Here is a 72,089-nt window from a genome sequence, read left to right on the forward strand (position 1 = left end):
GGGACTATAACATATATGTCAATGCTACTCTGAACATTATTGGACATTGAAAATTTATTATGTATGTCGTCTATGTAAATGAAATTATATATTAATTATTGATTATTGATGATTAATTATTAATTATATTAATTAAGTTGTTGTGGCAGTTATTATTATTCCGTTGGTACAGTTACTTTGACCGTTATTATTATTGAGAAATGAGAGGTTGATGCTACATGCTACTATGCTTGTCAATGGGTGCTATTCTGAATCATGTTCTTGACATGACGTACGAACTAGTTATCTTTATTATGTATATGTATCTGCAGAATCTTCAGAGTTTTATTTATTTGGCACCACTACATTATTTTATTTTTATTATTTATAATAATATTCAACCTTCAATGTTGATAACTGTATTTATATATATAGCGGTGGTTTTTTCATGATTTTGCAGCGGTTTTAAATCTTAAAAAACATTTGTGGTATTTAATTTGGTGGAACCCTAATCTTTAAAGTGTTGGAAAATTGTTTTTGCAGTAATTATACTAACAGTTATTTAATTAATAAGTTTAAAAAAATAATTGCAGTGCTTTGAAACTGTCGCAATTTTTTTGCAATTTTAAAAATAATTTATTGTGGAGGTTTGTAATTATCATCATTTTTACAATTATATTTAAAAGATTATTGTTTTACAAAGTTGTTCAATTTATTCTACATCCAGACAAATGGGGGAAAAAAGGAGACTATGGAACTTGTAAAAATTACTACTTTACAAAGTTGTTCAAATATTTCTTTAAAGAACAAGTTTTTCTTTCCTATAATAAAATTTAAAATTTAATTTGTAAAAAAAAAAAGATTTTTTCATTAACTAACCATTTATCATTAACACTATAAAATTGATCATTATCTCATTAGAATTATAAATAAAAATGCCTCAAAAATAACAAATTAAAGAGAAACATCAAGATGACTAAAATATCATATAAAAAAATAATAACAAATAAAGACCCTAAAAATAAAATGCACATTTTGAGAAATAGTTTTACAGTACAAATAGTTCTACTCAATTTTAAACGAATTAGGAATGTTTCTAATTAAAAAAAAAAACTTATAATTTGAGGGGGGGGGGGGAGTTAATAAACAATGTGTCTATTAATGATCTATTTTGTATTTAAAAAGGTATATAATAATAGTAATAAATGTGAAATTAATTAAGAACTCAAGCATATGCTAAATAAGTCTTAAAAAGGTAAAAATAAAAAATAAAAAAAGAAAGAAAATGTTCCATGATTTGAGAATGCATGTGATATAGTACAAATAAATAAATAAATAAATAAAACAAATAAACAGAAGATATGAAGTACTTGGCATGTTGCATTGTGTGTTCATTGAATCACAGACTAAAATTTGGAGTGGCATCAGTGTCAAGTACAGAAAATGACCCTTAACAAATACAATTATAATTAGAACAAACCAGACTTTGCTTCCATTTCATCATAAACTTTATTACTTGACTATGAAAATGAGAAATTCCAATTCCTCATGCAACAATTGCTAGAAATAATTATCGCATACACACCATTATTTACATAAATTTAATGATAGATATAGAACTTTAATTTATGCATGTTACTACGTAAGGTGTCTCATTATAATATTAAGATAAAATATATTTTTTCTTAATATTTGTAATTTTTAAAAAAAATAATTCTAACATTTTATTTTATTTTATTTTGTTCTTAATATTTTTTATTTATTTAATTTTATTTTTAATATTTTGGATTTGTATCAAAACTATTTTTAAAAATTTTTAAATTTGTCCCTAACATTTTACATGAAGTTAACGTCCAGAAGTAATTTTGACACAAATTAAAAATATTAGAAACAAAATTAAATGCAACTAAACGTTAAGGATTAAAAGTATATTTTATCCCAAATATTATTATGTGTAGATAACTTTTTTTCTTTTCTCTTTTATTAGAAATATAAACATGTACTTTTTTATTAATTTAAATTTTTAATAGAAGCAATTTTATATATGATATCAAAATTTTTGTGATTGAAAAATTTAGAGTTCAATATTTGCTGAATCACAAATAAGATAAAAAAAAATTAATGCAGGGTAAATAATAAAAAAGGTCTATGTAAAAATTTGCGTAAATCCAATAAAAACTCTTACGTAAAAAAACGTGTTAAATATATAACTATTCATGTACTTTATTTTATTAGTTTAAATTTTTAGAAAAAATTATTTTATAAAATATTTTAAGTATTTTTACTTGTTGAATCCTGTTAAGATTAAGATGTTCAATCTTTTCGTCTCCAAATTTAAACTTTATTCTTCCTTTATTTTTATCAGTTAACTAATCAAAAATTGTATAACTAGGGTAGGCTCTTGTGTCCCTGTCAAGATTGATAATAATATATACATCTGGGAGACAGATTCTGGTGTGAAATTGAAGAGGGATTTCTTTTTGACAAGTTGGAATTTGGTTTGACATTGTATATATCTTTCTATGTATCCATATATATCCTTGCATGCATCTTTTTTGAGACAAAGATTATCTGCCGCAATATCCACGCACTAACCGCCATTTCTATTCTATCTTACTCATCTTCGTTGTTTGCTTGCTCTCCACCAATTAATCTAACTATATATATAGTATAAGACAAATGAAAAACTATAAAAGATTTAATTTTTAATTAAGTAATTAATATTAATCAATTTTTTATTATAAATTATCTGTTAACTTTTATTTTTGAAGAATTTAAGATTAGTGTATAAAATTTAAAATTTAGGTAGAGATAACAACAAATATGATAAGATTTAAGTTCTATTCTAATCTTATTTGCAGATTTAAATTTCTTAATAATTTAAACTTTATTTGTAACTTAAATCTCTCAATTCAATCATATCCAACTCAATTTACAAAATAATTTAAACACAATATTTAGTCCTCTTATATTATTTTATTATATCAAATATTATTTATTTATGATTAATAAATTCAATTACTAATTTGGTGGCACTAAACATTTAGACAAAAGATAGGTATTTAAATTCAAATATTTTTACTCTCTCTCTATGTATATGTGTCTGCGTGTGTCTCGAAATCTAATTTTATTCACTGTAGATTAAATTACCAACCTACTCTGAATTGATTGGATCGGATTGGATATCTGCAAATGTAAGTTATGTTGTCAATCCTAACCCTAAATTTAGATTTTAAAATAAAAAAAGTTGGTTGATATTGGCTAAAAAAATTAGGCTTTCTAATCGAACTCATAAAAAAATCTATTGAAAAATTTAATTTAATTTAATACTACATTTCATTTAATAAAAAATTAAATATCATGATGTAGTAGTCAATATTCTAAACTTTATATGTTTATATAATATTTTTCTTATTAGGATATATTTATTTAGCAGGTAATAACAATGGTATTAAAAAACTAAGCTCCATGAGTTATGAATGTAATTTATGAAAAAAAATTGCTGTTTTTACATGAAAAAATCTTTTCAAGCTTTTTTAAGGTGGAAAAAGTATATATTTAGAACTGCTTTTTTTGTATTTTCTCGTAAAAGACCCAGCTGATTTTTTTTTTTTGTCGAATCCAATTGAGGTATTAAAATGTAAGTTAGTAAAATCAACCCCTCTTAATTAATAATTTAATAATTTTAAAATCATATTGAGAAAAAAATAATATTTCCCCCATCCCAAAAGACATTAAAACAGCAATAGTCACTTGAAGGGCATGCTTAAACAAATCTGAAGCCAAAGCCAAAATATACTCTCTCTCTCTCTCTCTCTCTCTCTCTCTCTCTCTCTCTCTCTCTCAAATAATCAAAATATGATACATGCATGTTCACATAAAAAGTGAAGTAGTATTTATGATAAATAAAAGTCAAGGAAGATCGATAGACATAAGGCTTACAACTAATTAAGAAAAAAAAAACAAATGAACCCAATCAATGAATATAGCGATATACATAAATCAAAGTTAGGGAGAGATAACATAAAAAATAAATAAATAAATAAATATATAGGGTTCCATCCCTAAGGCAACAACTATAAGAAAAAATTGGCCCTTAAGGTCTTGCCTCTATAGAAGTAGACAATCCATGTGGATTTTGTGTTCCAATTGTTTTCTTTGTGTCGATTTTGTTGTTGAATTGTGTCTTCACCAATCATATATATTATGCATCAATCTTGTTATATGGGTCCTTTCTAGTTCATGCTCTTCAGAGATACATTAATTTGATAAAAACTAAGTTTTGAGGTCAAGTACAAAATGCTGCTACTTTTTCTTTCAACAAGCTAACAAAACATAGAGAGAAAAAAAAAAAAAAAAAAAAAAACACATTCAACTCTTTAATTCAATCAGTCATGTCCAACTAATAAGCTTGTTCTAGCTAGCTAGAGTACCTATATTCATTCTTGCTATTTTTGCAAAAGAGATTTTATTTCTTGTGAGTGATTAATAATTAATATCCACAGTGTTGTGGTTGTATTTAGTTGTATACACAAATATATATATATATATATATATATATATATATATATATATATATATATATATATATATAATCATAATCGCAATTTAAAATCTTGGATATTCGTCGAAAAAGTTTAGGGAACTAACATTAATTCAACTAATAAATTTAAAAATCAGCTAATAAATGAACATTAAAAAGAAAAATTTAAAATTAGAAACAATAAAAATATCTAAAAATAATCAATAGAAAGAATATTTGAGAGTAAAGCAAAATAAAATTAAGTTAGAATTTAGAATTTATGATTTGGAATTAAGAATTTATGGATTTAGAATTTAAATTTTAGAATTTAAAATTTAAAGTTTAGAATTTATGATTTAAGATTTAGATCCAGTGGTTAATTGGTAGTGGTGGGTGACCTGTGAGTGTTGGAAAGAAAGTAAAATAAATTTTAAAAAATAAAATTTAAATTTAAAATTTAAAATTTAAAATTTAAGTTTAAAATCTAAAATTTAAGACTTAGAATTTATGATTTAGAGTTTAAAGTGGTCAATTAATAATAATAGATGATCATAATGATGCCAGATGAAACTGAGTACTAGAAAGAAAGAGAAATAAGTGAGAAAAAATTAAAGAGTATTCAAAATAAAATAATAAATAATTGGATTTGTTTATCTATGGGTTGAAGTTAGTTATTTTTTATTAGCTCTCTAATACATACACTTATTTAAATAACATTGCATCAACTTTCAAATCATAAACACAAAATTTAAATGAGGACCATATTTTAAAACCCTAGCAGTAGAGTCTAGCTAGAGCCCACCAATAACCTAAAGTAATTATTCACATACAATAAATTGAGGGATATAATAGCAACATGGTTGATTAATTTATGTATATCACATTATTTCCAAAGTTAAATCATGATACATCAATCCTGTTTTATGGGCCTATGCATTGTTTCATCATATTTATTTAGTTTCTTACTTATATTAGCACCTATATTAATAATGAACCAACCAAAATCAACTTGGATCCATCTAGTAATTCACTCGTTAATTTACTTAAGTAAATATTAGAGATTCGAACTCATCTTATGTATGAAGTAACTCATTGATTAGAAATAAACTCTTAAATAATAAAATTCTAATTTACGCCAAAATAGTCCTTGATCTGTCGAACCGAAAGATATGACAAAAAAATAAATGAAAACCAACCAAAGAAAGCAATATTAAAATAAGTTGAAATACACTTTTCCCATCCAAATCCAAGTTGAGAAGACAAGGTGTTGCCAATTGTATTAGTAACACGCAGAAAATTGTTATTACTAGTTAGTGCCCAAATTGAAGAAGTGAATGCTGTACATATATTTGTTGCTCACCAACACATCCATCTGCAATATAGGGGTCCCTTTGTTTTATTTATTTAATTTAACTCATAGCTAGGGTCCTCTATCATGAACTGACAGACAAGAAATGTAGCTCTGGCATTGTCTTTTGGCACATAAAACTTCTGTCCTAAATTAAGAGACTGCCAATAAATCAATAGGTTAAGTGAGAAATTATCATTATCAAATTAATTAACTTATATATTTTATGTTAACATTTTATCATAATAAATTTAGGGTTTCTCTTAGTGTATTTGAATGCTCACTGAATAATTCAACAACCAATACACTTTCTTTTCACCAACCAACCATAAGCTCAAGCACTTATCCATCATTGTTCATTTAATGTTGAAATTAAGTATAATTAATTATATTTAAATAGATAATATATCTTTCAACAGTAATATTAAAAAAACAAAAAAAATTAAAATTTATTTTATTTAGTATTCATTAGTGGTTACAATAATTAATAAATATTAAATAAAATAAATTTTAATTATTTTTAGCTAATTTTTATTATTATCGAATATTTGTTATCTTTCAAATAAAACAATTCTTAAAATAACTTATGAGTATTATTTCTATGAAACCTGGCCTTATTAATTTCCAAGTTCCTTATTGATGTAACATGTTACCTTAACTATATTGCAGAAGTAAAATAAAGAATTCAACTAGGACCCAACACGGTATCCACTAATTTCAACCAACAAACAGATAAACTCATTTATTTATAATTATCATTTTACATTTTTTTTTATTCTTTCTCACTTTTTTTCTTTCCTCCCAACAAAATTTCAACCACTCACCCACTACCACTGCCAATGGCTACTATCCTGCAATTGTTTCAGACTACCTTTACTTTTAAATTCTAAATTATAATCAATTTTAAATTTATTTTTACTTTTAAATAATATTCTTTTTACTATTTGATTTTTGGATATTTTATTATTTTTAATTTTGGATTTTTTTTCATATTTTTCTTCAATTATTAGTTATTTTTAAATTAACTGGTTAAATTAATATTGGCTCTTTAGACTTTTTTCTAAAATAAAGTAAAAAAATAGAAGTGGTTCCAAACTTTCAAGTTTCAATTGATTATTTTTCTATCTATTGAAATCCGGCTGAAATTTCTAAAAAAGTTATACTCTCTCAAAATAATTTTATTTATTTTTTAACAAAATTAAAATTATTAATTAAGATAGAAATCAAGGTAGTTACTACATCATCATCATTATTATTATTATTAAGAAATCTTTCGCATCATTCATCAAAAAATATATCCACCAAAAAGAGGTATTTACATCTTTATAAGATATGTTTTGTTTAATTTTCTCTCTAATGTATTAATGTGAGACTTCATATTCCACCCCTAATGAAGCCTAATGTGATGAAAAGAGTTGAAGAAATTTCTAATGTGATAACAACAATAATTAAAAAAAAAATGCAGAAAAAGGTTTCTTGGATTGCAAGAAACTATAATAGAGAGAAGAATTGTGAATGAAAACTATATTGAATTTATTCTATTGTTCAATATATGTACATGGACTATATACTAAGTGACTCCATTGGTATTATCCTCAATTGCGAGCACTGATTCATTGGAGCTATCCAGGTTTTATTTTTGAGAGTAGGAATGATGATAAAACTCCTACATTCACCCATCAAAATGTGTTCATAAGCAAAAGATATTCATATCTTTATAAGATAAATTTTGTTCGTCTCTCCAATAAATAGGTGATTTACATTTTCTTATAAAAAATATTCATTTTGAGAATATGCTGACCAATAAAAAGCAATTTAAATTATATCCACATAAAATCCTGTGTAAATATCACACGGATTTATTTGGATTTTTTTAAATTTTTCTTTCAAACACTATATAAATAAAAGTGAAAGACATAGCATACTCTAAAAATATGTTATATAACCTTAATATTTATTATATATACCTCTTGAATATCTACTGACTTGATCATTGACATTCTTTAAAATAAAAAAAATTTGCCTTAATCTTTGGTCTTATTATGTTTTGATCCTATAAATTTATGTTCTACAAATATGAAATGTTTCAAATCCAAAACAATATCCTTTTTAACCTTAAAAGAAATTAAATTAGTGTGATTCATCCTAAAATTTAATTGTTAGTTTTTTAGTTGAATAAACCACTTAATTATTATAGTACTTTACAAACTTCAATTTGGGATCTAATTAACATATATATACCTACATTATTGTTAATTTGATGGCCACTCTTGGATCTTTACTGGATGAAAAAAACAAAAATATTTGCCCTGAATAAATTATTAATTTCCCAAGCTAGGTCTCACATGTGTGGCAATGAGGTTCTTATGCTTCATCAATTTAAGAAAAATTGCATGCGACATATCGTCAATGCATGCATGCATGGCACTATATCTAGCTAAACTAATCAAGAAACTTAATTTTGGTACATACCTACTAATTAATGATTAAATAATATATATATCAACTAAAAAATTCAGTGCTGTCACACTCGTTGATGAAAAACATCATCTAAATTTCTTTTGATTAAATTAAAGCAAACAAAATAATGACAAAGAACTGAAAGAAGTGATAAGCTTAATCAACTTGTCTGTCTTTATAGCTAGATGACAAACTGTATATATAGGGATTTTCATTAAATAATCATGATGATTAAGAAAGTTCTTAATTATTATAATAATTATTATTAACTTCAGAGTAAGGACTTAATACCAAGTCCCATCAATGATGACCAAATTTTGGTGAGATTATGTGATTATTATGTTGGTCTAATCCAAATTTTAAAGTTATAATACGTACCATAAGTACCATTATGCTTTACATGATCATTTAATTTGCTTTTCATATAGTTTCAAAGATCATAATCATTGTACATGATACATATATAAATCGGTGAAAATTCAGGTACAATCGATTTCACGTGAAGCTGATAGCTAAGAGTCGTTAGATAAAAATTTAGTCAAGTCAGTCAAATCATATAACGGTTCGCTCTCAGTTATCAACTTCAGTTGATTACACATAAGTTTTCCCCTCTTATGTATATAAAAAAAATTAAATAAATACAAAACAAAAATCAATCACTTAATTTAACTATATGTTTATATATATTTATTCATGTATTTTTTAACTAAATAATTAGTTGCCAAAATAATCAAACATGTTATAATAATAGAATATATAATCAAATTTATTTATAGTAATATAATAATTGACAAATACGTATTTTTATATTCGTGATTAATTTTTTTTGTATAATTAATTAATTAAATTGTTGAAGCTAAGCTAAGGTTTTGTCGGGTACGAATTGTATATATGCAGTGATGTCTCTATTTATTTGGTCAAGTTGTATGCAGCTGTGACATTGACATAACAACTTTTTCCCAACAAACCAAAAACAGTGATTAAAACATAACAGTGGTGCTTAGGTACATGATTAATATATATATTAATTAAAAAAAAAGAAAAGAAAAATGTGTACATAGACAGAATTAACCACTCAGGCATTATTTTTTTTTTTAATTTTTAGTCAACGGAAAAGGTAAAATATTATCTTCTTTAAGTAATTTCATAAAAAGAAAAATATCTACACATTAATATTTCAAATTTTAAATTTGATATGACTTGCCAAAAACACGGCAAAGTCGATAGGAAACATCTTAAAGACATATACGTTATGCTGTATCTTCAACTTGATCTTATAAAGATTAATTAATTAATTAAGTTACAAAAAATAAAGAAATTTTGACTGATAAAAAAAATTATTAAAAAGATATTTATTTACGTATTTTTTTATTAGTTTAAATTATTTAGAAAAATAAATTTTATAACATAATATTAAAATTTTTATGATTTAAATTTTAAAAATTTAATCTTTATATAAAAAATATATTAAAAATATAATTATTTATGTGCTATTATATATATGAGAGAGAATTTCTATTAGACAGAAAAGCATGGTGCCTATGGCTTTGATTATATATTTCTTTCAACTAATCAACTTCTTTTTTTTGTGTCTAGAAAGATCCACAATACATATATATATATAAAATCAAGATTAAGTATGAATTTTGTTTTATTATTAATCTTTAGTTAACTTTCAACGTCAAGCTTCATTTTTCTATTAATATAGCAATGCGTTTTTCAACTGACTATTAGAAGTATATAGAAACCATAAAGATAATAATAAATAAAATATATTGTAAGAATTGTTGTGGTTCTACTACAAGAGAAAACATTAAAAAAAAAAAGATTACTGCAAAAAATCACCAACAGTAGACCACTACTTTTTGTACTAGATATCTTTAATTTATTACCAAAAATTTTCTAAGTTGATGTTTTAGCATAAAATGAATATATGTTGAGATATTTAATTTCTATCTCTTTTTTAGACATTTTATTACATAAAAATGGTACATTAAATTTGATTATCTAAAAAAAATTACTCTATATGTAAACTTATCAACCATCTATATAACTTTGCTTCTTCTTAATTAAAATTATAGGTGTTTATACATTTTTTACAACAAATAAAGACAAACTCCAATAATAATAATAATAATAATAATAATAATAATCAAACACTAATTTTAAAGTCGTCTAACTGATATCTAGACAGAAGATAGAAAGAATTTAAATATTTCAATAGTTTGAGTCGTTAATCTTAATTATAAGGGATAAGTATTATTTTGGTCCCTTTGAGGGTTGGAATCGAACCCGTTCCTAGTGTATATTTTGATTTAAAATCATCCTTAACGTATTTTTTTGTATTAAAATCGTCTTTTTTAAAAAAAAAATTAATTTTATTCCAAAAATACCCCTCATTTTAATAATAAAAAAATTTATAAAAAAAAAAGAAAAGAACACGTTGGGGAGGGGGGGAGAGGAAACGCGTTTTTGGGGGGGGGGGCTGAAAGGAAATGCGAAGGGGGAGGGGAGGGAAAGGGGGAAGGGGAAGGGGGGAGAGGGGACGGCGTCGGCGAAGTTTAGAGCTGCCGTCGCCGTCGCCGGAAGAAAGAAGAAAGGAGACCCTGCGACGGCACCCCTCTTCCGACGCAGCTTGACGGCGACCCTGTGGCAGCTGACAGTGACGGATCTGGCAGCATAGGCGGCGATGGGCGGAGCAGTTCCCTCCTTCGCAGTCCTCTCTCACCTCAGTCCTGGTTCGCAGAAGAGATGGCTTCTCGGACAGCAGCAGCGGTGGTTTTGCATCTGCTTCTTCAGCTTCTTCTTCTGCTGCATCTGCTTCTGCAGTTTCTTCTTCTGCATTTGCTTCTGCTTGAATGCATCTTCTTCTTCTGCATCTGTTTCTGCTTGAGTTTCTGTTTCTGATTCTATGACTGTCTCTGCTTCTACATTTGTGATTGCCTCTGTTTTTTATTTTGATTTGTTGTTTTTTGATTTGGTTGTTGAATTTGGATTGATTTTGGGTTGATTTGTTGAATTTTTTATTTCTGAATTTATTGGGGGAAGGGGAAAGGTTGGAGGGGGACGGTGGTGGGGGAAGGGAATACGGGGAAGGCGAGGGGACGGGTGGGGACGCTGGGTGGGGGGAAGGGGGAGGCATTGAGGGGGAGGGGAGGGGACGCGGGGTGGGGGAGACTGGGGGTGGGGTGGGTTGGTGGTGGTGGGAGGGGAGGGGGAGGCGGAGATCGGGGAAGGGGAGACTGGGGGTGGGGGTGGGTTGGTGGTGGGGGGAGGGGTGGGGGAGGCGGGAAGGGGAGACTGGGGTTGGGGGTGGGTTGGTGGTGGTGGGAGGGGAGAGGGAGGCGAGAAGGGGAGGGGAAGGGGAGGGGGAGGGAGGACCGGGGAAGGGGAGGAGGAGGGGGAGGGGGAGGGGAGACCGAGGTGGGTGGGGGTAGGGGGGAGAGAGGAAGGGTATTTTTGTCCAAAAAAAATAAAAAGAACGATTTTAATACGAAAAAAACGTTAAGTACGATTCTAAATCGAAAATTAGATCAAGGACGGGTTCGATCCGACCCTCAACGTGAGGGACCAAAACAATACTTATCCCTAATTATAAATATATATAATATACAACAACAATAATAATAAAGTCTTGTCCCACTAGGTGGGGTCGACTACATGAATCAAATAACATTATTGAGTTCTGTCATGTATCATGTCTACAGAGAGACCATTTATATGTAAATCTCGTTTGACCACCTCATGAATAGTCTTCTTAGGTCTTCATCTGCCTTTCACCCCTTATTCATCTTCCATCTCATCCATCCTTCTGAGTTGGTGTTCTGTTGGTCTTCTTCTCACATGTCCAAGCTACCTGAGACGCAATTCTACCATTTTTTTCACAACGGGTGCTACTCCAACTCTCTCCTTTATATCTTCATTCCTTATTTTATCCAATCGCGTATGACCACTCATCTATCTCAACATCTTCATCCCTGCCACACTAAACTTATGTTTGTGTTCCCTTTTGACAACCCAACACTCCGTACTATAAAGCATAGCCGGTCTTATAGCAGTGTGATAGAATTTACCTTTAAGTTTTAAAGACACTTTTTTGTCGCATATAAAACCAGATGCACTCTGCCATTTTGACCAACCTGCTTTGATCATATGATTTACATCATGTTCAATCTCTCCATTATCCTATATGATGCACCCAATATATTTAAAATTTTTAACTTTTCGTAGGATGTTTTCTCCGACCTTCACCTCTATATTAGTGTTTTTCCTTCTCAAACCAAACTTACATTCCATATATTCTGTCTTGCTACGACTTATCCGCAGACCATACACTTCTAGAGCTTCTCTCCATAAGTCCAACTTCTTATTTAGGTCTTCCCTTGATTCTCCCGTAAGGACGATATCATCGGCAAAAAGCATGCCCCATGGCACAGGCTCTTGGATGTGCTCTCTGAGTACTTCCAAAACTAATGTGAAAAGGTATGGACTTAAAGATGATCTCTGGTGTAATTCTATATCAATAGAAAATTTCTCTGTCACACCACCTTAAGACTTCACACTAGTTGTGCCCCCATCATACATGTCTTTAATTGCACAAATATATGCGATCATTACTCTCCTATTTTCTAAGACCTTCCACAAGACCTCCCTTAGCATCCTATCATACGCTTTTTCCAAATCAATAAACACCATATGTAGATTCCTTTTATTACTACGATACCTCTCCATCATCCTTCTTAACATGTATATCGCTTCGATGGTGGATCTGTCTAGCATAAATTCAAATTGGTTCTCTGTTACTTGTGTTTCTTTTCTCAACCTCCGTTCTATCATTCTTTTCCATAACTTCATGGTATGGCTCATGAGTTTGATCCCTCTATAGTTTTCTCATCTTTGTATATCACCCTTATTCTTGTAGATAGGTACCAAGGTGCTCTTTCTCCACTCATCAGACATCTTCTTTTACCTTAAAATCTCATTAAAAAGCTTGGTTAATCAGTTGATGTCTTTTCCTCAAAGACCCTTCCAAACCTCATTCGAGATATTATCAGGTCCTACTGTCCTGCCATTTTTCATCTGCTTTAGAGCCTCTTTTACCTCGAAATCTCAAATCCTTCGATAGTAGTCAAAGTTTTGATCTTCTTCCCTTTGTGCATAACCGACCAAGACTCGAAAAGGTCTTATGTCCTTCATTAAATAACTCGTAGAAGCAGTTCTTCCACCTTTCATTAATCTTCTCCTCTTGAGTCAGCACCTCTCCATCCTTATCCTTTATGCACTTAGGATGATTCAAATCTCTCGTTCTTCTTTCACTGCTCTTTGCGATTCTATATATACCTTTTTCTCCTTCTTTCGTGCCCAAAGATTGGTAGAGACCCTCATATGCTCTTTTTCTTACTTCACTTATAGCCACTTTTGTCTCTTTTTTAGTCGCCTTATATTTTCTGCATTGCGGCATAAAGACCACTTTTTAAAGCACTCCTTTTTTTTTATCTTTATCTTTTCTTGTACACTCGCATTCCACCACCAGGACTCTTTGTCTCTTGGTCCTATTCCTTTAGATTTACCAAAACTTTCGTTTGCTATTCTTCTAATAACTTCTGCCATCTCCCTCCACATCTATTTCGCGCTTCCATTCCCATCCCACTTTGCCTCTTCTCCTACCTATCTTAAGAAGTTTCATTGTTCCTCACCTTTCATTCGCCACCACCTCATCCTTAGGTTATTTGTATTATGTCTTTTTCTCAACTTTTGCTCAACGTGAAAATCTATGACGAGCATTCTATGTTGTGTTGTCAAACTCTCTCTCGGGATAATTTTACAATTAATGCAAAATTTTTGGTCGACTTTTCTCAACAAGAAGAAGTCGATTTGAGAACTTGTTATGCCACTCTTATAGGTTATAAGATGTTTGTCTCTCTTTTTAAAACATGTATTTGCGATGAGAAGATCAAAGGTTGACGAAAAGTCCAAAATAGTTTTACCATCGGCATTGATCACCCCGAAACCATGGCCTCCGTGAATACTTCAATACCTAGTCACTTTTCTTCCAACATGGCCATTTAAATCTCCTCATAAGAAAATCTTATCTCCCGAAGGTATGTCTTGGACTAAACTCGCTAAATCCTCCCAAAACCTTATCTTGTGTTGTTTGTCCGAACCCACTTGCGGTGCATCGACGCTAATAACATGAAAAGCATCCCTCTCCACCACAAGTTTGATAGAGATGATCTGATCTCCCACTCTCTTGACATCCACTACGTCCTTCTTCCACCCCACAATAATACCAACCCCATTCCTATTCTTCACATTTTCTGTATACCAAAGTTTGAAAGCGGACATATCCAACTCCCTAGCTTTCGCGCCAACCCATTTTATTTCTTGTAGGCACATAATGTTAATCTTCCTCCTTGTCATGGTGTCCACCACCTCCATGGATTTTTCTGTCAGAGTGCCTATGTTCCATATCCCAAATCTCAACCTTCTGTCTCTCCGACCTTTGTCTTTTACTTTATGAACTAGCTTTTTTACCCTCGTCCATTCACGAAAACGCAAGAACCCTTGCTCATTTAACACTACATCTGGACACCGATGCAGCGGCTCTTGCTCATTTGACACCATACTTGAGCCATACAGCGTGTTGCTTTCGGGCAACGATTTAGCTTTAGCACAATAATGTCTTTGATTCATGTAATGAAAATTTGACTATGTTTTTATGTTGGTTGTCGAAAACCTAACACAACCCTCCTCCTTTATCCGGGTTTGGGACCAGTTATGTACCGCAAGTGTAACATATGCGGAGTTATATATATAATATATATTAATTAAAATTAATAATTAAAATTATTGGAACATAAATATTTAAAAAAATTTTACAAGATAAATAAAAAATACATAAAATTATATTAGAATTTAAACTTTAAAATTGAGCATTTTTCCTCCGTTGAGTGGTAAAATTATATATAAAAAAATGTACTGTGTTTGTTTCCATGGTGTGTTTGTGTTGTTGGGGAAAGGATAAGGACATGAGATATATTGACATGGGCATAAGCGTCCCATACTGAGAAGAGAGTCCTAATCTGGAGGGTAGGGACCATAATCCCCTTTAGTTTAGGGACGGTGGAGGCCAGCCATATGTGGTAGTGGTAGGAGCCATTGGGTCCCACTTGGCTTGGGAAGAACCAAACCATCCCCTCATGCCCATGGACCCCCTTAGGGCTTAGCCCATTGAATTCCCTTGTCCCTTTTCTTTATAGAGATTTAGATAATAAATTAAACCAATTTAGATTGAATTAAATAGTGAATTTATTTGTCCACTTAAATAAATGTCAGAAATTTGAATACTGTTTTATTCATGCAGTTAGATTCATGGTAAATTAGTCCTTAGTTCGTGGGATAAAAAAATATTGTGGATAAAAAAATTTAAATTAAATTAAATTAAATTTAAATTACACTAAAGAATTGATGATATGATGATAATGATGAAAAAGTTGGGAATGTGACATTGATTTAATTTAGAGGGTATACCATACCTCCTTCCTAAGACTAAGACCATGAGTTGTCCTATAAAAAAAAAAAAAATACTTAGCACGTATTTAATTTGTATTTTTATTTTGATTTTTAGTACCTTTTATTTTTAAAATTTTATACAAAAGAAATAAAAAATAAAAAATATAATTTTATTATTTTATTATTATTATTTTTTTCTTTCACAACAACTAAATAGTAAAAAATACAAAAAATAAAAATAAAAAAAATAAAAATACAAATCAAATACACTTTTAATTTGTACTTTTATTTTAGTATATGTATAAGTATATAACCAACCACTACCACTTTCATGTATTATCTTTTCTCTACCTAGGGCCTTGCCTAACATTCTGTATTCTTTAAATTATATTTTATTGATTTAAAATTATATATTTATGATATTATAAAATTTTCACTTAAAAAAAATAAAATATATAATAAGAATAAAATTTAAAAATAAAGAAAGAATATATATATATATATATATATATATATATATATTTTCCTCCATCTTGATGATTATTAACTTTCCTTTTATTGATAATTTATATTATCGTTAAAAAAGGTTTATTATCTTTTATACTGTCTGTAATGTTATAACATAGTGTTTGGAAGATTCCTACTTAAGAGAATTTATATTATATATAGATTATTGGTAATTTAGATTATCATTAAATCATCTTCCAAGTAATGGCATGTAATCCAACGACACTAATTTAATCATTAAATAATTTAAAGTAGATTATATAACAAGTAATTCAATTCAACAATACTAATAACTAGATTGATTCTAAACTTTTCTTTTTTCAATTTATAAGTACTTTTTGGTAGACAAACTCTTAAATACTTAAGGAAACAAAAGGCATATATTCTCAATTTCTTGAAATTAAAAAAAGATCTTGCTTGGGGGCTTATTTTGTTAAGCACTGTTCATTTTGGGCTATTCATATGGGTCTGACGAAATGTCTCTAATTTTGTTCTGGAAACAGGTTTCTTTAAAGTTTTTGGATTGTTTTTTTTGGAAGGTTTTTGATCCTAGAAAATAGTTACATGATGAATGTTTCGGGCCGTAGGTGAAAATAGTTTCATGATCAATGTTTAGTGCATTTTTTTGTTTTTGGTAAAAAGTGAAAATTTTTATTTTCTCGATTTATGAATCCTTAACAAACAAAAATTTTAATTAGACTTTTCTTTTCGTCAAATGTCTGGTCAGTGACCATGCATACAAAAGAGAATTCAGGCCACAAAAAATTATATACGTGGTGTTTAAAACTCGACCCAAGAAAAAACAATCGTGTTTTATTCTCTTATAAATTATTATTTTTCTAACACACAGTATGTTATTCTATATTTATAACTTGTAAATACATGACACAAATACTTGAGTCAAGACATATAGTAATATAAATATAATATAACAATATAATTGAGTAAAGTATTATTTTTGTTTCCAATATTTGAGATAAGTCTTAACGTTTCAATCGTTCTGTTTAAGTTCCTAACGTTTTAAAATTGACTTAATGTTATCATACAATTAGAGATCTGTCAACAGAATTGATGGCGGGACAAAATTGAGACAATTTTAAAATATTAGGGGCTTAAATAGGACGAAAACGTTAGGGACAAAAATGATACATAGAAATAAATTTTAATTTTATTTTTCAATAATATCAATTTTTTACAGTACATAGTTATTTAATTATTTTTTAATTACGTCTAGATAAATTACATTTAATCACATTACTTTTATTTTAAATAATTTTTTTTAATTTTACTCTTAAAGATTTTTACTTATCATAAAATGCTTGCAAGAAGAAATAGTACATAAACTTGTGAAAAAGAAAAAAATGATACATATACAATAAAGTATAAATTATACTTTTGTTTCTAATATATTGAAATTCTTTAATATTTAATTTAGTTAAATTTTATTTTTAATTTTACTCTTTAATAATATTAAATTTTTACAGTAAATAATTATTTTATTATTTTTTAATTTTATTCTTAATCACATTATTTTATTTCTAAATAAATTTATTTTTTATTAAGAACAAAATTAAAAAAAATTAAATAATAATTTATCATAAAAAAATTAAAATTATTGAAGAAAAAATTAAAATTTATTAAAAATTAAAATTATTGAAATTATTGAAAAAAGTTTTTTTACTTTTTAATAAATTTTAATTTTTTTCAATAATTTTAATTTTTATAATAAATAATTATTTAATTTATTTTTTAATTTATTTTTATTTAAAAATAAATTTATTTAAAAAAATAATATAATTAAAAATAAATTAAAGAAATAATTAAAAACTAAATTTTAACATTTATTTAAATAGACGATAATTATTTTACCAACTCAAAATTTTTTTTTGGTGACTTCAGTATTTTTTTGTGACTATTTTACCAACTCAAATTAATATTTCCAATACTATTTTAATAGTTTTTTTTTTTATTGGTATTTCTTACTTGGATAGGCGAAGAAAATTGTGATAGTTGACCAGAATGCATGCTAGTCAACCCAAGGAAAAGACGTTTGGGCCTTGAAGTTGAAGCTTCTCGTAATAATTTCCGCACACAAAACACACACCTGATTTCCATCACTCACTCCCACGCTGCTCTTCACACTCTTCTCGCCCAAAAAAAAAAAGAAACAAAAAATCACTTCCACTTCTTCTTCTTCTTTTACTTCTTCTCTGTTCTCCTCTGTTCTCTTAACCCGTCAACCTCACTTCAAAGTTCGCCCCCACACACACACAATTATAAATAATTATTAAATAAAAATAAATACGAAAATATACTTTTAATTTTTAATTTTTTTTTTGCACTTTCTCTGTGCTCTGCGGCGTCGTTTTTTCGGGAGGACACTACACTTGAATTATGGCGGAGAATATCCCGGCGCCGGAGGCTCAGGTCAACGGCGGAGGAACGCTTCCTCCGGCGAACCCCTCCGAGCAACTAATCGCATCGAAGCGCCAGAGAAGGCCAAGTGTCCGATTGGGCGATATCGGAGGAGACCAACACTACGATACGCACCCTCGACGGAGCACCAAGCCATGGCGGATCCCCTTCGACGGCCACCACCAACACCACCACCTCCGCAAGGACAATCCAGGTAAACCCTCCAAAACTCGTCCTTTAACCAATTTGAGCTCCGGTGGCGGCGCCGCAGAGTTCGGCGAAACCCTAGAGGGCGAAGAGCGCGAAGGGAACATCGATAGCGTTGTGATTGGTAGCTGGAAGGTGAAGGATTCCAAGAAACGAGGAGCGAAGAGGGTTAGATCGAACTGGGTTTCGAGAATCGACGACGGCACCAGCGTCGGCGGTGGCGGTGGCGGTGGCTCTGGCGGTGGAGATGGAGAAGGAGAAGATAAGTATAGTGGCGGCGAGGATGTCGACGACGGGTATCGGGATTTCGATGTGGAGAATACAGAGAGCCCTTTGAAGGATCAAAGCCCTTTGAATTCAATGGAGAATCTGGATTTTCAGGGTAATAGGAGGAACATTAGGGTTAGGGTTTCAGAGGGTGCAAGGGAGCACCTTGATGGGGTTGAACTTTCTGGGCCTTCGGACAATAACGGTATTGTTAGGGAAAATAATAATAGGAATGGGAGAGGAAGGTATATTGGTGACGGTAATGGTGTAGATGGTGTTAGAGTTTGGCTCAATGGGTTAGGGTTAGGTAGGTATGCACCTGTGTTTGAAATTCATGAGGTGGATGATGAGGTTCTTCCATTGTTGACTCTTGAGGATCTCAAAGATATGGGGATCAATGCTGTTGGGTCAAGAAGGAAAATGTACTCTGCAATTCAGAAGCTTGGAAAAGGGTTCTCCTGAGTTTTCTTTTTTTATTATCTTTTCTTTTTAGATTTAATTTCTTTTTGGTTTATATCATGTACCATGAGAGAATTCTCAGCCATTGCAAAAGAAAATTAAGATGCATGTCTGAACTATGAGTTATAGAGTATGTTCTTCCTTCTTACATAACTTATGATTAGGCCCCCTTCACATGTTATTTGTTCAAAGCATGCTTTTCACATGTTCAAAGTATATATGGCTCTGCTAATTTTGTTGAATAGTGGTTCTGTTTTTTACCTAAATCAAGTGATTCTGGGTAATGATTCTAAGGAAGAAAGTACTAGTAATCTTACAGGGGATGTGGGGAAAGATTTTGCACACACGTGACAACAAAAAGGAATTCCGGTTTGATTTCTCCATTCTATCCAAATCTTCTATACTTCTATGTTGGTACTCATTTTGTATTTGTAGATGTGACAATATTTTGAGTCTGGAAGAGCTATACCTGGGGAATCAGTCAAAGACAATTTTGTTTCCTTAGCATAATGATTCAAGGTAATATTCTTTGGTTAATTTAGCTGTATCAACTTTATTATCGACTTTGCAGATTCGAGCGTAGTTTGCCATGCTTTTATACCATTATGAATTCCGTCCCCTTTAACTAAGTTAATATTGTTTGTCTGAATTCTTAGCGACTGTTTTTTGATGTTGGATCCTAAGCTATTTTTGTCATTAAGTGTATGGATTTGATATGATACAAGAATAAGTACATTGCAATTGTCTTATCTTTTCCTAAAGGAGTGCATATTCCACTGTTTAGTTAGTGTTATGATGTTGACGTTGTTGCTAGACAGAGATCTTGTCTTAAGCATAAAGTATTCTTATGGTTCTTGTTTTCATAGTTGATAGTGTATTGTTTTGCTAGGGAGAATGAGTTATGTAACCAAATGCTAGTGAGTTACTATAGTTAATGCCTCTTGAAGTTTGAGCCCCCCCTCCCTTTCCCCCTTTTCTCTCTTCTCTGGTTTTTCTGCTTTGTCCATTTTTGGGTTAACAATGTTGTGAAGCCATCTTTAGGTGGTGGTTAAATTTGGTAAAAGATTATTAAAGTTGAAGTATGCTCATTAAAAGGGTGGATGTTTGCTAAAGGAATAACATGTTTTCCTAATCATTATGCAAGGAAGAAATGAGGGTTGTACATCCATGACAAAGCATACCCTTGTTTCTTTTTGTGTCACCAAACATCCCCTTACGATACTTTCTCTCCTACAATGCACGTTGGATTTCTGCTAGTGGGGCCGAGGGAATTTTCTGTGATTAGTTCCATTTTAAGTCCTTATAAGTTTTTAATTAAGTCCCTAATTTCACCAACCATTATAAATGAAATATTCCATTAATATTTCCTTGCCCCAATTATATGTATCTAACATATGTTGATGCAATAGTCCATGTATTTTTATCTACATATCACTCTCATTATTTATTTTTCTTGTCTCTAATTTTATTCTTGATTTTTCTTAAAGTTGGAAACGGGGGATTGTTTGCTTGGTTTATTGGATTGGTTATGAGAGAGATTAAAAAATATTCATAAAATTTCTATCTAATATATATACGTATATTTTGTTGGATGAAAGTAGGGAGTTGGTTGAAAACTTTTAAACTATAATCATTCAATTGAGAAGATTGATTGTTCGGTGATTGCATTAAGGGAATGCAAGCACATTGTAGCTAGGTAGATGAAGAATTACATTATGTTGCTCCAATGTTCCTGGAATTTACTCAAGTCAGAAATAAAGAGCGAAAACTAGACTATCTTTGATATTGTCAAGTATGGTGATTTGTGTCTTCAATCATATTATTCATTTTCCGTGTGTTGATCTTTTTTTTTTTTGGTAATTAGGAGAAAGTATTGTTTTTATTTCTAACATTTAGTCTAAATCCTAATTTTATCTTTAACTATTGAAACATTTTATTTTTACTTCAAATATTTTATTTCATCCTATTTTAGTCTTTTGATCAAACTTAATTTTTTTCCAAAAATATTATTTTTTCTTATATTGTTATCTTTTTTTTCTCTCTTATTATATTCTGTCATCTTTACTCTTAAATTACTATAATCATTACTATGACCACTACAATTGCAATTTTTGCTGCTATCTAGAAGAAAATCATAATAGAAGAAATGGTGTTTTGGGGGAAAAAAAATTTAATTCTGATCAAAGAGTTAAAATAAGACAAAATAAGTTGTTTGGGACAAAAATAATATGTTTCAAACTATAGGGATGAATTTAAGACTTAATCTAAACGTTAAGAACTAAAATACTATTTTACTCTTTTTATATTATGGGACAATAATCCACAATCACTATTCTGGTCAATGTATCAACTAATATTGGTAATTCTAATAATGAAATCATTTATGAACATCAATTCAACAGAGTTTTAAGCATAATCAGATCACAGTTAGTAGAGAATAGAGATGAGGTTTTCAGGCTTAAACATCTTTATCAATTGCAAAAGTTTTGTCTATATGGGTAAAAGAAAGACAGTATTTTCAGTTCCGATAAACACAATAATTGATTAAACGTAAACAAGGGAAAAAGTGTCTTAGCAAAACAGATGTAATTCAATTTTCCTTATAAAGAGGTGCGATTTATCCAACAATAGAGATCATTAACCTTTTATATATATATATAAAACAATAGAGGTGCAATTTTCCTTATATATATATATAAAAATGAAACTCAATTCTCATCCCACTTAACAAGTTTTTATTGAAGAATGTTTTATAAAACTAACTGCTTTATTGAAAGTTCATGCCCTATGCATGGCAGTTCCTTAGAGGACATATTTAATGTTAGTTTTGTTGTAAGATTATCTAATATTAAATATGTATTTTTTAAAAAATATATTAGAAATTGAATTTTGATACAATTTTTTGCAGGCATATTTAATATAATTTTTTGCAAGCATGATTAAAAAAATGAGATATTATTATCCTTAAAATTTAGTGATTTTTTGTTAAGTATATATTTTTTGTAATTTTTTTGTTAACAACTAATAATACTTTTAAAAAATCACAAAAAAATATATACTTAGAAAAAAATCACCAAATTTTAAGAATAATAATATCTCATTTTTTTAATTATGCTTGCAAAAAATCACATCAAAATTCAATCTCTACGAATTTTTTGAAAATATATATTTATTGGTAAATATTTTTGCTGCATTTTTTGTCAATAATAAAATTTGAATGTATTTTTGTTGGTGGCTTTTGAATCATTCGAGAGAATTTTTGATAGTTAACCCTATTCATTATTTGTACCACCTACTTTTTGGTATCTATTAATAAAACACCTATTAAATTTAAATATTTAGCTAGCTAATAATAAGTGCCCTAGCGTTAAATGTAGACGGATTTTGTTAGAGGAATAAAAATCTTAAATTTAAAAGTAGAGAAATTAAATGAATAAAGATAACTGGAAAAAAAAATTAAAATATCATCAAATAATAGTAAATTAGGAGTAGACTGTACACCCGGAAAAAACTATGACTACACCCATTTATATTTTAAAAAAGGAAAAATATTATTGCTATCTAGATTTTTAGGTGTTAAATGATGTATTATTGCTCCCCCATAAGATGCTATGGTGGTTGATCCATGCATATTTAATATTCTTTTCCAATAAAAACAAAAGATTTTTACTATAATCATTATGAATTTAATTAAATGTTATGTAATGGTGATAGTGTAAAAGAACTTTAATTTACATGTACATATATACTATTGTATATTGAATTAAACGTTGTGTATAGTTTTTAATATGAAAAACATATACATAATTAAATACTTGTACATACATAACTTAATAATAATAATAATAATAATAATAATAATAATAATAATAATAATAATAATAATAATAATATAACATTACATATATAGATTTAGAGTGGTATATATATAAGAAGAAGAGTGAAGAAGGACTTACATGTAAGATAAGAGACAGTCAACAAGCCAAGGATACCTGCCAGCCATTAAACCTAAAATGGGTTCACTCATTTTTCTATATATATTCTGATATAGAAGATAAAAGAAAAATGCTAATTTAGTAATAAAAAAAAAACTAGAAATAACATAAATGGGCTCAAATTAAAGGTGGATATGGCTAGGCAAGTCATCCTTGGCTAATAAACATGACTCTTCATCTACATACAAGACCCCTTCTCTTCCTTTCAATTGATGAACTCTTTCTTATGAACAAACCCCCTATTTATAGCCACCATCATATACTTGAATACAATGTGCCACATAAAATGAAAAGAGTACAATATTGGTATATGTTGTGACATATTCCTTGTTAACAATATTAATTAATTAATTAATTAATTATTAGTTAATAATTAAATTAATCTTTAAAAGATTTTATTAATTAAATCGGTTCTTCAAAAATTAACTTTTTTTTAATTAGACATGTATATTGTCAATTAGACATATCAGGTATTATGTATGTTGTCGAGTAACATTTTACAACATCAATCGTTGACGGTAATTGTTAATGTAGTAACTGAAAAACAAATATTTTAATTGAAAAATTTTTTCAATGACAAATTTAAAAGAATGATTTGTTTTTTAAAGACTAATTTAACTATTAACCATATTATTATTATATGTCAACTATATATATTGCCATCATCCATATATAAATTCTCTTTGCTTGATTTTGTGAGTGTCAACACTAAATAGCCAGAGAAAGAGATTACTACTTTTTAAGAATATGTTCTGAAATATAGGATGGACCATTATTGTATTCATATATAAATCTCATTTTATATATTCAATTTATTGATTATTAAATATATATATATATATATATATATATATATATATATATATATATATATATATGCTAGGTGTTGCCATTCTAAGCAATCATAGCCATTTGAAAATGGCAAAGTCAACTGCTTCAGTTCCTTCAAGAGTTTTTCATGTTGATGAACCAACTTGCACTGAATCTGTTCGCTTTGACATTCAACCTTTAGTTTCTTCAATTTATTTTTTTCATATATGAAATCAATGTCTTCTCTACTTGATTGTTAAGTTTTGTCTTGTAATTCATTTTCACTTTATGAAAAATTTTTTATTTTTTTTTTACCAAAAATACAGAGACTTGAACCCACAACCTCATAAATGAGTATGGGAAGATTATGCAATTTGAACTATAACTTGTTAGCAATTATTTTTCATCTTGATAAAAAGACACGGGCTAATTTAATTTTTATAACTATTATAAAAAGAAATTTGTACACATTTAATTATGAATTTCTACGTAATTCTTTAACGAATATATAAGATGAAAGAATTAAATTTTATTTAATTAATATTAGTTAATTTTTAATTGTAAAATCTCTCACTTTTTTAAAAATTTATAATTTATAATTTAGGATTGAGGGTTTAAGATTTAAATTTTATAATTTAAAATTAAAAAAATAATTTAAAAAAATAACTGATATTAACTAAAAAATTGTTAAAAAAAATTGACTTCCTAATTGATTTTTTCTTTAATATCCAAAAAAATTAATAAAGTACTGATGGCCCGGAAGATTTAATAAAATTTAATGTGCAAAAAAAAGTATTCGATGGTGTACTTGTTCACAACCAATGTAACTCTTTATTCTTTGACTATTAATTATACAATTTTTAATAAAATAGATATAAAAAAAGTCAATTAAAAATTTAAAATAGACGAGTTGCCTCAAAATTGTGGTCACTCACAAATTTTTCAACTGTTGGGATTGCAAAGAACCAAGCTCTGAATATGAGTTACATGCATTATTCCAAGCTTCACTCTTAAGAGAGTATACACGAGGTATCAAACTAGTGTAAATTTCGAAATTGATATATTTTTTTTGAATAATCACTTCAATATTTATTATTATGTTAGTTCTTAAACCCACAAACTATAAAACATTTTTTTGTTTTGTAAATTTGTTGATTAGAATAGAAATTAAAATATTTTTTGTGAATTCAGAAAGGTTAACTAACTAATAAACAAAGATTACGGATTGAAATGATTACTTAATCAATAAAAATTCTACTAGTCAACTAATGTAATTGCTTAATTCAAGTGCATAAGGTTGTACAAAAATCATTATTATGTTATCAGTCAATTTTTTTTCCCCATAGTGTGAGTATAATTTTACTTGCCAAAGTTAATTAAATGCTTGATGTAAGTTTAAACCCACTACACAAGTAATTTACGAAGCATGGATACTTTTTTGAATTGATGTGTCGCACACATTTCAGATACGATACTCATTGATATTTATTCAACATGTGTGTTTTTTGTGTCCAATTATGTCTTAATAAAAAAAATTTCGGATACACTTGGATACATCTAAATACTATTACATATCAGCGTGTCCAGCCTTATTTTTAATATATATTCTTAAAATAAATTTAGAAATACTATATATTATTAACTATTAAAATAAAAAATATTTTAAATATTTTATATAATTAAAAAAATATTAAAAATTAATTTATATTTTAATATTAATAAAATAGTAAAATATCATTATAATTTATCAAAAAATTTTAAATTTACGTGTTCACATATTTCGTGTCGTGTCGCGTCAAATATCCATATCAGTGTCTGTGCTTCATAACAAATAATTAGTCCAAGCATCAGTCCCTAACATAGTCTCTGTTTAATCACAGGTAAAGGTTTGTAAATAAAATATTATTTTTTAAGAATTTAATTTTAATAATTATTAGTATAAAGTAGTTTTATACATGTATCTAATTACGTAATAACACATTAATAAAATAACTATCTTTTACATTGACCACTTAAGTGGTCATCCAAAAAATGAATATAATTGTACGACTGTGTAAAATGTTTTACACTATCAGTGCATCAAAATTAAATATTTTTTTAATTGCTAAAAATATAATGGGATTATCGTTTGTGAGGCTAACATAGTGTCTTCATTTTGTAGTCTTCTTTATTATCAGGGTGTGCAAACTCCAAAGTGCTATAAATGTTTTAAATGGAAAGATTTTTATTTCAAAATTGCTAGGTTTTTATCTTTACTATTGTGTCTTATCTCTAGTTTATGTGCGTTATATTTATTATAAATTATTGCCTGAAATAAGTGTTTGTAATTTTGTATAGTGTCTTTTTTTTTCTTTTTTTTTTCAAGAATTTAACTACTGATAATGATTAACATTTTGAAACTGCCTCCGAATTTAGTATTATTGTCTATTTAGTTTTTTCTTATACTGATATTAAAATTTAATCAATATGATGTAAAAAAAAATATAGTTAAAAAGGTAAAAATTACTATAATTTATCAACTATTTTTTTAAAAAATCTCATGTAGAAAATTGTGACTCACTGCATTAAAAAATCACATTAAAATTGTGGCATTTTCAAGTCATTATTTTTTAAATTAGTGAATAAAATAGTGACGATTATAAACCGCTATAAATTTCAATTGTGGTGTAGTGATTAGGGTTTAGAATGAGTAACAAGAGATACTAGTAAAATTCTGCCAAGAACTTAAATATGATCCTAATAGATTTTTTCATAACTAAACATAATACGTGTACTACAAAAAATAATAGTTAATGACATACATTTGGGACAACAAATTAAACAACAAATATTTTTTCGTTACTAAATCATTATTATTAGCTTTTGGAGGTTTTATATTATTAAAATAATATTTTGTGGTCTACAATAATAATAGTTCGCTAATTAATTTCTAGTTTAATCTCATATGTTGATGACAATAAATCCTTAATGGACACATTAGAAAAAGTTATATATATATATTTAAATAATTAATTTATTCATCTATTTAAATAAATATTAGAATTTAAATCTTGTTTTATATATATTTATTGATTAATAATAAATTAAAAAAAAATTAGATTTACAACGAATTAATTATTATTTTATTAGTCTATTGAAGTAAAAAAACCATAAAAGAACTATAATAATTGTAAAGCAACACCTTCTTTTACTTATATATATAGATCAAGTACATCTATAACAAAAGAACTTTAAAAATTTAGGGTTTAAATAGGATTTAGGATTTAAGATTTCGGGTATCCATATCATCTTCATCCAACTTTTTGAATTTCCCATGAGTTTGAAGCAAATTATTTTTGCTACTTTTGCTTTTCTTCCAATTCCACATTTCATGAATCAACATTTTCTGAGAACTCACATGATGATTTGATTTCATTTCCATACAAGGCATCTTTGATTAGTCACCGTACTTGATCATCGAAGCTGAGACCAAAACAATAAAAAAAAAGGTGACGATGATATCAACCTGCACCACAAGAAAAAGTTGGAACAAAAATTGTTGGATGATGATATGAAGAAAAAGTTGGATTATTAAAACCGCCCTAAATCTTAAAAAAAAAACCGTCGTAAATTCTCGGTTTTTTTTAGTGATAAGAAGATCTAATTATGGTATAAAATTATTGCTGATTTTAATTATTCGTATATATATATATATATATATATATATATATATATATATATATATATATATATATATATATATATATTGTCTCTTGCAATTATGTTATGGATTTGTTTCTACGCTATTCTTGTACAAATGTTTAGTATAATACAAAAAAAAAAAACAACAAGAATATATATACTAATAATAATATTAATAATAATAACTTGCAAAAATTATTTGAGAAAAAATCTTGGTCGCTAGCCATTTTATTTTATATTGATCCAGTAGTCTGATATTTTAAGTACAACAACCAACAACATAATATTTTAGTCAATATTTTTAAGTATTATTAACTAATCCTAACTAAAAACAATAAATTCTACTAACCTTTTAATATTATCCAAATTACTTTTTCCTAAAAGCCAATAATTTATTATGATTTAACCCTCTAATTAATTATTAATTGAAAAAAAGGTTACAACAGAAAAGAATAAATTAAAAAAAAAAAGAGAAGATGGTGCAAATTATATTCAACAAAAAGTTTCCATAAAAAATCATTTACCCAATGAAATTAAGATCATTTATACTAGCTAGATGCATCTCTAAACCTAATAATAAGAAGAGTGAAGAAGGTGTTGCATGTAAGATAAGAGACAGTCAAGCAGCCAAAGATACCTGCCAGCCATTGAACCAAAACAAGGGACTCCAAATCTTTTTTCATTATTCCTTCAGAGTCCCAAGAATAATGGTTATAGCTAGGCAAGTCATCCTTGGCTATTAGACATGACTCTTCATCTACATATAACACCCCTTCTCTTCCCTTTCTCAATTCTCTTTTGCTTTACATTTCAATCATCCAACCCTCTATTTATACCCCATCATCATATCTACACATGCATACAAATTATAATCTTGTCACTTTAAATAAAAAGAGCATCATATTTTGGTATATGTTGTCACATATTCTCTTTATTATATATTAATTAATATCAGAGAAATATTAAAGGATCAACACTTTTCATTAATATTAGTCAATATTTTAAGTCAATAGTTTATTTTTATACTATTAGAATTTAGGATTTAGAATACTATTCAAAATTAGTTAGATGTTAATTAAAAATAATAAATTTTAAGTTAAAGTATATTTTTTATTTTTAAAATTTATTAAAAAATTTTATAAATTTTAAATTTTATTTTATTTTAATTTTATTGAAAAAATATTTTATTTGTATTAAATATACCATTAACAGTTATTTTTAAAAAGTTTATAACCAATTAAATAAAAACTTTACAAGGATAACTTTTAATATAAGTTAGTTAAATACAAAGCTCTATCAGTAACTCTTAATTGTCAAGCATTATTACTGGATTACTTTTAAGCTTTTTGAAAATTTATTTTTTTAGAATATATTTAATGCAAACTGAAAATTTTTGAAATAAAATTAAAATAATATAAAATTTATGAATATTTTTTTAAAATTTTTAGCAAAATTTAAAAATATATATATTTTATCAAAAATTTTATTGGTCACATACCATTTCTCTTAATATTATTATAGGATGACAATTATTGGCCACATGCATGTGCATATTAATTCTCTTTTTCCAACTGCAAAATGCAAGCTAGCTTGACTTGGATTGTTTTAAGAATATGTTCTCATGATAACCAGGATGGACCATTAATTGGATGATAATCTCATATATATATATATATGGTTGCTTTTCCATGCAATTTAATTTAGGGTTTTATTTTGAAAATAAATGAATGGAAAGTCAACTGGATGGGGAAATGCAAGCAAGAGAAGTGAATCATGTTGAGATGATGAACCAACTTGCAATGAATGAACATGTTCGTTTTGACATTCTCTAATCTCTACCCTTCTCCTTGCATGCAATAAATCATGTATAAAATTAATATATAATATCTAAAAAAACCAAAGTTTTGAAATAAGTAAAAAATTTTTTTGGCACCATTGAGAAATTTAGATAATATAAATGAAGTTTTAAATTTAAATTTAAAAAAAAAAAAACAAAAACAAGTTGATGAGTCGTGGAATATATCTTGTGATAATATGTTATGAAACATATAATAATGCCTTGAGTTAGAACTTTGATGTTCACATCAATGAGACTCTCTTTATTCCATACATTATTGATTATATTAATTTTTAATAAAATAAATTAACTAAAAAAGACCAAAAAAAAGAAGTCAATCAATATAGTGGAGTTGACTAAAAATATAATTGTGGTCACTCACAAGCATTTTTCAACTGTTGGGATTGCAAAAGCATCACCTTCAAGAGCTTGCATTATTCCAATTAAGCTTCACTCTTAAGAAACTATACAAACATGGATCAAATCAAACTACTCTTCACCTACATTTTCACTTTGGATATTGTGATTTCTAGACATCTCACTCGTAAATAAAGAATTAATTATTTTCTATGATTTATTTAGATAAATTTAATTATATTATTATAATTAACACTAATTATTTATTTAATCTGAGTTTTAAAAACTTAATTATTCTATTATAATAAAACTTTTTTTGTAAATTACAATAGTTTTTTAAAAAATCTTAATTTATAATTTTTAACTTTTTTTTTTAAACCATTCAATTTATTATTCAGTTCTAATTAAAAAGAAAATTAAAAAAAATCTAAAAATAATATGTCTGTGTCAAAGAACTTGAACGATCCACATCTCTTGCTTTATTTTTTTATGACACAACATATATATGTCAAAGGTAAATAGTACCAATACCATGGCCGTAATAATATGCTAGAACTACTTCAATATGATTTTTTGTGCCAAATTAAACAAAAGAATAATACAAAAAATTCAAATTTTCTTAACGATTAATGATGAGCATGCATACACAACAACAACACGCCACTCCTATACCTGAGGGGTGAAATTGAAGAACCAGTAAAATCAATGTGTGATTTAATTTATGTTTATTATTTTCATCTTTTGATTTTTCTTTTCTAGAACTGGTTAATAAACTGAGTGATTTAACAAAAGGTCAAAAATTGAAAATTGGGACTTATTTAAAAAATTTTATAATTTATAAAAATAATTTTACTATAATTATGTAATTTGATTTTTAAAACTCAAGTTAAAGAGATATGTTTAGTGTTAATCAGAATGACACAATTGAATTTCTCTAATAACCATTTAATATGTCATAAAAAATAACTAATCCTTTATTTATATATATATTGACAGACAGATATAATAAGAAACAATATTTGTTTTATTTACTGAGCTAATGTGTTTAAATCTTAACTATTAATTAGCTTATCCGATCCATTCAAAATTAGTGAAGTCACATAAGTCTTAAACTTATTATGAAAAATTATTTATTTTTTCTCACATAATTAGTTAGATACTTTGTGCAAAATATTTTTCGTGATGTTATCTGTCATGTCTAATTTTTACACTACATGATATAAATATAAAAAATAGAATCTACACTTTTTTTTTCTTTCATTTTTTAGACAAATTAAACACTAATTTTTTACGCACCATAAAATTCTCCATATTTTCATATTAACCATGCATGTGAAAAACTTTCTTTGTCAGAAAACCTCTATTATTCCTTTTAATCAGACTTCAGTCAATGCAACTGGATTAGACTAGTTTAATTGAATTCCTGATAATACTATACCCGACTAATTATACAGGATAATCTGTTTTTAATTTTTTATATAAATATATATTTGTAAAGTTTGTACAAAATTCAAGTTATTTTTTAGCAAACAAACTTAAAGAAACATAATTTTATGAGAAAATTTGAAAAAAATACTGAATTAATAAATTTAACTCATTTTCACCATCCTAAACAATTGTATTACAAGTGCCTAGGAAGAGATGTATGCATATTCTTGTAGGGACAAGTGTCCCCACTAGTAATTTTAACATTTATAAAAAAGTATATATATATATATATATATATATATATATATATATATATATATATATATATATATATATATATATATATATATATATATATATGTGCGTGTGTGTGTGTCTTCTCTTAAAATTGTAGTTGTATGTCCGCATATTAAAATAAAAATGATCTTATTAAATATTTTATAAAAAATATGTTATTAAAAGAATTTAGTTATGTTATATCCTAAAGACATATTTTAAAAGTAGAATAATAAAATATTTTAAATTTTTTATGAATTTAATACATTAAAAAAAATAAAATTTATCTTTTTAATTATTTTAATAAAATATTTTTTATAATATTTTTAAAATATGTTTTTAGGATACATATTAGTAAAATTTTATATATTAAATAAATTTAATAAAAAAACATCATGATACTATTCAGTTAATGATTTATTTTGTTGAATTTTATATTTTTTAAATTTTTTATTCAACTTTAATATTTATATTACTAGTAAATTATAAATGTTTTTTGACAATTAATTCTCAAACATAAATTGAATAAAAATTAATTAAAAATTAATTAAAATAATAAAATATATTGTATTTTTATTTATGTATCTAACTTCTTTGTTGTTATTATTATTATTATTATTTAAAATCAAACTTGGTCTTTCTTTTATTAAATAAAAGAATAATTATTAGATAATTTATAAAATATATAACAAAAATATAAGAGATTTGGCACATTTTTTTTTGTCTAAAATATCATTCATCACATATAATTCATAAAAAATGTGTTTCGCTATTTTAAAAACTCAAAGAAAATAAAGAATGAAAAAAATATCTTTAATAAAAAAAAAAGAAAAGAAGAAGAAGTAGAAAGACAGAAAGCGGTTTGAGAGTTGAGAAGAGAGTAGAGTTGAAACGACAATGTATTTGGGCGAGAAAGATGTCGTTGTCGTTGCGTAGGGTAACAAACATAAAACGCCAATAACACCTTTCTCTTTCTCTCACCATTCTCCGATTCACACTTCCATTACCTCTCTACCTGTGACTGTGAGTCTCTCTCTCTCTTCTCTCTCTCCCTATCGCTAAATGCATTTCTCCATTTTTCTTCTTCTCTTTTTCCGTAATTTATAAACCCTTCTCACCTTTCTAGGTCTAATTTTTCTGTTTAATATTTTCCCCCTTTTTTTACATTTTAATTTTTACTTGCTACTTTGGTCTCGTTATTGTTACTTGTTTTGCTACTTACAATGTCACATTCGTTCTGAATCCAAACGAATCAACTTCAAAATTTCACTCTTTCATGGTTTCTTTTACCTTGCACTTGAATTCAGTTCCCACTTCCCACATTGCAAAATTGAACAATTGGGAACAACAATTTTTGGAGTAAAAAAAAAGGGAAGAATTTAATGTGGTAGTGGTTGTTATACTGGTGTTAATTTAAGTGTGCCATTTCACTGTTTCAGCTGGAAGAGGGTTTAATACACTACTACTTTGATGCTATCATGTTGAGATAGCATATTAGATTTCCGTGTTTGTATGATTAAAGAAGAGCAAAAAAGTTGGAACTTTTAGGATCCAGATTTCATTGAGTTTTACTTTCATAGTTTTGTTATGTGAACACAGTGATGAAAGATTATTACTTTGTTGCAGAGCTAAAGCATAGATAGATAGCTTCCTCAAATCTTCATCAGCATTTGTTTTTAGTTGCTTTGGAGTCTTAGGTACACTTTGATTAGAGAGTTAAAGTTCTCTGTTTATGGAGGAAGTGGAGATTAATGCATGAATGAAATATGAAAGAGAATCTATAAAATCTGAACTGTAGAAAAGTATAGCATGTAGTCAATGCTTTGAAGTGTTCTCTAATTTGTGTATAGAAGTTTTGTTTAGAACTTTGCATTTCTGTTCTTGCCATGACAGGGCTACATCATACTGTATGGATGTGATTGACAAAGTTTTTGGTTGTTGAACACTAATAATTTACACTTTTACTTTTCGTTATTTCCATTAGTTAGCTGCTCTCGCTTGTTTAATATGCAATTTACATATCAAAGGATATCTCCCCTCTTGCAGCTTCTATTGAAAAGGGGAAGTTACTTTCTCACTTAGGGTAGTTATAGCAGCATTGATGAAATGTCATATAAGGTTGTCTTCCTTGCCTTTAGATTGACTTTAGTTACACTGTTACTAATTCCTTCTTATTTCCTATTCAAATTTTCTTGCTCCTCTTTATCTGGTTTCATCCTTGCTGTATTGTGTTTTTTTTTATATACTTTACTTTCATTTGGTCTGGTGCTCCTTTGCTCCAATTCTTACAAAGATTTAGTTGTTGTTAGTTGCAGCTTTTGCACTCACTGGTTCTTGGATTATGAATCCACTGTTGTTCTGGTGTTGGTTATGGCTCTAATACTGAATAGCATGCAATTCCCAGATTGTTTGTCAGTTTTATTATCCTTTCCAATAGATGGGTCAAAGCATTTCACACAATGCAGCAATTGTTTTGCACTGTAAGAAACATGTTTTAAATTCGGGGGAACCTCTGCGATTGCAATACTATCATGTTCTTCCATTGGTGTCCCATGTAAAATCATGTATCTAAGATGCCTTATTGTTGGTCATGAAACAATCTGATGCTTGGGTTTTATATCAAATGCACCCAATCATCCTTTGAAGTTACTTGTGTCAAATCACTGGTGGTGCCCTTGTTTCTGCTTCCGTCGGGATTATAGTATGATAAATAATAGGGTTGGCCTTGTTCAATATTGGTCATATCACTTTTAATGAATTGTATTTGAGTGATGTTTGGAGTTATTTCATTCTGTTTCAAGACAAGGAATTTGTTCTAGTTGTACAGGTTTGCCAATAGGTTCCACTTGTTTGTACTATCAAAAGATCCTCTCATTGGATATGTTGAGCTTCTTTCTTTCTTTCTTGCGTATGTATGTGTGCAGGTGTTGCTGTTGGCATTCTCATTTATTTACAAAATGTGTTTTTCAGTTGGGAATTGTTGATCTAAATCTGGAAACTGCACTGCTTGATATCAACTTCTGCACATGTGGCTCAATCCTCTGCATGCATGATGGATGATGGCCAAAAACACGGAAACAGTAGGCATACAATAGACTACTACAGAGGAGCAAATTCCCCGGTAAACAATGCATATATGTAGAATGCGTTGTTGTTTCTATCTTTCTTCGCTTGATTTAATTGATTAGATTTTTTATTTGAAATGGGCAGTGGAGTATGGCTTCGCAGCATCAAGTAACGGAACCAAATGCACTAGTTATGAATAAGAAAATTAGGTCCATTATGGCCGAAAGGCGTGCAATTCTAGAATTGGAAGCTGCTATATCTGAAAAGAATGAAGCCTTGGCTGCTAGAGATGAGGCCCTTCGTCAGAGGGATGAAGCAATTGCTCAGAGGGATAATGCCATAAGGGAACGCGATAATGCCCTTGCTGCACTTCAAAATCGGGAAGATGCTATCAACTTCTCATTGGGCAATGGAGTTCAACGCGGTTCAAAACGAATGCACCATCCTGCTAACTATCTAGATAACATGACAGATGCCACATACAACACAAAGGATGTGCGGATCACTGATGCCTTCCCGGTGACAATCATACCTTCTGATGCTATCAAATCACATCAGGCTAAGAAAACTAAGGAGAACAAGACAATCTCTCCTAAGGCATCAAAGACTCCTAGTAAAGGAAAGAAAATGGGTGAGGATTTAAATCAAAGGGCATCTTCGGAAGGGACGAAGTTCAAATCAGAATGGGATAGGCAAGATGTTGGCTTGAATTTGGTTACCTTCGATGAAACTTACATGCCCGTCCCGGTTTGCACATGCACGGGAGTACCACGGCAGTGCTACAAATGGGGTAATGGTGGATGGCAGTCATCTTGTTGTACCACCACTTTGTCAGTATATCCGCTACCGCAGCTTCCTAACAAGCGCCATGCACGCATCGGAGGGAGAAAGATGAGCGGCAGTGTCTTCACACGATTACTAAGTAGGTTTGCAGCACAAGGACATGATTTATCTGTACCATTGGATCTTAAGGACTACTGGGCCAGACATGGAACAAATCGCTACATTACTATCAAGTAGCTAGCGAACATTCATTAGGAATGTGTCCCAATTTGGCCTCTCATTAAAAATATCCCTTGATAAGAAGCATTATATGCTTGAATTTTGTGAAAGAAGGGATATTTTGTCTCCTAAAATTTTGTTCCATAGCCTTCTATCCTTTCAGATGGGATAGCTGTAAAGTACTGTCTATGTAGATGTGGATTTTTAGGTGATCAAGACCAAGGGGGGGGTTACTTTTCTAACCTGTTTATGAGACCCCTTTTCTATGAAATGGTGCTGGGAAAGTCTACCTTAAGACACTTTTGGCCTTTTAAATATTTATTGGCACTTTTATGTCATTGCTTATATTTTGCAATTATCATAATCTCTTGAGATTGGAAAAGATTTTACAATAATTTTAATGTATTATTTCTTACTACTAACAGGACCACCGTTCAATGGAAAACTACCAAATTTGTAGAGCAATAAACATTAACACTTTTCTAGTCATACATTCTCATAATGGAATGAACTTAGAATCATGGAATCGATTCAATTCTCAGTTAGTAAGATAATAGGAGTAAGATGTTGAACTAAGAAATAGATTTTAGAAACTAAAAAAGGATATCCAAGCAATTTCAATAATCAAAATTCATCGATATTGCTAAATAAAATTAAATAAATCATTTGAAACTATATTCTTAATTCTCTTTCCAAAATTTCCCATGTATTCACTTTCTAAGCCACGTGGTCCTGTAACTGATAAACCATTTATTGGAACTTCAAGAATCATTGACTACTAATACTATTGTTTGTTTTATTATATGTAGCCTCAAATTCACGTCTTAGAGATAGAATAAAATATAACAATCATAAGTCAAATGAGTTAGTTTTGCATTAAGACCCCAAAAAAAAAAATATTAGATGTCCCTAGTTACACTTTACAAGGAATAATGCGTCTGCATCGGACTAAATTAGTCAAACCGATATTTATTTTGAAATTGAGAGAATGAAGTATGGGTAGTAACTAGAAATAATTTACATTTTCCCAAGTTAAATGAGGGCAATTGGCCCCAATAATCAAAGAACAAATGAATTGAAAATGTACAATATTTACAACTATATACACAATAAACATAGAGAGATAAACTGCCACTTCAGCTACTGATGTCAAAGTACTTGGGATTAGAAGGGAAATGATACTCCACATGCAACTGCAACATTTTTTGAACCATCATAACATTTTCATGATTACCAAAGAATGATTTACACATGCCATGAAAACATGGATATACAAATTTTGCATGAAAAAGCTATGTTATTAATATATAAGAGTTAGAACTTAGAAATGCCAGGACATTTGGTGATCACAATTCAAATAAGTATGAATTTCAGTAATTCTATTGACTTATATGAACTGCTATCACCAAATATTGATGGTGTGTCTAATTCACCATATAACAAAAGTATTGCATTAATGTTATTAAGCTTTTTGAGTTAACTTGTAAATCAAGTAAACTCAAATCGAGTTTCCGAGTTGAGTTTTACACTTCAAGTTTACTGAAAAACTCTGTAAACTCCCAATTTTGATAACCACAATTAATCCCATGCATGAATGCAGTAATTAATCTTAATACCTTGCCCTCATCAGAATCCGAATGGCGCTGAGGAAACACTACTCGCATATCGTCGTACAAGTAGAAACGCCTTTCGGTGTATTCGCTATCAACAATGTTTCTCACTTCTGCAGAGAGCGAGTCAGATTTGCACTTATGAATTGACCTAGAACGTTTCTTCAGGAAGGGGCATAAGAAGCGGAGGTGGAGAGCATAAAGCAAAATGCCGGTGTTAACTGAGTTCTCATTCGCCTTCGAAGAACAACGTAGAAATTTGTCTCCATTTCCAAGGCATGTGCTTGAACTGAACTTAACTCCATTGCAAGCATCTGTTTCACTTTCGTTCCCAGTGATAGACATCGACGTTAAAGTAATCTTTTGCCGCAAGAACGTCTAGGTATGAATACAAGCAAAGAACATTAATACTGGAAATAATTCAGATCTTAAAACATACATATTTGAAGGGAAATCAAGAACAAGATGCATATAGTTTATCATTTTCATCTCTGTTTTCATTATAGTTAGGTTCCATGTTCTTGAAAACTTATATAACACTATATGAATTGGATTCCTTTCATTAATTTTTTAATGTAGCCTTCAATGTTTTAATCAAACATCAAATCAAGCAAGAGAGATGAATTATATGACATGCAATTGGATGGCTTCATAGGAACAAAAATTCGAATACGAAAAAATATTCATCCAATCTTTACCTTGGTACCAGCTGGCATGTCGCTCAAATCATAATTGCACAAGAATGTGTGAATAGGCGTCTTCTCCGGATTGCTGAGGAGCTGCAATTAGGTAGAACTATTTAGAATACAGCCAACACAGAACATAATGAGAAGCTGCCAACAAGAAAGCTGCCCGTAAAATCCATGTTAAAAACAAAGCCGCAAACTATTGAAGATGTGTAACATTTATCCAAAATTAGAGGCAACGCTAGCGCATCGGACATATTATGTTAGCTTGTTGTCTTGGTAACAGAACAAAAAACATTAGATGAATAATGGACTGTGCAAGGCATAGCTATTTTCTTTCTTATAAATTATGATTAGGAAAATGATGATCTCATCTTAACAATTTTAAAGCTCTTTGTTAGAAACTTACGATTTGAATACGTCCTTTAATAGGTATACGTATACGGCTGCTCTTTTCGGATCGTGATTCATCCATGCTAAGGGTTCTCTGGAATTTGGTAACTCTAGATTTGCATGATAACAAATTTCCTGAAAGATTGATTGATGAATAATAAAGTAAGTACTTATCCCCATCCACACTAGTTACTGCAAATGGGAGTTTTTGTGATTGAGGCGAGAAATTTCCGCCAGTAACATTAAGCACAGCAAGAAAGCCTTCAATTTTCTGCAAATAGAAGAGTAAAATAAGAGTAAGGTCACTCAAACATTTCCAAATTCATTAGGAAAATTAAGGTGGAAAGAGAGCCAATATGCGAATCGGGCCAACCTGAGTAACTTTCCCAGATAGTAGCCGACCGGATAATAGTGATTCCTCGAATGAACCGACCAGCGACCTTCTAAGTGGCAACCGATTCACTGTTCCACTGAAATTGGTAGAAGGCCGAGTCCAACACTCTTGCATATCGATGACATTTTCAGGTATAAACAAGCCAGACTTTTCAACATCCTTAATAGACCCATTGTTATCATCTAACATAGTGTCAACATCTTTGAATTCTCCGAATTTTTCATTTTCAGAAGAATTTTTACCAAGAGGGGACAAAGGAAAAGGAGGCAAAAACTTCCTTGGTGGTATAGACAATGGTGCTGTTTGAGGCCTTGTTTTAGTTTTCTGTTCAGAGTCATGAAGTGCTGCAGATGATCTAATATGCTTATTCGACCATGGCTCGTGATGTTCGCAGTGTGAATGCTCATAACTAGATAAAACTCGGTTTACACTAGAACCAACACAGGATGAATTCTTTAATTCCTGATAACAAGAGGCAGACCATATCATTGACTGAACATCGGTGTAGTTTCCGACATGAAACTTCTTATGCTCTTGGAACATAAGAGCACTACAACTATTGTGGTCAATATTCGAACTACCTTGACAAATACCTCCAACAATGTCCAGGGATTCACCTTTGCAATGATCTGCAAGAAGCAAGCCATTCAAAGGGGACAATAATTGCTTTCTGACTGTCGACTCGGATGGTTCAGCCGCGCCATTGTTAACATTAAACACCGCAGATGAATATGCATTTCCACCAAAATCATTAACATGAGGAGTTAATGTCATTATTTGGAAACCTACAGTCCTAGAAGCCGGTGTCTGCATTATTTGACCAGCATTGACAATAGGGTTAATCTTCAATTTAGGAATGTTCGATTTCCCATCTTTACACATACTCGAAATATGAGATTCTTTTGACAACTCTACAACACTTTTTCTGTCCGGATTAGGCATATCAATCTGCAATCGGTTATTCATGTCTTCGCCAGCCAACATGTTCAACTCATAGTTGCTTATGCTGGCGATCCTAGGCGCAGTTTGCACGAATGTGCCTAGCGATGCTGCCACCTCCTCGGCAATGCAGCCTGAAGACACTTGCGGCAACCCCATATCTCTATACAATTCTTTCGAATTATCAAACAGGAATTTCTTTCTCTGTGTCAATATCTTTCAACATCATCACCGCCTTTCAAGTGCACTAATAAAATCAGCATTCGTTAATTCAAGTTTCAAATGTACTCCAAAAACCTCGTAGCACAGCTCTAAGTAACTCAATTCCACTCAAATGAAATGAAAGCATGTGTTATTGATTGGATTTCACAGCAACTTCATATACAGCATTATCACACTCTGCAGAAATAACAAATAATCTATCAATAAATGATAACTTCCTGCTCAAAATCGATATATTAGCACAACAATACTTCAATTATAAAAAAAAATTGCAAAATTCAATAGTTACTACTTAGTTCTGAGCTTATCATGTTCATATTTCTCACTCATTTTCCACAAGTACTGAATTGCTCAAGTTGAATAACATAAATTGATCTCTAGGTAGAACCAGAATGAACAGGAATTCAGAACACCCTTTTCACAACCTAAATAAAAATAAAACATGAAAACATGGTGTTGTTATTGATTCTCTCTTAAAACCCCACAACAAAACCATTATCTAAACCCCCCCCCCTTTTTTTTCCAATTCCAATGGTTTCTCCAATCTAATAATCCATACTCAAAAGGATCCTGGTATACAATGAAAAAACACGCACCAGACATGTGATGATTCAAAGAACATCGGACAGAAACAAATCCCAAATGATCATGAAATGTTGAATAAAAAAAATCTCGTCTTGCTTGCAAATTCAGCATCAGAACCAATCAAAGTTTCAAACTTTGCAAACCCCACAAGACAAAGAACTAGTATCAGTGCTTAAAATTGTATCATCATCATCATAGAGGAATTCTCTTCATTTTCTTCTTTCTTTCTTTCTTCTTGTTCTACTTTGTGGCCCCTTGGAAATGGAATTGGAATTGAAAGTGTGAGGTAAAAACGGGGTTATGGTTATGGCTATGGTGGTGGTGAAATGGATGTGCATTGATGGATAAATCATGATTTCCAAAATTCAATAATTAGGGTCAAAAAAGAAAAGAAGGGGTTGGGGGTGTTCCTAATTCCTATAAGGGAACAAGATTGTGGGGCATGGCTTAGCCAAAATTTTCTGGCTCTCTGTCTTTGGAAGTTGCAACCAAAAACCGAAAGCCACTACTTGCATTACGGATACCACAAAAAACTGAAATACACAAACCCTCTTTTCTATTTTTTTTTCTTTTTCTTTTTAAGCTAACGTGTGATTTTTAATGTTTTAATTCATGTTAAAGGATTTAATTTTGATATATTGATGGCGTAAAATATTTTACACTGTTGTGTAATTATAATTATTTTTTTGAATGATCATTTATGCAATTAATGTAAAAGGTAGTCACACAAAAAATGTATAAAAAGTAAAAATTCGGATACAGTTGACTTCATGTAAAGTTAATAGTTGAAAGCCGTTAGATGAAAATTTAGTCAAATAAGTTAAATCATTTAATGGAATAAATTAATTATAGTTGATAAATAAAATATCAAGGAAAAGTATAGGGTACCAACATATCATCTGCCAACTTCTGTCAATTCTTATTTATATTTGTGTTTCATGGAAGTGTATTCATAGATGTGTCTAATAATTAATATATTTTAAATACATATATAAAGAGACACATCCAGAAAATATATCTATAAAGACACTTCTATTAAACACAGTTATAAAAAATATATTTTTATTAGACACATCCACGAACACACTTTCATAAAACACAATTATAAATAAGAGTTGGCAGAAGTTGGCAGATATGCTGTTGGTAACGTAGCGGAGCCGAAATATCAAAATATTATTATAATTTATTTAAAAATTATACTTTATTTATATTGTTGGAATAAATTAATTTCAATAACCCAGATCATCCATATTGAATCACAAAAAATATATCATAATGCGGAAACGTACCTTTATTCATAAGAGTCAGAAATTGATGGAAGAATTTGGATCTGGTGGTTTTTTCGATTTTCCTCAACCAAAGCCTTCTGTCTTCCTAAGCGGCTAAACTGTGATTCTTTTGATGGGGAAAGAGCAACAAAGACGGCTTGGGTGTATTAGGGACCGAAACCTGAAGGCCTATTTATATTTAAGCATAACACCCATTAAACCTAAAGCCCATTTAACATTTATAACAATAAATAAGATCACCATTATATAAGTCATTTAATTTAAAATAACATAATTTATAATTATAATTAATATATATATTCCCCACAAATAAATCAAAAAATTTAAAATAATTTCCTAACATATATATGTATAATAAAAATTTGAAATTAATGTATTTATCTATCCTATATTGTGTCGTATTTTATGTTCGTGTAAAACTGTAAATATTCGTGGTTAGTAGCTTCCATGAGAGGTCTCTGTCATTCCAAACCCATAATGCATATCCACAAATCTTGTATTTAATTTATCGGACCACCCCAATTACCATTTGAACCAACTTTCTTCATGGGAAGGTAATTGGTAGGTGTTGATTTTCTCAACTGAGTTCTCACAGTTAATTGAATATTTTGTGGGATTTATTCTAAGACTTACATTATTAATCAATGATAAAAATATATATAAGTTAGTTGAGGCAAAAGTTATTCGATATCCATCTCTATTGTCATCCCTAGCCATGTCCCTCAAAAATTGAGAAATCATTTCATGCTTTTGGAGTGTCATCTAAACTTGTACTGCTTCTGCTCATACAGTGTCATACTATTAGCTTAGGTTTGATGATGTTGACCTATCATTAAGTTACACATTTATATTTCTTTTGTAATAATGATTTTAGTTATTGGTGGATTATTTATTCTATTAACTTATGAGTGTAACTTAATAAAATGTTAATATTATAGAATGCAATAATATCTAACAAAATAGATGTATACGAATAGGGAATTTTCTTCTAGGTTACATAACCAAACTTTTTGCCAGAATATTGTATTTCAGACCCTTTTTTGACATTTATAAACAAATAAACTATTGTACCTTGGCAGGGCTTCTTAGGTACTATTTCTGTAATGTAATCTTGGGCTTCCAGCCCTGTCTAGTGTACCAAAAAAAAAAGGAAAAGAAAACGAAAAATATTTACTTTCAACCATTGAAGGCATTTGCTACTTTCTTCTAATAGTTACTAACGAGCCTATGAATATACACCCTTATGTTTGTTTAATGTGTAGAACTTTTAAACATGACAGCACCATTTTTTTTTTCCCTTTAGGGCTGAATTGAAGACTAATACCAAAGATCATAATGATTGAAGAATAGTTGCTCCCAGAAACTATACAGAAGTGGATTCAATCATCTGAAGATATACAAAAAGTAAAGAACCCCGTTGCAGATTATACAACAAAGACTTTATGCCAAATGAAATACAAAAAAATAGGATCAACAACAAAAGAAAAACAATTAATAACAATAACTTGAAAAACCACTGCATCATGAAAAAAATATATATATTAAATTAATCAAGGCCTCAAACGTTGCTTGCTTTAACTCATTCCAGGATGCCACCAAAATCAAAATGAAACTGGTTTGTTTATTTGCTCCTAAATAATAAATCCATTGAAAGACCAACTGTTGATGGTTTGAATGGACGCATGAATTTCCATGATGAGGCAGTGTTTGAGTCTTCTTTTCTGGTTTTCCTACCTCTATGAGTTCCATCATGATGAGATTGTTTAGAATCAAATGTCTCTGAGCCAAAGGAAGTAGTGTCAGTGGCACCAAATGAAACAGGCCCTTTTTGTGAAGATGCATCTTGTGGATATCCAACAGCTCCATCTTGATGAGGGGGTGGAAATTTCTCACTCTTGCTCTTTGCATTTGTGTGGTTCACTACTCTCCACCTCTGAAAAATTCAGTGTGAAATGAGAATACAGTAATACACACACATGTATTGTCTCTAATGATGCAGAAGAGGACATGGATGAAAAAAACTAAAATAAAATGAAAAAGAACTCAATTTACTATATTAGTATCATCAGACCAAACAAAAGTTCACACGAAGTTCTATGACTTGATAGAACAAAAAAGAAAGGAATCACGAAATAAAATATGTTTTGAATGTCAGGGTAGACAAGATTAGAGAATCCAAAGTAAAAAATTGACGGAGAATCTAACTGCCAAGTCCCAGACAGCATTATTATACATTTTGTCAGATCATAAAAATGGTGGGGTTTAATAAATAAATCTACGGCAGTTTGAGTATGCCTAGTAAATAATGGATGGAGCCCGAGAATATACGGTAAAACTGTATATTCATATGCTTATCACAAAGATTGACTGATTGAGTCATGCATATGTAAGTATGAACTAATTCAAGGTGAAACTGCAAATGGCTCAATGAATCAGTTATAGTTTATATGATGGTATCTAGTATCTATTACTTGGATAACTATAGCAATTCTGGAGATAATACATGCAGTAAAACCTGACTTCTGGAAGGAACGCATTTATTTGTAAAAGAAAAAGAAAATGAATGACATACATCTAAGTTTGTTTGGATCTCTGCATTAGCTTCAGGGGCCGGAATAGCTCGACCACGCTCACGTGCTCTGACTCTTTTGGCACCATCATTAGCCTTTCCATGTAGAGCTTTTTGCCTGAATGAAATCGAAGCCAAAAATGAGAAACTAGGAAAAATCAATCCAACATTTTCAATGTAGGAAAGAGAATAGGAGACCTTCTTGCTTCTTCATCTCTTAGTTTTACATCCAGTTCTTTGCTGGGAGGATACTTTGGTAAACTCGAAGGTTCACAAGCATAGGGCTCAGTTGTAAAGAACTGCAGATAGAAAACAGATGTGAAGATCCATTGCATCTTAAATGCAAGATAAATTTTCGTTGTTCACTCACTTCGCTATTTAGAGCAGCTGAGGCAGTGCCACGACCATCAGGATCTATTGCAAGAAGAGTTTCAATCAGAGGTATTGAAGATGGGGGGAAATCCTTGAAAGTTTCTGTGATGCAACGTTTATATGGCTGCTGTGGCTTAAAAATTGTAGCATTTGGCAATTTATATTTCTTCCAATATTCCTCAGATGGAGAGCCACATAACTTAAATATTTTGTGCAGTTGTTCAACCTAGCCCCAAGTAATCCAAAAGTTAGTCACATAAAACAACATCCTGAAAATATTGCAGCAGTTTAACCACAAAACAGAAACATAGAACCATCAATTTTTCCAGTTGTCTTTAACATGGTTTATTGGTTTCTGTATATTTTTCATTTTTTTGTTTTCTAATAAACTTTACCTGTTACATTATTTTGTGCCATCAAAGCTAATCAAGACTGATACTTGAAATATTTGCAAAGGGCTATGAACATTTTGTGCCATCACAACTATCAATGAACACACTAGAAACTAAGTTTAAACTATTGCTGCTTACAAACAAGACAAAGAACAATACCTCTGTCCGGCCAGGCATGATTGGCTTCCCAGCAAGCAGCTCTGCCAAGATACAACCAGCACTCCAAAGGTCAACACCAACACCATAAAATGTGGCTCCAAGAAGCAGCTCAGGGGGACGATACCAGAGAGTTACAACTCGGCTCGTCAAGACCTGCTTCTGCTTAGGGTCAAAGAAAGTTGCCAATCCAAAATCTGCAATTTTAAGGATTCCTTCGTTGTCAATAAGCAGATTGGAACCCTTAATATCACGGTGCAATACACCTCGGCTGTGGCAATGCTCAAGGCCTGAGAGCAATTGCTTCATAAAGCATTTGACCTGTCACAAAAAATATACTGAGAGACAAATCAGCCTTTCAGTCTGAGTTTTCTTTTAACTAATTTAATATGAATTACTATTCATTCCCTGTCATTTTATTGATAATTAAAATAAAATCACAGCTTCACAGAACTGCACACTGAGTGCAAAAAATAAATGTAATAAACCTTCTATGATTTTAAGATTTGCATTGCAACCGTAATACTCTGTTTTCCATTTACAAAAGGTAAACTAATAATAGCAATGATGATGTCTTCACAACTACTAAATATTATTTTCTATGCTTCTCGGCATTGATGCATTATTAGGTCTACTCTAAATCCAGCAAGGCAGCAATGAGTAATACTTTATGAGAGATGTGATAAAGGAAATTACTAAGAAGTAGTAAGCATCACGGTAGAAGTAATTTGAAAACATCCGAAAGCCTAGAAGGCTAATTATGCCACAAAATGTGCATGGGACCCAACACAGCCGCCTAGACAGCTCTAGGAACAAGATCAAACAAATACTACACTCCTTTTAGAAAGTCAATGTAAAGCTAATGATACAACTTTACAGTTCTAACCACAATGCAATAAAACCATGGCATACAAAATTGAAAATTTAAAAAAATAATAATCTAAAAGCCGCAACACAAGAAGATTAACAGTTGAGTATCCAATCTATCGTAGCAGCCATTAGGCCCTCATGCCTAATTTCCATTAAAACAAAAGCATAAGCAAAGCAAATTTAACAAAAGGGACATTAGCACATTACACAAGGCTATGAAACTCTGAAGTTAACTCATTAGTTTAGGTCTCCAAATCCAACCTAAGAATCTACGAGTTCAGGTACACTCTTGAGTTTGATAACCTTTATTAAAAGCTACTGAGACCTTATTTCTACGCCATGTGGACTCCAAGAATGCAAAAGTGCTAAGAGTTATGGTACCTGAGGTTCAGTGAACTTGACACCTTGACCAGCTGCAAGACCTGCAAGATCATGTTCCATATACTCAAAAACCAAGTAAAGGCTGCAAGACATTCTTGAAGTGACCAATCCCTCAAGCTTCACAACATTTGGATGATCAAGCTTCCTCAGAACAAGAATCTCTCTAGCCATGAACTTCACACTCTCAGGTTCCAAATTATCAAACCTAACTTTCTTCAAAGCCACAATCTTTCCACTCAAAAGGTCCCTTGCTTTATACACATTGCTATAAGTCCCTTGCCCAATCTGAACAAAAACATTTATTATTACTACTACTCAAAGAAGAGGGAGAAAAATAAAAGATCCATTTTTTTTTGGCAATAGAATGAAGATTGAAGAAGAATAAAAAAGAATGATGTTTTGGTTTTTGAAGAAACCTTAGCGAGTTTCTCAAAGGTGTTGGCGCGGCGAGGAGTCCAATCGCCGATTGCTTCGCCGGCGACGGCCATAAGCCACGACGGCCATCCCTGCTGAGTAACCGCGAACGGATCGAGCCTCGGCTTCCGGCGTTCCGGTGCCGGAAGGCTTACCGGAACATCGCCGCCGGAGTTCCGGCGGTTCCTCTGCTTTTCCCGAACCCTAACGGCATTATTAATATCACTATTATCGCTTGCATCGCGAGCAGAGCTTCTCTGTTTGTTCCGGTGACGGTGCTGAGCTTCGTTACCGGACGGCTTCCCGAACACGCAACCCATTCGTTAGTCGTGGCGGCGTGCGGCGACGACGACGGAAGTGGCGGAGAGCGAGAAACACATGGAATCGGAGAAAGGAGCTGCAGTTTGGAGTTCCAGTAGGTTCCGATTCGGAAATCGCCGTCGTGTACGGCGGCGCGAGCGGGTGGTTTTTAGAAAGAAGGAGAAAAAAAGGGTGGTTAAAAGGTGAGAGTAGGAGTTAAGAGTTATGAGTGCGTTAATGAAGAGAGAATGGAAGTAGCTGAGGCTATGATTCCCTGCGACGCAAGCATTATGAATTATGCACCTTATCGTAATAATAATAATAATAATAATAATAATAATAATAATAATAATGTCTGACTTCTGAGACTTAAGTTAAATGTAGTTCAGATGATAACCGGAGAAAAACTTATCGTGCACTGAGTTATTTTATTGTATTTGGGTAATCAGTCTAATTAACCTCTTCTTAAAAAAAATTAAATAATAAATATTTATATTAAAAAAATTATAAATAAATTATTTTATATTTAATTTTTTTAATTTTAAAAATATTTATTTAAAAAAATAAAAAGTTTATTATTATAAAAAAGTCTTTTTTTCAATTTATCTATAAATATTTAAATAATTTTTAAAAAAAAATATAATTTAATTCTAAAAATTATACTAAATATTAATGTTATAACTTTTCATAAGTTAAAAATTAAACAAAATTACTTATATATCTATTTAAAGTTTCAAACTAGTCCTATGTCTAATTACCAAGTCTTAATACAAGGAATTCAATTCAAATTTGAGACATTTTGATTAAAATATTTATTATTTTGACCTTTCTAGTTCTATCTTGGTAAAAACTTTTCTAGGATATACCTAAAAATATGAAAACTCACATTTATATTTATATAATATTGTTAATTAAAAATTGTTAGACAATAATTTAATTAAATATATCAAATTATATAATAATTTTTAATTCATAATTTTATATGAAAAGAACTGTACGTAAATTTTTATCTTAAAAAATATAATAATATTATATTAAAATTATAATTTTTTCAAAAGAACAAGCTATTTAATTATTTTGAGTCAAATTAATTATAATAAAAATTATAAATTTAATAGTGATTAATTTTTTATTTTATTTATTTATCATTTTAAAGAAATTTTTTTATTGTGCAAACTAACGGCAAGACTAATTATTCCACTAAAATGTGAAAAGAAAATCTCATCAATTTAGATCAATGAGATACATAAAAAAATAAGGGGAGAACTTTTTATGCTTTAATTTTAAAAAAGAAAATCTTCCACCACTATTTAGACTATTTAAATCAAGAGACAAAAGTAGTAGTTACATAAAGCATTTTTTTGGTGCATAATTACATGAAGCTTTTGAAAAGTGAAGACTTTGACATTTGAAATTTTGGACAGTTCAAAAGATATTTAAGCCTTTCACACTATCAATATTTATTTTTCAAATATTGCAATTTTAATTTAATTTTAACAAATTGACTAATGAAATTTGTTTTTTTTAAGATATATATTTTATTAGTTTTAAATCCTTAATAAATATTTTTAGAGTATTATTAGAAAATCTATTACTCTTATATCCTATGAAATTTCAATTTTTTATTTTATATTTAAAAATATGTTCTACAGCTTAAATATTTTTTTAATATTGAATTTAAAGAGGTATTATCTCCGAAAATGACTCATTAGGTGTGTTGTATTAAGCCGTAAAACTGTGGTAACTATAATTTTTTAAATCCGTTGAAATAACAAAACGGCGATGTTATTTTCTATTTTAATAATTTAAAAACAATTAAAAAACATGGCAACTTCAAAATTTTAAAAATATATTTTTAACTTTTAAATTAATTAAAATAATTTAGACAAAACATTGGTGTAATTTTATGTCTTTTAAAAAGTAAAGAAAAAAAAATTCATGGCAAAGTAAAACTCCCTTTGAAATCAAATAACCTAATAATATAACACATATTTTTTTACCAATATTAAAAAAATTAGTCCTTAATAAATGTCTAAACTTAAAATATCAAAGTTTTGCTGGAAAATAACGAAATTGTCACTGTGATTTCTGAAATCTGAAGTGTAAGCTGGTTGTCAGTGAAATGGTGGCGGAACGAGAGAGGCAGAAAGGCCATGACAATGATGACGTCATAAATTTTGGGAACAAAAAGGTCGAGCTTCCATTAAAAAGTTAGAAGAAGGAAAAAGACAAAGATATTGTTATTTTAATACTATTCTTTTTAGTATTTTTTAATTATCTAATTGTCAATTATTGGGACCAGATATGTTTGAATTGATCAACTCCACAATTCTTTGGGGAATTTAGATGAAATGATTTAATGTTTGGGTCAATGGAATCACAACCAATGGCAGTAATCATCAATAGTTACTGTTGCTGAAAATTTTACTATAATTGTAGAAATTAAAATAAATATAAGTAATTACTTTCTAAAGAGCTAATACTAATCAATTTTAAGATTTAAAATTTATCATTTATAATTTAGGTGCAGAGTTAAAAATTTATAAATTAAAATATAAAATTTAAAATAAAAAATATTTTTTTAAAAATTAATTAATATTGACTGAAAAATTTAATTATGTAATATTACTCTTATTAAAAATTATATGATTCAGACAAAAATATGTACTTAACAAATTATAAAATAATTGCTACAGGATTATAAAATTAATTAAAATGGGAATAATTTTTTCTAAAACACTGATATGCTACATTAAAAGTTAAAACTTTAGAATAACAAAAATATTATGAACAGTTGAGTTTAATCAGTAAAATAATTATTATCTATTTATATACATTTATACATATTATTTTTATATTTTCTATTATAAAGTAATTAACAATCAAAATTATTAAGCTTTTTACAGTAGAATAATTATAAAAAGATAATGTAAGATTTAAAAAAAAGATCGTTATCATTATATTTAGATTTAGGTAATTATTAGTGGAAAATTTTAAAATTTTTTATTTAATAAATATATTAAAAAGTTAAATTTTTTTTATTTTTAATTAAAAATTTTAATTTTAACATATACTCTGAAGACATAACATAGATAAATCCTGATTTCATATGTAAATAGTTGACAATTATTAATGGGCAGAAATAGTAGTATACAAGTATTGACATTGGATTCAAATTTATTTCTGAAATTGAAGATTTTGATCAAATTTCTGACAGAGGAAGTTACTTCTACCCACCATTCCAAACGTAATAAATAGTGTGTTTGCATTCATTGCTACAGAGAGGTAGACAGCACATGGAAGCTTCAATTACTTTACCATACTTGGTGTAAACTTCATTAATGCCATGAAATACACACACATTACTACTCTACTATTTTATGCTATGCAATTAAATTCATACATTTATATAATACTTGAAATAGTAAACTTCAAAATTAGTTAGGTTCGCTAATGTGACAATATAATATTTATTATTTGTGTAAAATTATTTTGTTCATAGGTATTTTAGAAATATAATTATTCATGTTGTTTCTTTTTATATTATAATTTTGAGTTTCTGAGAAAAATGATATCATGATATATATAGTATCAAGTTTTATGTATACCAAGTCTAGAATTTGATTTTTGGTAAATTTCAAAAATAAAAAATAGCATAAGATAAATAATAAAAAAAATTATGTAAAAGTTAAACAAATCTAAAAAAGAGACTTTTATTTTTAAACAATATTAAAAATATAACAATTTATATTGTCTATTTTTTTATGAACTTAAACTTAAAAAAATAATAGCATAACAAGCTCAAGGAAATAAACTTTTTACTGATTATATTTATGTTTTAATTTTTATTCTACCTTCTTATTTTCTACCTTAGGACAAATCTCTAGAATAATAATTAAAAAAAAACTATAAAAGTGGTTATAAATTGTATATACAGAAAAATTACAATGACTAAAACTAAAAGAGAAACTTAAAGTACACATTTTTTATAAGATATATTTTAAATTTTTATCGTTTGACTTGGCGCATTTGTAAAGTATATTTTGCAATAATTAGTTAACATATTTCATTTTTTACATGTTGTATTCTTAACATTTATCCATCTATTTTATTTTATTAGCTAATTATTAATAAGCAAAAATTGGGGCTTTCTTACTAACATGACACCTTCTTTAAAATTATTATTAAAATACCACACTTTTAAAATTAATTATTCAAATGCTACCTTTTATTAAGGTGATAATTGATTTGTTATTTTATTTTTAATTATAATTAATTATAATAATATAAAAAATAGTATCTAGGTAATGAATTTTAAAAGAATGACATTTTTTTATTAAGTTTCGAATAAAAATTGATATATTGATAAAAAATAAAAAAATTGATTAAAAAAAAAGACTATGAATATACTGAGTAAATAGTTAAATTAGTCCCTCAAAAATTACGTAATCTTCAATTTGGTCTCCGAAAAATTATTTTAGTCAAATTCATCCCCAAAAGATTTTAGTTTAGTTACGTTAGTTCTTCTGTCACTTTCTATATTAACGGCGTTAACGAAAAATGACGTGACATGTTAAGAGATAGATCAACATTAAAATGCCATCGTTTTTAAGGGTGAGGGGCAGTGATTTAAACTACATCGTTTTGATCTCTCACTTCCATTCACTCACAAGTCACAATAACACACAAGACGAAGAGTCTCCCTCTCTTCCCTTTCCCACGTGGCTGAGAAGATGAAGAAGTCTTCATCCTTGTCGCTGATTGAAGCATCCGGTGCAGCGTCCCTGTTTCTCTCACAAGACTCTCCCTCTCACTTTCTTTTTGACGTTGCTGAGGAGAAGACGAAGAAGCCTTCATCATCGTCGACAATTGAAGTATCCAGCTCAATGTGTTTGAGAGATTGCCGTTGAGGAGTGGCTTCACAGTGATGATAGATGTGACTGACGGCCATTTTTGTCGTTGCTTAAGGTTTTATTTTGTTCTGATTACTAAACTTGTTTTTAGGATTGTGTCGTTGAGAAAAATTATTTTTTGTTAGTATTTTTTGTTGAAATTGAAAATCAATTATGGGGTTATGGTTTTGCTCTTTGTTGATTCATGAAAATTGATCAAGAGTTCTGGTTTTCTGAATATTAAAGAAGCACTAGTTATCAATTTCTCTTATCATTGTTTATGTTTAGTGTTTGCTTTGTTGTTTGATTTCGGGGATCACATTTTCTTTGTGGAATTCAATTTTGTGCAAGGAAAGTTTTTTTATTTATTTTTTCTGTTACGAAACTTTTTTTTTAAGATTGTGCCATTGTTAAATTCTGTTTTTTGTTGGTGTTTCTTGGCTGAAATTGAAAATCGTTTTAGGTTAGGAGTCCGTTCTAGTTGCTTAAACATTTTCAATAGCTAACATGTCATCATGCTAACGACCTCAAATTTTGCCATCTAGACCGTTGTAACTACACTATATAGGAAGGGAATATATATGCAACATTTTGGGATTAGGATTTGTCATTTAGAGACAGATTTGATCAAATTTTATAAAGATATTATGTTGATTGCCAATGAGAATATAGAGAGGTGTGCTGACAGGTAACTTCACGTGCCATGTCACTTTCGTTAATGTTATTAACATAGAAAATAACAGAAAAACTAACGTGACTAAACTAAAATCTTTTTGAAATGAATTTGACTAAAAAATTCTTTCAAAAACCAAATTAGAGATAACGTAATTTTTCAGGACCAATTTAACTATTTACTCAATATACTATATACATTTGTTATCCGTGATAGTCAAAACCTAATTTTATTAGCAATCACATATCACTTTTTTAAAATTACATCAATGTTTTCTTCTTTCTATAATTTTGGATGAATAATGCATTTTAAATTACCATTTGGGTGTGTTACACACTCAAGTGATTCAAAAATTAAAAAAGTAAAAACAGAGAGAGAAAAAGAAATGTTATTATTATTATTAAAATTTTTCTGACTTTTCTTCTTAAAAATATTAATTAAAAACACTACAAAAATGTTTGCTAAAAATTATTTAATTTTTTTTATTTTTAAATATATTACATACAAAAGAAATTAAAAAAATTATAATTATACTATTAAATATGTCCATAAAGCACATTTAGTTATGGGATAGAATTCGGGTTAAGTTGTGTTTGATTTTTGTTGCCCTAAATAGGTATAAATGATCTAGTGCATGCCTTTTTAATTTTAAAAAGAGAAAACCTCTATATTTTGAATTTTAAATATTGAATTATCTATTTGATACTTTTTCATTTTAAGAGGAAGAGCTTTAAGTTTAAACAACACAAATAATATCAAGAATCAACATTTTTTTAATTTATCTTGTATTTAAATTAACATTAATATTTTTTAAAATTTTTTACCAAAATATTAAATTCTAGCATTTTTCTTTATACAAAGAATAAAGTTCTACAACTAAATAAAATATTTAACCAAGTTCAACTAAGTTATTTTTAAGAATTTTGAATCTAAGTGTGTTCTTCGTCTTTATCGCTTTTTCTTCTGCTCTCTTTTGTTATTGTTATTACTATCACCGACGCCACCACCACGTACCACCTCCTCCTCCTCTTTTTCTTTTTCTTTTTCCATTTGAATTTCTTTTCTTTCTTTTTTTTCTTCCTCTTCCTCCTCCTCTTCCTCCTCCTCCTCCTCCTCCTCCTCCTCATCATCATCGTTATCGTCATCATCATCGTCGTCTTCTTTTTATACATATTGCCGTTATCGTTATTGTTATTGTAGAATTTTTGCCATATCGATGATGTTGTCTAATCTAAAATTGATTTGGATGTATTTTTGTTTATAATTCAATCTTATTTGTGTGCTTGTTTTCAAATTGAATTTGTGTGTCACAATTATTAAGTAATTTCGGTACATTGCTAGGTTAATTGAGTTGCGTTTAGTCTCGTCACTTGTATTTGGTGTAATTAGGTCATCAAATATAATTTAGTAGTTCTGGTGTCATTTAAGCCATATTGACGATATTGTTTGATCCAAAATTGATTTTGGATGTGTTTTTGTTCATAATTAAATTTTTTTGTATATTTATTTTCGAACTAGGTTTTTGTATCGTAATCATTAAGTAATTTTGGTACATAAGAACCAAAAACACCAACCACAAAATCATATATCAAAATAACCATACAAAATACACAACACCAAAAATAATTTTTGTATGAGAAGCAATGCTTCTAAAAAAAGTAAGAACAACAAAAAAATAAAAACAAATAAAAAGAAGGGAAAAATACAATATTAAAAAAATATATTTTTATACTTTGTAGTAAAATTTTGATGTCAAAGTTGAAAAAATATGTATTATTGTTAAGATATTTCGGTGTTATTTTTTAATAAATTTTGCACAATTCAAAACTCTTCTCTCCGTTCCTCCTCCTCTTCCTCTTCTTCTTCTTCACGGATAAAAAATTTAGGTGTCAAAATTGAAAAATTTCGGTGTCACACTTAAAAAAATTCGATGTTATTTTCTAACAAATTCTCCATAACTCAAAATTCATCATCCTCTTCTTCTTTTTCATCATCATGATCTTCTTCTTTTCTTGTTTATGTTCTCCTTCTTGTTTTATTTTCTCATAATTCTTCTTGTTTTACATATTTAACAAGAATAAAAAAATAATAAAAAAATACATAATGTTGCAAAATTACCATAAAAAAAAAGAGAAAAAAAAATTCAACAACAACAGTAATAAAAGAACGACGATAATGAAAAAACATATATAAAAAAAAAGAAGTTGAAAAGTTGGAGCGTGTAAACACTATTTTTAATGAAATTGACTTTTATTGAATTTAGACTAATTTGATTAAATTTAATTGCCAAAAAAATTTAAATATATAACATAATTGTTACACGAATCAATAGATAGTTACTAAAAATTAATAAACATAACAATTTAAATAGATTTTCTTTAAACAAAACATTCTTTATTTTAATGGAAGATATTTAACTTTACGTCTTTTTATTTTTAGTTAACTTTACTTAAACTCAAATAAATCAATCTGGTTTGTTTGGGTCAAATTTTTTTAAATAGGTTATTAATTGAAAATAGTTGCTAGAATATTAAAAAAATTATCAAAAAATTAAATAGGTTAGACAAATTAACTTTTTTTCAATCAATATATTAAATACCTTTTTATAGGCTTTTTTCTTATAGGGGGCTAAACGACCATCCATTAAATTTTTTTTTTCGTTAGTTTACACGAGGGTTACATTATGAGAATAATCTATTTAGCTTATATATTATGACGAGTTGCTTAATAAATCATTTAAAGTGAGAAGAATTAGAAAGTAAGTGTGTTAAAAGTAGGTTGTCAATAAACTATAATTTAAATAACATGATCTTTTTATTTTTATCTAAAAATTATGAATTCGAATCTAATATATGTTTGTTTATTTTTTTTTTGAGAAAATACTACTATTTTTTCGTGTGAGATGCTAAAATGACAATTTTTTCCTTTTATTTATAAAATGTATATTCTCCTCCCTTATAACTTTTAAAAAACCTCATCTTTAATTCATTTTAATTTTTTGGTGTTAACTAATATTAACTTTATCAATTTTCAAAAAAAAATAAATTATTTTTTACAAAAATACTCTTTAAAAAAATTTATTTTTTTGTTATTAAATTTTGCTTAACAAAATAGTCTTTAATAAATTATTTTTTTAATAATTAAATTATTTTTTTCTAAGATATCCTTCAATAATTTTTTAATTATTAAATTGTGATATTACTAAATTTTTTGTTAACAATTATTTTTATATTTAATGTTAAAATAATATATATTGATATCGAAAAATTAATAGTAAAATATAAAAAAATTGTTAATGAAAATTTTAGTAAAATCATAATTTAATAATTAAAAAATTATTGAAGGATATGTTAAAAAAATAAATTTAATTATTAATTTTTTTAAAATATTTTGGTAAAAATATAATTTAATTAATAAAAAAATTATTAAAGAGTATTTTGGTAAATAAAATTTAATGATAAAAAATAAAATTTTTGCTAAAGGATATTTTTATAAAAAATAATTTATTTTTTATTGAAAAATGGATAAAATTAACATTAATTAACACAAAAAATTTAAAATGGATTAAAATGAAGGTTTTTTAAAAGTTATAAGGGAGAGGAATATACATTTTATAAATAGAAAAAAGAGGAGTATCATTTTAGCATGTCGCAAAGAGAAGAAAATGGTATTTTTTTTTTGTTAGTTTGACAGGTGGAGCATCACACAAAAGTGATAAGCAAAAGTAAAATGCAGATCGCGAGTTTAACTTCATCTCTTTTTTTTGACAGACTGCCATGACAAATTTGATTTGTTTTAAGACTCCCACACATTTGGTCTTTTATAAACTTCTATACTCGTTTGAATCTAAGAAATGAAGCTTAGATGGCGTTGATGTGTGTTTTTATTTTGTGTATATATATAAAGAAAATAGAAATATCATCAACCATAGACACCGATTTTGTCTTTTTGTTTGGTGATATATAGTGTGAAAGGAAGGATAATTTGTCAACCTATAATAATTGATGAGAAGCAACAAATTTTGTTATTAGCAAAATAAGTCATCTAACATAATTACAAGAATGAAAAGTACAGGTAAATAACTTTTAATCAGTTAATTTTATATAATTATAATTAATATTTATTAATTTTTGTTTAAAAATAAAATTTAAATAATTAATAATTAATGATAATTTAAAAAATTAAAATTATTAATTAATAATAAATTAACTGATTAGATGTTGGTTAGTAGTTACCTAACATAATTCTTACAAAAAATATTATAATTAGAAAAAACAAAAACAATCCTAATATCAGAATGATGATAACTATATAGTGTTTGAAGAATTTTAAGTGTATCAAATACATTAATATTCTAATAATTTTAATGTTAAATTCAATTATAAAAAATTATATATAATATATATTAATTAAAAAAACTATTAATATTATTAAAAAATTGGTATTTCGGATAAGTTTAAAAACTTTTTATAGTAGCTATTCTGTTATATTAATTATATTATGTGTATATTAAAATTAAAAAAAATTAAATGTATTTTAAATATCGATATTCTAATAATCTTAATTGTTGATTTTAATTAATATATATTATATATATATTTTTATAATTAATATCAATAATTAAAATTATTGGAACACTAGTATACTTGATACACTTTAAATTCTCTCTAAAAATTAATCATAAAAATAAAAATTAGAAGCGATGAAAATGACAGCCAAAGTTCCCAATGTCCCAATAGTTAGTTGGCACAAAGAAAAAATAATTAATAGCGTAATTTGTAAGGAGCTTACATTTTCTTGAGAAAAAACACAAAGGTCAAAGGACATCATAGCTAGGATATTGTTATTTATTTTAAGGATAAAATATTTTATTTTGATTTTGTTTAAAAAAAATTTATTTATATCAAATATATTTTAAGCAGTTAAATTTTCTAAAATTTTAAAATTAATTTAGCAATATACATAATAATTATGTTTGACTTATTTGTATAAAATGTTATTCTTATAAAATTATTACTGAATTAATACTAAATTTTTTGATAAATTAATTGGCAGAGATATATTTGATACAAATAAAATTTTAAAAAATTAAAATAAAATAAAATTTAAGATTATTGTTAAAACTTTTGACAAATTTCAAAAAACAAAAAAGTATACTTTATTTTTATTTTAATTATGAATATAGCACTAGGATTAATAAACGTCCTTCGTTGAAATAATAGCCTATTCTTTGGTTCATATTTTTTTTTTTTTTTGTTGATATCCGTTTGTTGGAAGCTAACAAAATCTCTGGTTTATTGTTTATCTTTCAGTTGGTAAAAGTGAAGGAGATAAGTCACAAAAGCTATTGATTGATATACTAATCCCTACAAATAATATTATTTTATTTTGATTTGAAGAAATTTGCACCAACGAAACGAGAATAGTTTGTTGAATGCACGAATTGAAACAAATGGTAAGGAAATTTCAATGGTTGAATTGAATAATGTGGTATATGTTGAATTGAAAACAAATAGTTTATTGAATGTGGAGCAACATTTTTTAAAGATTGACAAAAGTTATATAGTTAATATAGCCATGGATGGTAATAGGGATGTCAATGGGGCGGGGCGGGGGCGGGGGATGCCTCCCTGCTCCCCATCCCCGCCCCCAGAATTAATCCCCATCCCTGCCCCGATCCCCGCCGTGGGGGGATAATTGTCCCCATCTCCATTCCCTACGTTTCCCGTATTTCCCGCGGGGCCCCATTCCCCATCCCCTTATGTTTAACATTCATATGAAAATTATAGTAAAAAATATCAAAAAAATAAAAAACAAACTAGAAAATACTATTACAAACACACAAACATATCTTATCCAAGATTATAAGTCCACAAATACAACATAGTAAATTATAGTCCATAAAATAAAATCTTAAAATACAATTTTCATTCTAAAAAAAATAATAAGATATAGTCTTTAATATCAAGTGGAAACTGGAGAGAGTTGGGGCTGTGGGAGAGAATAGCGTATGGTGCTGTGAGAGTTTTGGAGTTTGAACAAAGTGGAGATGGAAGAGAGTTGGGATTGGGAATAGAGAGTAGATGGCACAACAAACAACACAGTGAGTAGGGAAGACTGAATAATAGGGTTAGAGTTTTTTAATTGGTGAAATTACTAAAAAACCTCTATGTTAGAAATAAAGTAAGGTTATTTAAGAAATTTCAAACATTCGGGGAATTATCGGGGATGGGGCGGGGATCCCCGCTCGGGTCCCCACGCCTATCTCGGGGGAATTTCGCTCCCCATTCCCATCCCCACGGGGAAAATTCCCCACCATCAGGGCCCCATTCGGGGCGGTCCCCGCGGGGATCCCCGCCTCCTGGGGATTTTTGACACCCCTAGATGGTAACCACAGTCACTATAAATTCTATATTATTATTATTATTATTATTATTATTATTATTATTATGGTAACCACAGTCACTATAAATTATTAAATTCTATCTACCTTTGTCGTCCCTCAACATAATTTTTATGTTCGTCATTTCTTTTTGTTCAATGACCCAACACCTATACTGTATACAACATACGTCAGGGACGATGGAGCTAGGAAAAAATTTAGGAAAGAGTCAAAGTTTAATTTTTTAATATAAAGATACTAAAATTAAAATTTGAAGGGACTAAACCAAAATTTACACATAATTTATAATTTATAAGAAAAAGTTCAAGTTTAAGGAGCCACTGTCCCTTTTTATGTATAAGTGGCTCCGTCCATGACATTCGTTAATTTCGCATAAAAATCACATAATAAATAAATTTAGATTCAATCAAGTTGGATTGATGTAATGATTAATTCACTAATTCGCTTAAGTAAATAAAAGATTTGAATTTATTGGCTAGCGCAAACGCTTAAATAGGGATCTGATTTGTGACGGATTAGTTCTTAACCTATAAGGTTAAAGAATACCGTAAAAAAAAATTAGATTCAAATTATAGATAGATTTGGTTGATGTAAAGCTTATCTAAGGAGGTATATATTTGTTTTTGGTAAAGGGGTCAAAGATCCCAAAAAATAGACAAAAAAAAAACTCACAAAATAAGAGACTAAGTTGCCCCTCTCAATCTAATAGTGTCTAAGCTATCCATAAGGAGATCATGGTTAATATCTAAAGGGGAACATAAAAAACATGCAGACCTGTTGGGGAGGCACTGTCCTTTTTTCGCATGCACATTTGCAATATTGTTGCCTTCTTGAAGCGTATGGATCCATTGCAAATTAAATATGTTATTTTAATGCGACTTGTTACTTTGAAAGTTTTGTTATTTTTGAAAATGTTATTTTTATCTTAACATTTCATGAATGATTGTGATGACAAAAGATATAACTAGAGTTTGACTTAGAAATGTTCTGAAGTCAACTACCACCTATAATGTCAATTAATTCCTACCTATAACACCAACAATTATTTTTGTTTAATAATTCTGGACTAGGAAAACATTTGAAAATCAGTATTTTTATTAAATTAGCTTATTAAAATGATGTGACAAGAGATTCACATTTAGACCGACTAATGACCCCAATTAGTTTTTTTTAATTTAATTTTAATACATTATCAGTATAAAACAACTTTACATATACATCCAATTACATAACATCACATTATAAAACATAACTACTATTTTCATTGACAGTGTAAATAATCATCTAAAAATACATAACGGATATAATTGCATGACTATTTACACTGTCAGTACATCAAAATTAAACTCTTATTATTCAGAATAAAAACAATTTGATTATTACTATTCTTAAAACAGCTTGACAACTAGATTCACCAGGCTTATAATCTCTTGAATTGATCATTTTCAGTCTTGTAAACCTGCTTAATATTAATACACCATGAAAATCTCAATTAATGATTCCATCCATGGAGGATAAACTTTTCCAATAAGGGATTCAGTTTCATACATTCTATTATAACAAGGAAAATCTCTAGTACCAAAGTTTCCAAAGGGGGAAAAAAGGGGAAATAAGCAGATCCAAAAAAAAAAAAAACCTACCTGATTTGGCTCAATATAAATTTTATATAGGTTTATATTCAATTGATCCTTTGTTTCTATAATGGTTCAAGCATTCAATGGTGAACATATCTTTCTAAACTTCACCAAGATCAAAATGATTCGGTCGATATTTCACAACAGGCGACAGGCTAGAGCAGCCTTTCAAGAGCCAAATTTTCATCTCCGCCGACAGCTTCCAAAATGTTCCTTACTTGAGCTTCAGGAAACCCCATCTCTACGAGTTTCTGTACCTGTAAGCACAATAAATAGAAATCGTAGCTGAGATAAAACATTAAAGCTGCATAATGTCATAACAGATTCAGAGCAATCATAGAAATGGAAATAAGGGAAAGGAGCTTAAATGTTCTTATGTTTATGCCCTAACAAATCAGAAACACTTCATCAATATTCTGAAACTAGTCAGGCAAGTCGTTAATGCAAGTCCTTTTTCAAATTCAAAACACAATCTTGGTATAAGATTATATAATATCAAAAGTAGATTCATCATAAATAAAAGCTACACCTTTTACATTTTCTAATAAAACCTCATCAGAGAACTATCTAGTATAAAAATATAAACTAGATCAAGATAAAATTTTCTTGGTCAAGTGTTTAATGAAAAAATGGTCATATCAAGAAGCATTCGCAGAGCACTAAATTAACTGCCAATATATTTAAAACAGGACCATGCAAGAAACAAATGAAGAATCGCTTTGAATGTAAAGCAAATGTTGCACATTGATACAACCAATTAACGTGCATCCACATTCTAAAAATATAAACACAAAAAAAACTTGGTACCTTATCTTCAATCCCAAGAGAAGTGGGCTTGGCAAAACTTTCTGTCCAGTAGCGGGCAGTGTTAACAAATGTCTGATAGTCTTTCAGATACTGCGTTTTTCCATAGATAGACAAAAGGTTAAAATGATTCAACTTGCCAAAAGTACAACGAGAAGTTTTCTTCTTTTCTAGCAGCATTCTATAGAAGCATAAAAGTCTTCAATATGACAAGAAAGAGAGACAACAACAAACAAAGAATTAGTTCAAACCTGCTGTGCCACAACGGCATCTTGAGGATCATCCGGTTGAGGAGCAGAGAGAAGAGCTTGCACAGAAAGAAGCGCAGTCTTCAGAGTGAGTGCGGGGCTCCATTGATCCTTCAATATGTCCAAGCAAATAGCTCCACTCTGGCTGCTGATATTAGGGTGCCTGCAAGGCGTAACATACACAACAAAATGGACGGTCCATTAACTGAAACAGATATTTCCCTATAGCAATCCATTAAAGCTACATTCGTCATGCATGTTTAATAATAAAGCAACCTTGAGTTTGCCTTAGAGCCTGATTACTTCTTGTAATATTATGACTTGCTATTTTCCAAATTTGAGAAAAGCATCAAACATGAAAAATATATTTTGCAAGTTTAACAACCACTGAGAACCAGGGGCAGGGAGATAAAGGCATGAGATTAAGATACAAAACTCACAATATTAATAGATGATGAGATAAAATGGCACACTACCATATGCTATTTTATGAAAAGGAACAATATATGATGCTTCTCTAGTCGGTTAAAATCAACCTGTGCCTTGCAGTGATATCAATACAAAATTGAAACAGATGGAAAACCCTAGCACAAAACCTTGGGACAATTGTGTAGACCTGCTGAGGTAAATGAAACCTCGAGTTTGCCACAGTACCTGTGTACTTGCAATTATTATAACTCATTACTCAATATTGTCTGAATTTGAGATAACATTGATACGTATATGAGAAATATATCCATGATGCTCAATAATCAATGAAGATTGCACATAGGGGTGTCAGCAACAAGATCTCAACATATTATGCCACATTTTCCCACTCTGTTTTATGAACAATGATCAGCATATGGTGATTCTCTAAGAGGATACAATGAAGTTGCATAGACGGCATTGATAATGAAATTAAAACAGAATAACTCCTAGCTCAAAACCTTTTGACAATTGCATAAATATCCAAAGATATTGGTTTTAAAAGAGCTCATCCTCCAAATCCAAGCTCTAACTCTACTCTCTTATTGATGACATATCTACTCTACACATTTCCACACACACACACAAAAAAATGCCAAACAATAAAACACAATGATTTGCATGTCCACATTGACAACCACTAAGTAGCAAGAACAACAACTGAGCCTATCCCTACTAAAGGTATATATGTTTATCGAGTATTGATTTTGGAGGAAAACGGAGAAAAGGCAAGGGTTTTAAGAGATTACCCTTTACCCTTCAACCCATTCTTACTTCCAAAATCACTACTCACAAGCACACCCTAAGGAGGGTTAGTTACATAAATCAAACAATACCATAGACCATAGTGTCCTGTTATAACCATGCTTATGGATACATTTGGAATGAGGATAGGACACTGAAACCAAGACACTAATGTCCTTCCTTCTGAAGCTTTGTCTCAGTCTCAATGCAACCAAACATATTTCTATAAACTAACCAAACCAAACCGAGCCCTAAACCCTGAAGGAACTTTCAAATATATATACACATAAATGATGATTTAGAAAAAAGAAAAAAAAGAAATCCTACCAGACTTTGGTTGAAAACTGCATCTTTGGTGGTTCGAACGGGTACCCATCTGCAACAGCAACAACAAGAAGAAACAATTGAACACAATGAAGACTCATCACCAATTGAAAACAAACAAAAACATGAATTGAAGGCATATGAAGAACGAATATCAATTGAATTGGGGGAAAATGAAGGCGCATATATACCGGGCAATGTGATGTCGATTTTGAAGACGCCACCTTCGTAAGGGGTTCCGATAGGACCGGGAATGGTTCCGAGGAGGAGAACGAGGTTATCGGATTTAGGCGTGACCTTGATTCCCGATCCCTCAGCGTCCTTACCACATTCCACCAGCTCCTTCTGCACGCGCGCAAAGTCTATCATCCTTCTTCTTCAAGAATCAAATTTCCCAAAACAAACAAGAACAAAACCCTAAGTAATGTCAAAAACAGAAATTAATGAACATTAAAGAAGAAAATTACAAACAAGAAGAAACAAATAGCACTATTAATTAAACAATTAATCAATTAAATTATTATTATATTATTCTTTGGTCGTAAGTAAGAATTCATTTGTAGAGGGGAAAAAATGTGATGAAGAAGAAGAAGGTGATTAAGTAACCTTGAGTTGTGTAGAGAAGAAGGTGAGAATAAAGGTGGAGTCTTTTTCGCTCTTTCTCTTTCTTTGTTTTGCTCTGAGTCTCTTTTACAGACTCTAACTTGCAGTGCGAATAATGGTGGAGTGAGTGGTCACTGGTCCCCGATGCCATTACACACCTTATTTATACTCCTTTCTTTTCGCCACAATTTTAATATTAAAATAATACACAACTATCAATTATATATTAAAATTAGAGAATTATATGGACAGATCTAAATCTGTACAAATTTAAAGATTTAAAGACGTGGCAAAATCTAAATCACACATTCTAAAGCTACACTTTTCACTCAAAACCGTAACTCTTCACAAAGAAAAGCGTCACCTAATGAAAAAAAGTAAATTAGAAGATTTAAGAGAAGAAATAATTAAGTTAAAATTAATAGATCAAAAATTAATGATTTTAACTAATGTTAATTGTAATGACACCGAATTCTTAAAATCAATACAAAATGATTTTTCTCAAAATCTTTATTTTACTATAAGTTTTATTGAAGGACTTCAAAAACCTGAAAAACTTATTTTTCACACGGAATTTTTAAAAAATGTTAAAATGGAAATGATTCCCCACATCTTTATCATACCTTCAACCCACAATTAAATTCTATAGTAGATATGCTTGAAGAAATATTAGTATCCATAAAATTTCAAAGAAATAAGGAAAAAGAGAATCCCAAAGAAGAAAATTTTCAAAATATAATCAACATAACAGACTTAAAAGTAAAACCACCATTGAAATTATGAATATTGAAGAAAAATTAGAAGAAGTTACAATGCTTTTTAAACAATTAAAAATGGCTCAAGAAAATAATATTATGGAACATGGTTTTCAAATAGAAGAAGAATTAGTAAATTCTGAAAACATAGAAAATGAAGAACACATTCTAGATTATTCAAGTGACGAAGAACCAGCAATTCCAATACAAGTAAAAAATGAAACTGGAACATCTAAGGATAATCAATCTCAATTTAAATGGGAAACATGTTTTGATAATTATGCCTTTAAAAAAGGTTTTATAAATACAGATTCAAAATATACAAAAATACCATCAAAATACATCCCTAAAATCCAGAAAATGGAAGGAGATAGAATGCTCGATTTAGACTGTAAAAAGAATGAAAAAGAAATTTTTGAAAACTGATTGAATTCCTTCTTATTAGAAGCCTTTACTAATCCAAAACTTAGTGAATTGTCTGGAAGAGACATTTGGAATTACATAGGGTTTCATACTAAAGGAACTATAAGAGATTATATGACATCAATAGAAAACCAAATAATAGAAGAATTAGAAACAAAAACATCAGCTTATGATAAGATATTATATATAATGATGATTCTATATAAAGAATTTTTTGGAAAAAATATTATAGATCATAGACAAGAAGTCTATAATAAAGAATATCAAGAAGCAAAAAATCATTTAGCTAATATTCAGATATATGATTTATGTAATGTGGAGTCTTATATATGTGAATATAGAATACATTATTACAAATTAAAAGAAGAAGATAAAAATCATTATCTTAGTATGTATATAACAAAACTTCCATATCCTGCTAATGAATTTATAATGGGAAGATTTATAAGAGAAATAAATAGAGGAACAATTGAAAATAATTTTGGTGGAGCAACCTCTGCAATAAGAGAGGAAATAAAAGAACGTTGTATGCAAAAAGCAACTCAAAAAAGATTTGCAAATATAATTAAAATTTGCTGTCAGGATAATGAGGAGATACCTCAAAAATATGGTCTTAATAAAAATTTTCAAAGAAAAAGAAAATAACAATTTAGAAAAAGAAAATACTATCCAAACTGGAGAAAAAAGAGATGTTTTAGAAAGGAAAATAACAATAAAAATAAAAGACAAAGAAATAACTATTGCCCGAATAAAAAAGAAAATTGTAAATGTTGGTATTGCCAAGAAGAAGGACACTATGCAAATGAATGCCCGAAAAAGAAGGATAAAAAGGATCTTACTAAACAAATAGAAATTGCTAAGTCTTGTTTCATGGAACCATTAGAAGAATCTGATGACAACTTAGACTATATTTTTGAATATGTCTCGGAAACAGACTCAGAGACTGAGTAATAATGCTACATTTATTACTATAAAAATAACAGAAAAGTTTATAAATGCTTTCATAGATTCTGGAGCAACACAATGCTTTGCTAGTTCAAATATAAAACTTGATTAGAAAAAATTAAAGAAACCATTAAGAGTTAGAATAGCTGACAAATCAATACATAAAATTGACCAAAAAGCAGAGATGGTTGAAATTTTTATTCAAAATTATAGGTTCATTGTTCCATCAATATATATGTTAGATTCTGGAATGGATTTTATCATAGGAAATAACTTTTTAAAGCTATATCATCCATTCATTCAAGAATTAACATATATAGTTTTAAAAGCTCCACACGATTCTTCAATAAATCAAAAATCAAAACGAATAAAAATACAGACTACTACTATAAATAAGATCTTAAAATTTAAAATATTCTCTATATTAGAGACATGTTATTTAAATCTATACTTTCAGATAAATATCCCAAAAAATAATCTTGAAATAAAGATAGAAGAACTTTTGGATGAAATTTGTGCTGAAAATCCTTTAGATATTAAAAATACAAATAACGAATTAGTAAGTATTAAATTAAAAGATCCTACAAAAGAGATAAATCTTCCAAATAAAATTCCTTATTCCGCAAGAGATAGAGAAGAATTTTCATTAGAATGTAGAGATCTTTTGGAAAAAGGAATTATAAGATTAAGTAAAAGTTCTCATGCGGCTCCAGCCTTTTATATCGAAAACAATAATGAAATTAAAAGGGGAAAACGAAGAATGGTTATTAACTATAAGAAGATGAATGAAGCAACTATTGGTGATGCTCACAAACTTCCAAGAAAAGATTCTATTTTAGAAAAAATCAAAGGAGCAACTTGGTTTTCATCTCTTGATGCAAAATCAGGGTATTGGCAACTTCGTTTAGACGAAGAAACAAAGAAATTAACTGCTTTTACTTGCCCAACAAAAGAATCAACAAGTGTGTTGCTCTATGAATGGAATGTATTACCATTCGGATTAAAACAAGCCCCAGGTATTTATCAAAGATTTATGGAAGAAAATCTAAAAGAGTTACATGAATTTGTTTTAGTGTACATTGATGATATACTAATTTTTACAAAACAGGATAAAGAAGATCATCTTCAAAAATTATTAATAGTTTTAGAAAGATGTAAAGAAAAAGAATTAATTCTTAGCAAAAAGAAAGCAAGAATAGCAAAACAAGAAATAGAGTTTCTTGGGTTAATTCTATCCACTCAAGGAAAGCTAAAACTGCAGCCAAATGTCCTAAAAAGATAAATTTATTTCCTAATAAAATAGAAGATAGAAAATAATTACAAAGATTTTTAGGGTGTATAAATTATATTTCTGATCAAGGATTTTTAAAGAACATAACAGAATACACTAAAAGCTTATTTCCAAAAATAAGTACTAAAAAAGAATGGAAATGGGATGAAAAAGACAGTATGCAAAATCAAAGGATTAAAGAATTATGTGAAAAACTTCCAGAACTTTATATTCCAGAAGAAAATGACTACTTAATAGTAGAAACAGATGCTTCAGACATAACTTGGTCAGGATGTCTAAAAGCTAAGAAAGCTATAAAAAGTTTGGAACAAGAAAAATAATCACTAGATTCTAAATATTCCTCAAAGGAATTACTTTGCAGGTATATTTCAGGAACTTTTACTCTAACAGAACAGAGATATATCACTCATGAAAAGGAAACTCTAGCAGCCATTAAATCTCTTAAGAAATGGAAAATTGATTTACTACCCAGAGAATTTACATTAAGGACAGATTCAAGTTACCTAACAGGTTTCATACGATATAATTTAAAAGTTGATTATAATCATGGACGATTGGTAAGATGGCAATTATTTTTGTTACAATATCCAATAAAAATTGAATATATTAAGGGTGACAAAAATGTTGTTGTAGATACATTAACAAGAGAATGGAGTTCGTCTACAACGCATTAGATCAAGAAATTCAGAAATACGAACAAGAACTCGAAAAATGCAAGCATTGTCAGCAAATAAGGACACAGATCCAATCCCTCAAGAAGGCCATCGAAGCAATGAAATCAACACAACATCCAAAACCATCAGAGTTCAGCCAGCTAAGCGTGGTGGACAAATCAGGTGAAGAAAAAATTCCAGAAAATAAAACAATTGCTGAAATTATCAAAAAATCCACCCAAGATAAAAAATATTATGTAATTTATAATGGCCCCATGAAAGGAGTATATGATGCCTGGGAAAAAGCAGCACCATTTACACATCAATCAAGGATAATTCATAAAAGAGGATTTTTAACACTGGAAGAAGCAAAGGAATCTTTTAGGGAATATGAAGCTCTTCATCCAGAGCAAACCCTAAAAAGAGCAGATAAAGCTCCAATTCAAACACAGAGAACAGGAATAATAAGAAATATTCCTACAAGGGCTGAAATCAATGAAAAGAAAAGGGTCTGTAGATCAAATCTCAGAGAAACCCTTAACATAGTCCTAAATTGGACTGAAGAAAAAAGGGCAATCTTGGGATATTATCCTATTGCTAAAGAACAGTTAACAAAGCTGGTTATATTTCCAGAAGCTTCCCCATCTGACACCTATCAGTTTTTCCAGTATGGATTAATTGATACAATTTTAATTTTTAATGATTTGAAAATTATTAGTGAGTTTCCTGCAGGATTCGTTGATGCAGTAAAGAGATTTAAAAATATGATTGACAATGTAAATCCAAGGGATATATCCCTAAAATTTACGAACAGTCAACCTATTTTTAATGAAGAAGAAGAATGCTTGGTTCCAGCACACCAAGTAATATTCATGTCCGTCTTCCCAGGAAATTTTCAACCAATTGATCAAGTTCAAGATTTAACAATCTACAGTCATGAAGGAAGACTAGCCAGCACACTAGCAAGGGTCTTCGAAAGAACTCAAAAGATAACAAGGGAATCTCACACAAGAATTAATTATAAAAGCAGAAATATTTTGCTTGTGTCCAGTAAAAGGAATGAAATTGAAGAGAGAGAGATGAGACTCTTAGTGGAATTTGAATCAGTATTTTACAACTTATCTGGACTCTTAGAAAAGCTCCCTGAAGGGATAAAGAGGAATCTCTGCTATTTGATAAAAGACAGAGAAGACCACAAGTGCCAGCTATGTGTCTCAGAGTTATCTGAAGAAAGCAATAATGAAACGGAATCAACCCACATGATAAAGGAAGAAGACAACGCATCTGAAGGTCATATGATGAAAGAGGAGGACAGCACATCTGAAGCATCTCTCAACATTATTGCATAGTGACGTAAGCGCTTAGGTCATAGAGCACCAACAATGTAGCTGGTGCAAGATAATAAACAATGACATAAGCAATGACGTCATAAGAAGGGTAAGGATGAGAATTGTCCATCAGACCCAACCATTATAAATAGGTTGCTTAGGCAATTGTAGAAATCATCAAACAATAGAAAGCAGGAGGCTAAGGGTACTCATATGCTAGGAGAGCAAGGAGGAAGCGGCCGAGGCGATTCTATAGTTTGAAGAAGAATTCCCTTAGGAAAAACCAATTCTAAACTCCCCTCTAGAGTTAGTATCTACAATCTCCCCTCTGGAGATAAAAACATCTTATGTAAAATATTATAAATAAAGGAAGTTTTTCTCCAGAAAGGTACGCCTTTATCTTAATCTCATAGTCATGAATTATTTAGAAAGTTTAGAATTAACGGAAGAATCTGATTATTATAGATTATCTGCCTTATTAGATAATGAAAAACAGGCTGTTCTAAAAACAGAATTAAATCTCAAATCAAATGAAAATTTTAATAAACAAAATCTTTTAAAAGAAGTTTTTAATAGAAAAAATATAATATACTATGAAAAAATTCAACTTGAAGCCCCTATAAAGATAAAATCTGCTAATGGAGAACTTGAAATAGCTTTGATAAATGATGAAGAATTGAGTAAACAGATTGAGAAAATTAAGGATCAACAAAAAAGATCTAAAATTGGATGGATTCATATTAGTACTATACAAGTCTTAATCAAATCTACATATATGAAAGGAATTAATTCACCAATAAGCTTAGCAATCTGTGACAAAAGAATTACTGATGACCCAATAGATCAAATAATTGGAATTGTTCATAGAAACTTGGCAAACGTAAATGTTAAATTCAATGCCCATCTTGGATATGCTATACCTTTATCAACTAAAAATCTTGGAAGATCTATAAGTTTGGCTTATAAATTTCACAGAAAGAATCTAATGGAACAAGACGATGAACCATTTTCAATTACATATGCAATAAATTATGCTTTAACAAATAGCCATCATAGTATAATATTTAAAAACAGAGAAAGAATTTATGTCGATGAATTATTTCAGAAAATTGTAAAAACAGAAATACCAAAATATAAAGCTATTGAAAACCCAGTTCTTTTACTAAAAGAACCATCAGGAAAAATTAGTTTCATCAAAATTTTCAAATAAGAGAATCCAAAATTAATAGCCCTTTAAGTTTATCTAAGTTAAAGATTAAAGAAGAAAATTCTGAAATAAAAGAATTAACAAAAAAGGTCGAAAAATTAAATGAAACCCTAAACACTAAGTTATGACAATAAATAAAGAGAAAATATATGTAACCTATCAAGACAAGAAACAAGAGCTCTTTGAAAGAGAAAATCGGTTGAATTATTTACAGTTTTCTGAAATAAATCAAAGAGCATTTGAAGTTCTAAAAATAATCTATGACAAATTGAAATGAGAAGTTAAAGAGTTAGAAAAATTAATAGAATCTCTAGAAAATAGTGATGAATCGATGATAGAATTTGTAGAAATTCTAAGATAAATAATGAAGTATACAAAGATTGAAAGACCAGAAAACAAAATAAAAAGAAAAAGGGCGAAAAAATTAAAAAGTAAAATAAAGGAGTATAAAAGGGAATTAAATAATCTTCAGTTCGAAATTAATGACCTTATAATAAAAAGGATAGAAATAAGAACAAATATAAACAAGTTGGAGCTAAACTTAAAAAATTTATAAATGCCTGAAACACCATATTATGACTTAAAAGAATTAAAGCTGTTGAAAGAAAAAAATGGAGAATGAAGTTGAAAAATTAAAAAGACATTTAGAAACAACAGAAAGTGTAGAAATAAAAGAAGTTTTGGAGGATTTGAAAAATTATATTAAAGAAAAAGACAAACAGATAAAAGATTTTATATACAATAATCAATGCAAAAAAGAACATTATAAACTAAAACAAGATTGAAAAACTATAAAAATGAAATCAGAATTAGTAATAGTAGAAATGCTCAATACTTTTGATTATGAAATTACAAATTATAAAGTACCACCAACCAAATCTATACAAATTATAAAAATTGGTATCAGAGCCAAGTTAACGATTAAGGGTAACACTTTTTCTTTAAGCAACACTTTTAGTGATACACTTTTAAATCAATAAAAAACAAAAATCTG

The 72,089-nt window shown here is 29.1% G+C and overlaps 6 protein-coding genes across 10 annotated transcripts in view; 3 read left to right on the forward strand and 3 right to left on the reverse strand.

Moving 5' to 3' along the window:
• The window catches only part of LOC112708119 (uncharacterized), a 3,534-nt gene extending 3,398 nt beyond the window's left edge, over nt 1–136 (forward strand). The window contains exon 8 of the mRNA XM_025760259.3: nt 1–136. This exon is cut by the window's left edge and continues 335 nt beyond it. The gene's annotated coding sequence lies outside the window, so the exon portion shown is untranslated.
• An 18,179-nt stretch (nt 137–18,315) lies between these two features.
• Nucleotides 18,316–19,918, forward strand: LOC112708120 (uncharacterized). Its single transcript, XM_025760262.3, has one exon. The coding sequence runs from the start codon at nt 18,723–18,725 to the stop codon at nt 19,677–19,679; it is 957 nt and encodes a 318-aa protein (XP_025616047.1). The 5' UTR covers nt 18,316–18,722; the 3' UTR covers nt 19,680–19,918.
• A 13,001-nt stretch (nt 19,919–32,919) lies between these two features.
• LOC112708121 (protein BASIC PENTACYSTEINE4) lies at nt 32,920–36,427 on the forward strand. 4 transcript variants are annotated; one of them, XM_072201781.1, is made up of 4 exons: nt 33,045–33,083; nt 34,107–34,178; nt 35,031–35,181; nt 35,271–36,427. In XM_072201781.1, the coding sequence occupies exons 3-4, from the start codon at nt 35,110–35,112 to the stop codon at nt 36,144–36,146; spliced, it is 948 nt and encodes a 315-aa protein (XP_072057882.1). In that variant the 5' UTR covers nt 33,045–33,083; nt 34,107–34,178; nt 35,031–35,109; the 3' UTR covers nt 36,147–36,427. The 4 variants fall into 4 exon arrangements, with proteins under 4 accessions (XP_025616048.1, XP_072057882.1, XP_072057881.1 ...); XM_025760263.3 differs by lacking the exon at nt 34,107–34,178 and having other exon boundaries at nt 32,920–33,083; XM_072201780.1 differs by lacking the exon at nt 33,045–33,083 and having other exon boundaries at nt 33,092–34,540.
• Nucleotides 36,428–37,081: 654 nt separating this feature from the next.
• LOC112708115 (uncharacterized) lies at nt 37,082–41,510 on the reverse strand. Its single transcript, XM_025760255.3, has 6 exons — nt 40,969–41,510; nt 39,191–40,549; nt 38,834–39,088; nt 38,437–38,517; nt 37,745–38,116; nt 37,082–37,321 (listed from the first exon to the last, which is right to left on the reverse strand). The coding sequence occupies exons 2-6, from the start codon at nt 40,307–40,309 to the stop codon at nt 37,265–37,267; spliced, it is 1,884 nt and encodes a 627-aa protein (XP_025616040.1). The 5' UTR covers nt 40,310–40,549; nt 40,969–41,510; the 3' UTR covers nt 37,082–37,264.
• Nucleotides 41,511–43,564: 2,054 nt separating this feature from the next.
• LOC112708118 (probable serine/threonine-protein kinase At1g54610) lies at nt 43,565–48,047 on the reverse strand. The gene is made up of 7 exons (XM_025760258.3): nt 47,403–48,047; nt 46,987–47,271; nt 45,739–46,056; nt 45,186–45,413; nt 45,014–45,114; nt 44,819–44,933; nt 43,565–44,179 (listed from the first exon to the last, which is right to left on the reverse strand). Exons 1-7 carry the CDS (start codon nt 47,718–47,720, stop codon nt 43,868–43,870), a joined length of 1,677 nt encoding a protein of 558 aa, XP_025616043.1. The 5' UTR covers nt 47,721–48,047; the 3' UTR covers nt 43,565–43,867.
• Nucleotides 48,048–61,154: 13,107 nt separating this feature from the next.
• Nucleotides 61,155–64,638, reverse strand: LOC112708123 (ubiquitin-conjugating enzyme E2 27). 2 transcript variants are annotated; one of them, XM_025760267.2, is made up of 6 exons: nt 64,497–64,638; nt 64,082–64,307; nt 63,894–63,942; nt 62,358–62,517; nt 62,110–62,199; nt 61,155–61,559 (listed from the first exon to the last, which is right to left on the reverse strand). In XM_025760267.2, exons 2-6 carry the CDS (start codon nt 64,257–64,259, stop codon nt 61,458–61,460), a joined length of 579 nt encoding a protein of 192 aa, XP_025616052.1. In that variant the 5' UTR covers nt 64,260–64,307; nt 64,497–64,638; the 3' UTR covers nt 61,155–61,457. The 2 variants fall into 2 exon arrangements, with proteins under 2 accessions (XP_025616052.1, XP_025616053.1); XM_025760268.2 differs by having other exon boundaries at nt 64,082–64,266; nt 64,497–64,636.
• Between the last annotated feature and the right edge of the window lie 7,451 nt (nt 64,639–72,089).

The sequence above is a fragment of the Arachis hypogaea genome, chromosome 8, assembly GCF_003086295.3.
Source record: "Arachis hypogaea cultivar Tifrunner chromosome 8, arahy.Tifrunner.gnm2.J5K5, whole genome shotgun sequence".
NCBI lineage: Eukaryota > Viridiplantae > Streptophyta > Magnoliopsida > Fabales > Fabaceae > Arachis > Arachis hypogaea.

Excerpts from the sequence above, each read along its gene's own strand:
- LOC112708120 (XM_025760262.3), top strand. The coding sequence starts at position 18,723 with ATGGCGGAGAATATCCCGGCGCCGGAGGCTCAGGTCAACGGCGGAGGA.
- LOC112708121 (XM_025760263.3), top strand. The coding sequence starts at position 35,110 with ATGATGGATGATGGCCAAAAACACGGAAACAGTAGGCATACAATAGAC. Across the intron at positions 35,182-35,270 it reads ACAGAGGAGCAAATTCCCCG|TGGAGTATGGCTTCGCAGCA; the intron begins GTAAACAATGCA and ends TGAAATGGGCAG.
- LOC112708115 (XM_025760255.3), bottom strand. The coding sequence starts at position 40,309 with ATGGGGTTGCCGCAAGTGTCTTCAGGCTGCATTGCCGAGGAGGTGGCA. Across the intron at positions 38,518-38,833 it reads TTAAAGGACGTATTCAAATC|CTCCTCAGCAATCCGGAGAA; the intron begins GTAAGTTTCTAA and ends ACCTAATTGCAG. Across the intron at positions 37,322-37,744 it reads CGGATTCTGATGAGGGCAAG|TTGCATGTGGAGTATCATTT; the intron begins GTATTAAGATTA and ends AAAATGTTGCAG.
- LOC112708118 (XM_025760258.3), bottom strand. The coding sequence starts at position 47,720 with ATGGGTTGCGTGTTCGGGAAGCCGTCCGGTAACGAAGCTCAGCACCGT. Across the intron at positions 45,414-45,738 it reads TCATGCCTGGCCGGACAGAG|GTTGAACAACTGCACAAAAT; the intron begins GTATTGTTCTTT and ends ACTTGGGGCTAG. Across the intron at positions 45,115-45,185 it reads CAGCTGCTCTAAATAGCGAA|TTCTTTACAACTGAGCCCTA; the intron begins GTGAGTGAACAA and ends TTCTATCTGCAG.
- LOC112708123 (XM_025760267.2), bottom strand. The coding sequence starts at position 64,259 with ATGATAGACTTTGCGCGCGTGCAGAAGGAGCTGGTGGAATGTGGTAAG. Across the intron at positions 63,943-64,081 it reads AATCGACATCACATTGCCCG|ATGGGTACCCGTTCGAACCA; the intron begins GTATATATGCGC and ends TTGCTGTTGCAG. Across the intron at positions 62,518-63,893 it reads CAGTTTTCAACCAAAGTCTG|GCACCCTAATATCAGCAGCC; the intron begins GTAGGATTTCTT and ends TACGCCTTGCAG.